This window comes from Arachis stenosperma, chromosome 6, assembly GCF_014773155.1.
Source record: "Arachis stenosperma cultivar V10309 chromosome 6, arast.V10309.gnm1.PFL2, whole genome shotgun sequence".
NCBI classification, from domain to species: Eukaryota; Viridiplantae; Streptophyta; class Magnoliopsida; order Fabales; family Fabaceae; genus Arachis; species Arachis stenosperma.
In genome coordinates, this window is record NC_080382.1 from 102460234 (window position 1) to 102532322 (window position 72089).

The 72089-nt window shown below is 37.7% G+C and overlaps 2 non-coding genes across 2 annotated transcripts; both read left to right on the top strand.

The window, feature by feature from the left end:
- Positions 1-35488: 35488 nt before the first annotated feature.
- LOC130937655 (small nucleolar RNA R71) lies at positions 35489-35596 on the top strand. The gene has a single exon (XR_009068864.1). It is a non-coding gene; the product is annotated as a small nucleolar RNA R71 (small nucleolar RNA).
- A 20835-nt stretch (positions 35597-56431) lies between these two features.
- LOC130938178 (small nucleolar RNA R71) lies at positions 56432-56538 on the top strand. Its single transcript, XR_009069353.1, has one exon. It is a non-coding gene; the product is annotated as a small nucleolar RNA R71 (small nucleolar RNA).
- The last annotated feature ends 15551 nt before the right edge of the window (positions 56539-72089 follow it).

Here is a 72089-nt window from a genome sequence, read left to right on the forward strand (position 1 = left end):
CCTTTTTCTGTGTAATTCCTCTGCTGTATGTTCTGAATCTTCAATTCTCTGTATTATTGACTTGAAAAGACACAAATTAAAAATTTTTTTGAATTTTTTTTAATGATGAGGAATAATCAAAATGCAACTAAGACCAAATAAACAATGCATGCAAGACACCAAACTTAGAAGTTTGTATACTACTGACACTAACAAATTGAGAATGCATATGAGACACAACAAAATACTCAAGACAAGAGAATTTAAAGATCAGAGCAAGGAAATCATCAAGAACAACTTCAAGATCAATGAAGACACATGAATGAATTCGAAAAATGCAAGAGGAAAAGAAACATGCAATTGACACCAAACTTAAAATGAGACACTAGACTCAACAAGAAACAAAAATATTTTTGGTTTTTATGATTTTGTAATTTTTTTTGGATTTTTCGAAAATTGAGTGGAAAAGAAAATAAAGATATCAAAATTCTTAATGAGAATTCCAGGAATCATGCAATGTTAGTCTAAAGCTTTAGTCTAAAGAAATTAGACATGGCTAGCCAAGCTTCAGCAGGACATTACATTCAAGAGCTAAATTGATGAGAATCAACCAGCTTTGGTGATGATAAGAACATCACCTTGAAACACTAGAATTCATTCTTAAGAACTCTGAAGAAAAATACCTAATCTAAGCAACAAGATGACCCGTCAGTTGTCCAAACTTGAACAATCCCCGGCAACGGCGCCAAAAACTTGGTGCACGAAATTGTGATCATCAATGGCGCCATCAACATGGTACGCTCAATTGCAATCTCAACTCTTTATCACAACTTCGCACAACTAACCAGCAAGTGCACTGGGTCTTCCAAGTAATAAACCTTATGCGAGTAAGGGTCGATCCCACGGAGATTGTTGGTATGAAGCAAGCTTTGGTCATCTTGTAAATCTCAGTCAAGCGTATTCAAATGGTTATGGAGGATTAATGATTAAAAGATAAATAAAGCATAAAATAAAGATAGAGATACTTATGTAATTCATTGGTGAGAATTTCAGATAAGCGTATGGAGATGCTTTGTCCCTTCCGTCTCTCTGCTTTCCTACTGTCTTCATCCAATCCTTCTTACTCCTTTCCATGGAAAGCTGTATGTTGGGCATCACCGTTGTCAGTGGCTACAGTCCCGTCCTCACAGTGAAAATGTTCAACGCGCTCTGTCACAACACGGCTAATCATCTGTCGGTTCTCAATCAGGTTGGAATAGAATCCATTGATTCCTTGGGTCTGTCACTAACACCCAGCCTTCAGGAGTTTGAAGCTCGTCACAGTCATTCAATCATTGAATCCTACTCAGAATACCACAGACAAGGTTTAGACCTTCCGGATTCTCTTGAATGCCGCCATCAATTCTAGCTTATACCACGAAGATTCCGATTAAGGGATCCAAGAGATAAACATTCAAGCCTTGTTTGCTTGTAGAACAGAAGTGGTTGTCAGGCACTCGTTCATAAGTGAGAATGGTGATGAGCGTCACATAATCATCACATTCATCATGTTCTTGGGTGCAAATGAATATCTTAGAACAAGAATAAGCTGAATTGAATAGAAGAACAATAGTAATTGCATTAATACTCGAGGTACAGCAGAGCTCCACACCTTAATCTATGGTGTGTAGAAACTCCACCGTTGAAAATACATAAGTACAAGGTCTAGGCATGGCCGTGAGGCCAGCCCCCAATGATCTTAGAACTAGACGTCCAAAGATGATCAGAAGATCTAAAATGATCCAAAGATCCAAAGAAGAAAAATACAATAGTGAAAGGTCCTATTTGTAGATACTAGTAGCTTAGGGTTTACAAAGATGAGTAAATGACATAAAAATCCACTTCCGGGCCCACTTGGTGTGTGCTTGGGCTGAGCATTGAAGTATTTTCGTGTAGAGACTTTTCTTGGAGTTAAACGCCAGCTCTTGTGCCAGTTTGGGCGTTTAACTCCCATTCTTGTGCCAGTTCCGGCGTTTAACGCCGGGCAGTTTTAAGCTGATTTGGAACGCCAGTTTGGGCCATAAAATCTCGAGCAAAGTATGAACTATTATACATTGTTGGAAAGCCCAGGATGTCTACTTTCCAACGCAATTGAGAGCTTGCCAATTAGGCTTCTGTAGCTCCAGAAAATCCACTTTGAATGCAGGGAGGTCAGAATCCAACAGCATCTGCAGTCCTTTTCAGCCTCTGAATCAGATTTTTGCTCAGGTCCCTCAATTTCAGCCAGAAAGTACCTGAAATCACAGAAAAACACACAAACTCATAGTAAAGTACAGAAAAGTGAATTTTAACTAAAAATTAATAAAAATATAGTAAAAACTAACTAAAACATACTAAAAACAATGCCAAAAAGCGTATAAATTATCCGCTCATCATGCCCCCAGCGAATTCTGCAGATTATGCAGATCGCGCACGTCACGCGATCGCGTCATCCATGCGGACGCGTCATTCGCATTTTTCCTTGCCACGCGTTCGCGTCGTCCACGCCTCCGCGTCACTTGTGCTTTTCCATTCCACGCGGTCGCATCACGGCGATTTCTCCTCTTTCGCGTGAACGCGTGAGTCATGCGGCCGCGTCACTTCTCGCTGGTTGTCTCCTCAATTTCTTGTGTTCCTTCCATTTTTTGCTAGCTTCCTTTCCACTCTCCAACTCATCCATGCCCTATAAAGCCTGAAACACTTAACACACAGATTACGGCATCGAATAGGATAAAGGAGAACTAAAATGCATAATTAAAAAGTCTCTAGGAAGCAGTTTTCAACCATGTAATAATTTCAGGAAGGAAATATAAATGCATGCTAAATTAATGAATAAGTGGGTAAGGATCATGATAAAACCACACAATTAAACACAATATAAACCATAAAATAGTGGTTTATCAACCTCCCCATACTTAAACATTAGCATGTCCTCATGCTTAATTGAAGGAGATAAGATAAATAAGTATGAACATGTAGAAACTCATGCAATGCAATGCAACCTATATATATGAATGCAACTATATGATTCTTGCCCACTTGATCAAAAGTAAATAAGCTCTTCAAAACAATTACAAATCAAATTCCACTAATTCTATCATTATACAGTAAGACAGATAAAAGTGCAAGAAGATAGCTCATGAAAGCAGGGAATATGGAAATTCAAGCATTGAACCCTCACTGATGATGTATGTACGCTCTAATCTCTCTAGTGTATAGGGTAATCACTCTATCCTTCTCTAATCATGCTCTCTAACTTTTTTTTTCTCCTAACCAATCAACAACAGTTAATATGCCAATGCAAACATCATGAGGTCTTTTCAAGGTTGTAATGGGGCCAAGGTAAGGGTAGGGATACATATATGGTTAAGTGAACTTATAAATTGAATCTTTAATTAACCCAAGCTTTAACCTAACCTATATATTTTATATAACCTTAGAATTCATACCTAGCTACCCTTCCCTTTTACATTTCATACTCATGTATCAATTTTATCATATGTGCATTGATCTTTGAATTTTTAATTCAGCATTGGAGTAATTTTGTCCCCTTATTTATTTATTGATAAATTTTTTTATTTTTTTATTTTTATTTTTATTTTTTTTATTTTATAGACATAAAAATAAATATAGCTTATCAATGCACATAGATTTTTAATTCTTATAGTTTCACATGAGTAGGTATCCAAATTCCCATTGTATTATCATGACACATTCCCTTAATAACTTTTGTTCCCACAAATTCCCATACTTAACTAGCATACACAATTCTATCTTAAGCTAACCAAAGATTCAATTTGGGATATACAATTGTTTTTTTCTGCTTAAGGCTAGTAATATGGTAAAATATAGAACAAATGGGATTTAAAGGCTCAAAGTGGTTAACAAAGGTAATTAAAAAGGGTAGGCTTAATTTGGATAAGTGAGTTTAAACAAATAATGGCCTCAATCACATGCAAGCATATAAACATAATAAATATTGGACATATAGGATGAAACAAAATATAGATTACAATCATAGAGAAGTAAACACACAAGAATAAAATAATTATGGTTAAATAATGTAACCATGCATAAAGGCTCAAATCTTCACAGGTTGTGTGTTCTTTAGCTCAAAAATCATGTTCCAAATACAGCTTCAAGCAAATTTATCATAAAAGTTTTGATTAAAATTAGTGAAATTTTGTTCCAAATATATCTTTTTAGAAGAAACTTATTGTCTTTTTAATCAAGTAGAACATGCATGCAACTAACCTATTACTATGCAATTTATCCTATTCTATAAAAGAAAGAAAATCTAACTAAAATATCCTAATTTATTGGTGCTAGGAAAGAGAAATTACCTCCGAAAGTCAGGTACCGACCGACCTCCCCACACTTATGGCTTTGCACCGTCCTCGATGCCACCTGTCAGGAACAATGGTGGGCTGGTGGCAGTGTCTCCACAGTCGGGGCCGTCATGGCTCCCTGTGCTGGTGAAGGAAGTGGAGTCCAGGGTGTCTGAGTCTCTGCAATCTCCTCTAAGCAGCTTCCTGAGGTGTTTGAATCGACGTTGGTTGTGGCACTCTCGAAGCTTTGCTTTCTTTTCATGTTGGTCCAACCGCTTTAGTATTTGATGCAGCAGTTGACTTGTAGATGGTGGAGGAGCTGCAGCATCCTCTGTGGACTGGCTGGTAGTGGCAAGCTGTGGCCTGAGATATCTCCCGTTAGGGACATACTGATCATCCCGTGGAATAATGGCTTTGGTGTCCCCAGCTCTGTAGGATACTCCGGCTGCTGAGATAAGATCAGAGACCAATGCGGGGAAAGGTAGGTTGCTCGCGATCTGCACATGATCCATAGCATTCCGGATATGTCTTGGTAAATTGAGAGGCTGGTCTGTGAGGATGCACCATAGTAGAACGGCCATGTCTGCGGTGAAGGAGGACTCAAGAGTACTCGGGAAAACGTAATGGGACATAATCTGTGCCCATACGTGAGCTTCTAAGGTAAGTGCGGAAGCCAAGATTCCCTTAGGACGGGAACGATGGTATCTGAAGATCCATTTGCTGCCAGGTCGAGTGATAACTCTGAGAACAGCGTCCCAGTCAAAGGTGTATGCCTGGTGCTTGATTGCGGCTTTTTAAAAGGTGTCCAATCCTTCTGGAGCAGGTGGGAGATCTAAGGCTTGCTGAATGGCCTCTTCTGTAATGGGGACTTGCTTCTGGCGTAAATAGACGGACTGCAGAATCGGCAGGTGGAAGTTGGAGTAGAACTCAACAACCCAAGAAAGATTAACCTATCGTGGCTGTCTCTATAAGAATCCCCAATGTCTTTGTGCAATTTGTGGCTCAACAAATTCAGCGATACGAGGCGGAAGGATAAGAAGGTGTTCATTGTTGTAATTTCGAGCTGCCAGAATAGGAAACATCTGCTCACAGTAGCAATTTGGGAATCGTGCAGTGTCCTTGGCTGGGAAGGCTCTCTCCTTTTCATCAACCTTGATGATCCTTTTAATTCTTTTTGTTGAGGGCTTGACTGCAGTTGAAGAAGGTCCTGCCACTAATGCTTTCTTCGTTCCTTTCCTTGCTGTGGGTTTAGGGGTAGCTTTCTCTTTGCCTTTCTTGATAGCCATTCTGAAAAAGGGAAGAGAAAGTAAGTTAAATCCAAAGAAATAAAGCAAGGAAGGGGATAGAGTGAGTGAAAATCAGTGCACGGTAAAGATGAATGAAATAAACACATGGTCATGACAACATGTGAAAAGATCATGAAAGAAAATAGAACAAGTGCACGAAAGGGTGAGTAGATGCAAGATGATTATTGGCATGCCGGCAAGGGCATGAGTAGCATAGATCAAGCATCACTTCGTAACAAACTAACATGTTTGTATTGGCAATTAAATTTAATTAATAAAATAGTAAAGAGAATTTGTGAAAAACATGCATTGAGTAGTAGAATAGGATAATATAGAAAAGTGCATGATGCCATACGGGTTTTTTCACAAACACATAGCATGCATGATGAGCGGATAATTTATACGCTTTTTGGCATTGTTTTTAGGTAGTTTTTAGTAAGTTCAAGCTACTTTTAGGGATGTTTTCATTAGTTTTTATGTTAAATTCACATTTCTGGACTTTACTTTGAGTTTGTGTATTTTTCTGTGATTTCAGGTAATTTCTGGCTGAAATTGAGGAACTTGAGCAAAACTCTGAAAAAGGCTGACAAAAGGACTGCTGATGCTGTTGGAATCTGACCTCCCTGCACTCAAAATAGATTTTCTAGAGCTACAGAACTCTAAATGGCGCGCTCTCAACGGCGTTGGAAAGTAGACATCCAGAGCTTTCCAGCAATATATAATAGTCCATATTTTATTCGGAAATTGACGACTTAACTTGGCGTTGAACGCAAAGTACATGCTGCTGTCTGGAGTTAAACGCCAGAAACACGTCATGATCCGGAGTTGAACGCCCAAAACACGTTATAACTTGGAGTTCAACTCCAATAAACACCTCAGCTCGTGGATAGATCAAGCTCAGCCCAAGCATACACCAAGTGGGCCCCGGAAGTGGATTTATGCATCAATTACTTACTCATGTAAACCCTAGTAGCTAGTCTAGTATATATAGGACTTTTAACTATTGTATTAGACATCTTTTGATCACTTTAGATCTAAGGAACATCTGGAGGCGCATAGTCCTTAGACCATGGGGGCTGGCCATTCGGCCATGCCTGAACCTTTCACTTATGTATTTTCAACGGTGGAGTTTCTGCACACCATAGATTAAGGGTGTGGAGCTCTGCTGTACCTCAAGTTTCAATACAGTTACTATTACTTTCTATTCAATTCTCTTTTATTCTTATTCCAAGATATACGTTGCACAACACCTTGATGAATGTGATGATCCGTGACACTCATCATCATTCTCACCTATGAACGCGCGTGACTGACAACCACTTCCGTTCTACCTTAGGCCAGGCGCATATCCCTTAGATTCCCCAACAGAATCTTCGTGGTATAAGCTAGATAGATGGCGGCATTCATGGGGATCCGGAAAGTCTAACCTTGTCTGTGGTATTCCGAGTAGGATCCTGGGAATCCAGAAAGTCTAACCTTGTCTGTGGTATTCCGAGTAGGATTCCGGTATTGAATGACTGTGACGAGCTTCAAACTCCTGAAGGCTGGGCGTGATGACAAACGCAAAAGAATCAAGGGATTCTATTCCAACCTGATTGAGAACTGACAGATGATTAGTCGTGCTGTGACAGAGCATTTGGACCATTTTCACTGAGAGGATGGGATGTAGCTATCAACAAGGGTGATGCCTCCAGACGATTAGCCGTGCAGTGACAGCGCATAGGACCATTTTCCCGAGAGGATTAAAAGTATCCATTGATGATGGTGATGCCCTACATACAGCTTGCCATGGAAAGGAGTAAGAAGGATTGGAGGAATGTAATAAGAAAGTAGAAATACAAGAGGAGCACAGCATCTCCATACGCCTATTTGAAATTCCCACTATTGATTTACATAAGTATTTCTATCCCTTTTTATTTTCTGTTTATTATTAATTTTCGAACTCATCATAAACCATTTAATCTGCCTAACTGAGATTTACAAGGTGACCATAGCTTGCTTTATACCAACAATCTCTGTGGGATCGACCCTTACTCACGTAAGGTATTACTTGGATGACCTAGTACACTTGCTGGTTAAGTTGAACGGAGTTGTGTCCACACATAGTTGAAAAAGCAATGAATTTTACAAAATACATTAACAAAGGAATCACAATTTCGTCCACCAAGTTTTTGGCGCCGTTGCCGGGGATTGTTCGAGTATGGACAACTGACGGTTCATCTTGTTGCTCAGATTAGGTAATTTTCTTTTCAAAAATCTTTTTCAAAATTTTTCTTTTATTTTTCGTTTTTCCAGACTTTATTTTCGAAAAAATTAATAAAAATCCAAAAAAAAATATCATAAAATCATAAAAACCAAAAATACTTTGTGTTTCTTGTTTGAGTCTTGAGTTAACTTTTAAGTTTGGTGTCAATTGCATGCTTTAAAAATTTTTCTTGCATTTTTCGAGAATTCCATGCATTGATAGTGTTCTTCATGATCTTCAAGTTTTTCTTGATAAGTCCTCTTGTTTGATCTTGATGTTTTCTTGTTTTGTGTTGTTTGTTGTTTTTCATGTGCATTTTTCGTTTGTTAGAGTCCATGCATTAAAGATTTCTAAGTTTGGTGTCTTGCATGTTTTCTTTGCATCAAAAAATTTTTAAAAATTATGTTCTTGATGTTCATCATGATCTTCAAAGTGTTCTTGGTGTTCATCTTGACATTCATAGTGTTCTTGCATGCATCATGTGTTTTGATCCAAAATTTTTATGTTTTGGGTCATATTTGTGTTTTTCTCTCTCATCTTTAAAAATTCAAAAATAAAAATATCTTTTCCTTATTTTTCTCATAATTTTCGAAAATTTGAGTTGACTTAGTCAAAAATTTTTAAAATTAGTTATTTCTTACAAGTCAAGTCAAATTTTCAATTTTAAAAATCTTATCTTTTCAAAATCTTTTTAAAAAATCATATCTTTTTAATTTTTTTCTATTTTTCGAAAATTTCAAAAATATTTTTTAAAATATTTTCAAAATCTTTTTCTTATCTTTATATCATATTTTCGAAAATTTACTAACAATTAATGTGATTAATTCAAAAATTTGAAGTTTGTTACTTTCTTGTTAAAAAAGTTCAATCTTTAAGTTCTAGAATATTATCTTGTAATTTCTTGTTAGTGAAGTAATTGATTTTAAATTTTAAAATTAAATCTTTTTCAACTATATCTTTTTATCATATCTTCTTAACTTATCTTGTTATCATATCTTTTTCAAAATTTTATCTTTTTCAAAAATTTAATTTCAAAATATCTTATCTAACTTCTTATCTTCTTATCTTTTCAAATTTGATTTTAACTAACTCTTTGACTTTTTGTTTGTTTCTTATCTTTTTCAAAACCACCTAACTACTTTTCCCTCTTCAATTTTCGAAAATATCTCACCCTTTTTCGAATTCTTTTTAATTAATTAATTAGTTTTAATTTAAATTTAATCTTATTTCTTATCTCTAATTTTCGAAAATTTCTAACCCTTTTTAAAAATTATTTTCGAATTTTCTGTCTCTTCTCTTTTCTTATTCTATTTAATTATTTATTTACTAACACCTCTCTTCACCCAAATATCCGAACCCACTCTTCTTCATTATTCTCCCCTTTCTTCTTCTACTAACACAAAGGAATCTCTATACTGTGACATAGAGGATTCCTCTTCTTTTCTTGTTTTTTTCTCTTTCATATGAGTAGGAACAGGGAAAAAGGCACTCTTGTTGAAATTGATCCTGAACCTGAAAGGACTCTGAAAAGGAAACTAAGAGAAACTAAATTACAACAATCCAGAAACAACCTTTCAGAAATTTTCGAACAAGAGAAGGAGATGGCAGCCGAAAATAATAATAATGCAAGGAGAATGCTTGGTGACTTCACAAAGCCAACATCCAAATTTGATGGAAGAAGCATCTCCATTCCTGCCATTGGAGCCAATAATTTTGAGCTTAAGCCTCAACTAGTTGCTTTAATGCAACAAAACTGCAAGTTTTATGGACTTCTATCTGAAGATCCTTATCAGTTTTTAACTGAGTTCTTGCAGATCTGTGAGACTGTAAAGACGAATGGAGTTGATCCTGAAGTCTACAGACTCATGCTTTTCCCTTTTGCTGTAAGAGACAGAGCTAGAATATGGTTGGATTCACAACCTAAGGATAGCCTGGACTCCTGGGATAAGCTGGTCACAGCCTTCTTGGATAAATTCTTTCTTCCTCAAAAGCTGAGCAAGCTGAGAGTGGACGTTCAAACCTTCAAACAAAAAGATGGTGAATCCCTCTATGAAGCTTGGGAAAGATACAAGCAGCTGACCAAAAGATGTCCATCTGACATGTTTTCAGAATGTACCATATTAGATATATTCTATTATGGTCTATCTAAATTTTTGAAAATGTCATTGGACCATTCTGCAGGTGGATCTATTCACCTAAAGAAAACGCCTGAAGAGGCTCAAGAACTCATTGACATGGTTGTAAACAACCAATTCATGTACACTTCTGAGAGGAATTCCGTGAATAATGGGATACCTCAGAAGAAAGGAGTTCTTGAAATTGATGCTCTCATTGCCATATTGGCTCAGAACAAAGTGTTGACTCAACAGGTCAAAATGATCTCTCAAAATCTGAATGGATGGCAACATGCATCCAACAATACTAAAGAGGCAGCTTCTGAAGAAGCTTATGATCCTGAGAACCCTGCCATGGCAGAGGTTAATTACATGGGTGAATCTTATGGAAACACCTATAACTCATCATGGAGAAATCATCCAAATTTCTCATGGAAGGATCAACAAAAGCCTCAACAAGGCTTTAACAATGGTGGACGCAACAGGCTGAGCAATAGCAAGCCTTTTCCATCATCTTCTCAGCAACAGACAGAGAATTCTGAACAAAATACTTCTAATTTAGCCAATCTAGTCTCCGATCTGCCAAAGGCCACTTTCAGTTTCATGAGTGAAACAAGATCCTCCATTAGAAATCTGGAGGCACAAGTGGGCCAGCTGAGTAAGAAAGTCATTGAAACTCCTCCCAATATTCTCCCAAGCAATACAGAAGAGAATCCAAAAGGAGGGTGCAAGGCCATTGATATAATCAAAATGGCCGAATGCACAAGGGAGGAGGAGGATGAAAATCCTAGTGAGGAAGACCTCCTGGGACGTCCCTCAAGCAAGAAGGAGTTTCCTATTAAGGATCCAAAGGAATCTGAGGCTCATATAGAGACCATAGAGATTCCATTAAATCTCCTTCTGCCATTCATGAGCTCTGAAGACTATTCTTCCTCTGAAGAGGATGAAGATGTGACTGGAGAGCAAGTTGCTCGATATTTAGGAGCTATCATGAAGCTGAATGCCAAGTTGTTTGGTAATGAGACTTGGGAAAGTGAACCTCCCTTGCTCATTAGTGAACTGGATACCTGGATTCAGCAAATTTTACCTCAAAAGAAACAAGATCCTGGCAAGTTTTTGATACCTTGTACCATAGGCACCATGACCTTTGCAAAAGCTCTATGTGATCTAGGGTCAGGGATAAATCTTATGCCACTCTCTGTAATGGAGAAGCTGGGGATCATTGAGGTACAACCTGCCTTGTTCTCATTACAATTGGCAGACAAATCATTGAGACAAGCTTATGGAATAGTAGAGGACGTGTTAGTAAAGGTTGAAGGCCTTTACATCCCTGCTGATTTCATAATCTTAGACACTAGGAAGGAAGAGGATGAATGCATCATCCTTGGAAGACCTTTCCTAGCCACAGCAGGAGCTGTGATAGATGTCAACAGAGGTGAATTAGTCCTTCAATTGAATGGGGACTACCTTGTGTTTAAGGCACATGGCCATCCTTCTGTGACAAAAGAGAGCAAGCATGAAAAGCTTCTCTCAGTTCAGAGTCAAGAAGAGCCCCCACAGTCAAACTCTAAGTTTGGTGTTGGGAGGCCACAACCAAACTCTAAGTTTGGTGTTAAGACCCCATATCCAAACTCTAAGTTTGGTGTTGGGACTATACAACATTGACCTGATCACCTTATGGCTCCATGAGAGCCACTGTCAAGCTATTGACATTAAAGAAGCGCTTATTGGGAGGCAACCCAATTTTATTTATCTAATTTTTATTTTATTTTATTGTTATTTTGTGTTCTATTAGGTACATGATCATGTGGAGTCACGAAAAAAATATAAAAATTAAAAACAGAATCAAAAACAGCAGAAGAAAAATCACACCCTGGAGGAAGGACAGACTGGCGTTCAACGCCAGTAAAGAGCATCTGGCTGGCGTTCAACGCCAGAACAGAGCATGAAGCTGGCGCTGAACGCCAGAAACAAGCAACATCCTGGCATTTGAATGCCAGGAATGTGCCTTGAGGAAAGCTGGCGCTGAACGCCAGTAACAAGCATGGAACTGGCGTTCAACGCCAGAAACATGCTACACAGGGGCGTTGAACGCCCAGAGTGTGCATCATCTCGGTGTTTAAACGCCAGAATGGTGTGCAAAGGCATTTTACATGCCTAATTGGTGCAGGGATGTAAATCCTTGACACCTCGGGATCTGTGGACCCCACAGGATCATCTCAGGATCTGTGAACCTCACAGAATCCCCACCTACCTCGCCCTCTCTCTCTCCATTCATGATCATCCCTTCTGTTTTCCATTCACCACTCACATCCATCCACTCTTCCCCATACAGCCCACCTACCTTCAAAATTCAAAACCTCAATCCCACCCATATAGCCGAATACACTCATCCCTCCTTCTCCTCCATCTCTTCTTCTTATTCTTCATCTTTTCTTTATTCTCTTGCTCGAGGGCGAGCAATTTTCTAAGTTTGGTGTGGTAAAAGCATATCTTTTTGTTTTTCCATAACCATTGATGGCACCTAAGGCCAGAGAATCCTCAAAAAAAAAAAAGGAAAAAAAAGAGAGAGAAAAGGGAAGACAAAAGCTTCCACCTCTGAGTCATGGGAGATGGAAAGACTCATCTAAAGGGTTTATAGCTCAGTGGTAGAACATTTGACTGCAAATCAAGAGATCCCTAAGATACCTCAGGGGATACATGTTCCTCCACATAATCATTGGAAGCAACTAGGGATAGGAACACCAAAATTACTAGGGATCATCCAACAGAAGCAAGGAAGAGACATAAAGGAGCTCAAAGAGCACCATTGGTTCTTCAAGAAGGCGCCACCCTCACTAAGGTGGACTCTTTCCTTGTTCTTATTTCTCTGTTTTTCGATTTTTATGCTTCATGTTTATCTATGTTTTGTGTTTCTACTTCATGATCATTAGTGTTTAGTAACTATGTCTTAAAGCTATGAATAAAATCCATTAATCCTTCACCTCTCTTAAATAAAATATGCTTTAATTCAAAAGAACAAGAAGTACATGAATTTCGAATTTATCCTTGAATTTGGTTTAATTATATTGATGTGGTGACAATACTTTTTGTTTTCTGAATGAATGCTTGAACAGTGTATATGTCTTTTGATATTGTTGTTTATGAATGTTAAAATTGTTGGCTCTTGAAAGAATGATGAACAAAGAGAAATGTTATTGATGATCTGAAAAATCATAAAATTGATTCTTGAAGCAAGAAAAAGCAGTGAAAAGGCAAAGGCTTGCGGAAAAAAAAAACTGGCGAAAAAAAAATATTTAGAAAGAAAAAGAAAAAGCAAGCAGAAAAAGTCAATAGCCCTTAAAACCAAAAGGCAAGGGTAAAAAGGATCCAAGGCTTTGAGCATCAATGGATAGGAGGGCCGAAGGAAGTAAAATCCAGGCCTAAGCGGCTAATTCAAAGCTGTCCCTAACCATGTGCTTGTGTCATGAAGGTCCAAGTGAAAAGCTTGAGACTGAGTGGTTAAAGTCGTGATCCAAAGCAAAAAGAGTGTGCTTAAGAGCTTTGGACACCACTAACTGGGGACTCTAGCAAAGCTGGGTCACAATCTGAAAAGGTTCACCCAGTTATGTGTCTGTGGCATTTATGTATCTGGTGGTAATACTGGAAAACAAAGTGCTTAGGGCCACAACCAAGACTCATAAGTAGCTGTGTTCAAGAATCAACATGCTTAACTAGGAAAATCAATAACACTATCCGAAATTCTAAGTTTCTAGAGAAGCCAATCATTCTAAACTTCAAAGGAAAAAGTGAGATGCCAAAACTGTTCAGAAGCAAAAAGCTACAAGTCCCGCTCATCTAATTATAATTAATATTCATTGATATTCTGGAATTTATAGTATATTCTCTTCTTTTTATCCTATTTGATTTTTAGTTGCTTGGGGACAAGCAACAATTTAAGTTTGGTGTTGTGATGAGCGGATAATTTATACGCTTTTTGGCATTGTTTTTAGGTAGTTTTTAGTAAGTTCAAGCTACTTTTAGGGATGTTTTCATTAGTTTTTATGTTAAATTCACATTTCTGGACTTTACTATGAGTTTGTGTATTTTTCTGTGATTTCAGGTAATTTCTGGCTAAAATTGAGGAACTTGAGCAAAACTCTGAAAAAGGCAGACAAAAAGACTGCTGATGTTGTTGGAATCTGACCTCCCTGCACTCAAAATGGATTTTCTGGAGCTACAGAACTCCAAATGGCGTGCTCTCAAAGGCGTTGGAAAGTAGACATCCAGAGCTTTCCAGCAATATATAATAGTTCATATTTTATTCGGAAATTGACGACGTAACTTGGCGTTGAACGCCAAGTACATACTGCTGTCTGGAGTTAAACGCCAGAAACACGTCATGATCCGGAGTTGAACGCCCAAAACATGTTATAACTTGGAGTTCAACTCCAATAAACACCTAAGCTCGTGGATAGATCAAGCTCAGCCCAAGCATACACCAAGTGGGCCCCGGAAGTGGATTTATGCATCAATTACTTACTCATGTAAACCCTAGTAGCTAGTCTAGTATATATAGGACTTTTAACTATTGTATTAGACATCTTTTGATTACTTTAGATCTAAGGAACATCTGGAGGCGCATAGTCCTTAGACCATGGGGGCTGGCCATTCGGCCATCCCTGAACCTTTCACTTATGTATTTTTAACGGTGGAGTTTCTGCACACCATAGATTAAGGGTGTGGAGCTCTGCTGTACCTCAAGTTTCAATACAGTTACTATTACTTTCTATTCAATTCTCTTTTATTCTTATTCCAAGATATACGTTGCACAATACCTTGATGAATGTGATGATCCGTGACACTCATCATCATTCTCACCTATGAACGCGCGTGACTGACAACCACTTCCGTTCTACCTTAGGCCGGGCGCATATCCCTTAGATTCCCCAACAAAATCTTCGTGGTATAAGCTAGATAGATGGCGGCATTCATGGGGATCCGGAAAGTCTAACCTTGTCTGTGGTATTCCGAGTAGGATCCTGGGAATCCAGAAAGTCTAACCTTGTCTGTGGTATTCCGAGTAGGATTCCGGTATTGAATGACTGTGACGAGCTTCAAACTCCTGAAGGCTGGGCGTGATGACAAATGCAAAAGAATCAAGGGATTCTATTCCAACCTGATTGAGAACTGACAGATGATTAGCCGTGCTGTGACAGAGCATTTGGACCATTTTCACTGAGAGGATGGGATGTAGCTATCAACAAGGGTGATGCCTTCAGACGATTAGCCGTGCAGTGACAGCGCATAGGACCATTTTCCCGAGAGGATTAAAAGTAGCCATTGATGATGGTGATGCCCTACATACAGCTTGCCATGGAAAGGAGTAAGAAGGATTGGAGGAATGTAATAAGAAAGTAGAAATACAAGAAGAGCACAGCATCTCCATATGCCTATCTGAAATTCCCACTATTGATTGACATAAGTATTTCTATCCCTTTTTATTTTCTGTTTATTATTAATTTTTGAACTCATCATAAACCATTTAATCTACCTAACTGAGATTTACAAGGTGACCATAGCTTGCTTTATACCAAAAATCTCTGTGGGATCGACCCTTACTCACATAAGGTATTACTTGGATGACCCAGTACACTTGCTGGTTAAGTTGAACGGAGTTGTGTCCACACATAGTTGAAAAAGCAATGAATTTTACAAAATACACTAACAAAGGAATCACAATTTCGTCCACCAATGCATATGAAATAAGGTATAGAAAGTATTAAAGTAAACATGCAAGCAACCCTTTTAAGAAAAATAAATAATATATAATTGCCAAACAATTTGCAACAACCACAAGTATATAATGAGGAATGATGACTCAAATAAATTTCTAGCACCATGTAAAAAGGAAAGAAGAAGAAAGAAAATATGGATAATGAAAAGAAAAAGAAAAGAAAAGAAAATAACATATAAAATAAGAAGAATGATAGAAAAGGAAGGAGGGAAGAAGAAAATAAAACCTTGTTAATGGAGGTGAGAGAGAGAGTGAGTGAAAGGTGAAATAGAAGGAAGAAGAGAGAAGGAAGAAATAAGGAGGGAAAAGAAAAATTAGGATTTAGAGGAGAGAAAGATAAGATATTTTGGCAGTTTTGGTTGAGTTGTGCGGTGCAAGCGATGCGGCCGCGTGGGGCACGCGTTCGGGTGAGTGCGCTCTAATTCAGTTGGCGCGGTCGCGTCGGTCACGCGGTTGCGTGACCCATGTGATGCTTTTGGTGCGAGTACAGCCTCGCGCCCGCACAACTCTCTGTTCAAATTGATATATTTGCCAAATTTGGGGGGACGCGATCGCGTAGGGCATGCGATCGCGTGAGTGGGCTTTAGAAGGGATGGCGCGGACGCGTCAGCGACGCGGTCGCGTGATAGGGATGGTGCGTCCAGCACCAATCCAGCACCACTCTTGCACAATATTTCGTTGTGCACCCCTTTTTACGTCGAAAATCAGGGCACGCGACCGCGTGGGGCACACGGTCGCGTGGGAGGCCATGAATCTCATGTGACGCGGACGCGTCAACAACGCGGTCGCGTGGGACAATTTGTGCCACTGGCACGCCTCCAGCCATGCTCCAGCGAAACTCTCTGTTCTTTTTTTTTATTTTCTCACCTCTCTTGTCGACGCGGACACGTCACTGATGCGGTCGCGTCGCGTGACCTCCATTTTTTTTTAATAAAAGCATGCAAATGCAGATGCATAAAGGTACTGATAAAGAGATGTTATTGACTAGGAAAAACTAAAGATAGAAAGAAAAGAACGATCATACCATGGTGGGTTGTCTCCCACCTAGCACTTTGCTTTAACGTCCGTAAGTTGGACGCTCCACTAGCTCAAACTTCTGCTATGTGGGGATCTTCCAAAAGGAAGATCTCAAGCTCTTTGTTTTTCTGCATCTTCTCTCCATGGTATAGCTTCAGACGTTGTCCATTAACTTTGATAAGTTCAGAGCTTGAAGGGTGGCTTAGGTGATAAACTCCGTATGGTTCGGCCTTTTCTACTCTGTATAGACCTTCCCATCTTGATCTCAACTTGCCTGGCATGAGCCTCAGTCGAGATTTGTAAAGGAGGACCAAATTCCCAGGTTGGAACTCTTTTCTCTTGATGTGTTGATCATGTACAGCCTTCATCTTCTCCTTGTATATTCTTGAGTTCTCATAAGCTTCTAGGCAAAGGCTCTCCAGTTCTTGCAGTTGCAACTTCCTTTCAGCTCCGGCTTTCTCAAATCCCATGTTGCACTCATTGACTGCCCAAAAGGCTCTGTGCTCTACTTCAACTGGGAGATGACAAGCTTTTCCATAAACTAAGCGGAAAGGACTCATCCCAATGGGTGTTTTATATGCTGTCCTGTATGCCCATAGTGCATCTTGTAGCCTGGTGCTCCAGTTTTTTCTATAAGGTTTGACTATCTTCTGCAAGATACGCTTTATCTCTCTATTTGACACCTCGGCTTGCCCATTGGTCTGAGGATGGTATGCTGTTGAAACCTTATGAATAATCCCATGCTTCTTCATTAATTCTGTTAGTCTCCTGTTACAAAAATGGGTGCCTTGATCGCTCACGATTGCTCGTGGTGATCCAAAGCGGCAAATAATATGGTTTCTCACAAAGAAAACAACAGTGTTAGCATCATCAATACGGGTAGGAATTGCTTCCACCCATTTGGAAACGTAATCCACAGCTAACAATATATAAAAATAACCATTAGAATTTGGAAACGGACCCATGAAGTCAATGCCCCAAGCATTAAAAATTCCACAAAAAAGCATAATTTGTTGAGGCATCTCATCCCTCCTGGATATATTACCAAATTTTTGGTATGGGAGACAAGATTTACAAAACTCCGCAGCGTCTCTAAAAAGAGTAAGCCACCATAATCCACAGTCTAAGATCTTTCTAGCTGTTCTTTGAGGGCCAAAATGTCCTCCACTCTCAGATGAGTGACAGGCCTCTAAAATGGACTGGAATTCTGATTGAGGCACACAACGTCTAATTACCTGATCAGCGCCATATCTCCATAAATATGGGTCATCCCATATATAATATTTAGACTCGCTTTTCAGCTTGTCTCTTTGATGCTTAGAAAAGTGTGGAGGAAATGTGCGACTAACGAGATAATTAGCGACAGGTGCCTACCAAGGGACTACTTCAGATACTGCTTGCAGGTTATCAAATAGAAAATTATCATCTATAGGAGTAGAATCATCCTTAATGTGCTCAAGACGACTCAAGTGGTCTGCCACTAGATTCTGGTTACCACTCCTATCCTTTATTTCTAAATCAAATTCTTGTAATAGCAGTATCCAACGTATGAGCCTTGGTTTGGACTCCTTTTTAGCTAATAAATACTTTAAAGTTGCATGGTTCGAATACACTACTACTCTAGTACCAAGTAAATAAGCTCGGAATTTATCCAAAGCAAAAACAATAGCAAGAAGCTCTTTTTCAGTAGTAGTATAATTGGACTGGGCAGCGTCTAAAGTCTTAGACGCATAAGCAATAACAAAAGGATCCTTACCTTCACACTGAGCCAGCGCTGCTCCTACTGCATGGTTGGAAGCATCGCACATGATTTCAAACGGTTGGCTCCAGTCTGGTCCTCTCACAATTGGGGCTTGAGTCAGGTTGGTCTTCAGCTTATCAAACGCTTGTTTGCAATCCTCACTGAACTCGAACTCAATATCCTTCTGTAGTAATCTGGATAAGGGAAGTGCTACCTTGCTAAAGTCCTTAATAAACCTCCTGTAAAAACCTGCATGGCCAAGGAACGAACGAACTTCCCTCACAGAGGAGGGGTAAGGTAAACTAGAAATAACATTCACCTTTGCTGGATCTAAAGAAATGCTAGTATTAGATACAACATGTCCTAGTACAATTCCTTGTTTAACCATAAAATGACATTTTTCAAAATTTAAGACAAGGTTTGTATTTACACATCTATCTAATACTCTAGATAATCCATCTAAGCAAAGGCCAAAAGAATCACAATAAACGCTAAAATCGTCCATAAAAACCTCCATACAGTCCTCAATAAGATCAGAGAAAAGACTCATCATGCACCTCTGGAAAGTAGCTGGTGCATTGCACAAGGCAAAGGGCATTCTCTTGTAAGCATAAGTCCCAAAAGGACATGTAAAAGTAGTCTTTTCCTGATCCTCAGGAGCTATATGAATCTGGAAGTAACCTGTGTAACCATCTAGAAAGCAATAATGTGATTTACCTGACCGGCGATCCAGCATTTGGTCAATGAATGGAAGTGGGTAGTGATCCTTACGGGTGGCTTGGTTGAGACGCCTGTAATCAATGCAGACTCTCCAAGCGTTCTGTACTCTGGTTGCTATGAGCTCTCCATGCTCATTCTTCACTGTAGTGACTCCAGACTTCTTGGGCACCACTTGTACTGGGCTAACCCATTCACTGTCTGAAATGGGATAAATGATACCTACTTCCAATAGTTTGGTCACTTCCTTTTTGATAACTTCCAAAATAGTGGGATTCAGTCTTCTTTGGGGTTGGCGGACAGGTCTTGCTCCTTCCTCTAAAAATATTCTATTCTCACATACTTGAGGGTTGATGCCTACTATGTCTGCCAAACTCCACCCAATTACTTTCTTGTGCTTCCTCAGCACACTAAGTAACTACTCTTCCTGTTCAGGAGTGAGGTCCTGTGCAATAATAACTGGAAACTTCTGCCCATCTTCAAGATAAGCATATTTGAGATGTGGAGGGAGAGGTTTCAACTCTATCTTCTGGTCATGGGCAGGCTCTGGATTGTCTGGAGCTTGTGAAAATGCCGAAGTGCCCTTATTGTCAGTTAATAGAGTCCCCACACTTGGACCTTGTTTTGTGTATTGTTCTTCCTGGTGAATTTCAGCTACATTTTCATCTATGATATCACACTGGAAGATAGAATGATCTTCTGGAGGGTTGTTTGTGACTCTATTCAAATTGAAGATTACCATTCGGCCATCTATTTCAAAAGAATATGTTCCTGAAAAAGCATCTAATTTGAATTTTGATGTCTTCAGGAATGGTCTGCTAAGTAGGATTGATGATGGCTTATTTGATTCATTATTGGGCATCTCCAAGATATAGAAATCGGTTGGAAAAGTGAGCCCTTTAATGTTCACCAAAACATCTTCAGCAACTCCAGCTACTGTAATAATGCTTTTATCTGCCAACACAAAACGAGTTGCTGACCTTTTTAAGGGAGGGATCCTTAAAACATCATATACAGATAAAGGCATTATACTAACACATGCTCCCAAATCACACATGCAATCATAAATTACTGCACCACCAATAGTACAACTAACTATACAGGGACCTGGGTCACTACACTTTTCAGGTAATCCTCCCATTAAAGCAGATATGGAACTACCTAAAGGGATAGTTTCTAATTCATTAATTTTGTCTTTATGTATACATAAATCTTTTAGAAACTTTGCATATTTAGGTACCTGTTGAATAACATCAAAAAGGGGAACAGTTACCTCAACCTTTTTGAAGATTTCTACCATTTTGGGATCAGGTTCCAACTGCTTCCTGGGCTTCCTTGCAAGTTGTGGAAATGGAATGGGAGTGGTGTTTTCTGCAATGTCTGCGCCTTTTGGTGCTTCCTCCTGTGGTTGAGCTTCTTCTTCTTCAGCTGTGTCCTGTATGTCCTCTTCTTCTTCAACATCTTCTATTTCTACTACCTCTTCAGCTGAGGCGTGTTTTGGTGGGCTTGGCTCCTCCTGATTCCTCTCCTGCAGTGTGGTTCCAAACCTTAGGGTGATGGCATTAATGCCACCCTTTGGGTTGGGTAATGGTTGAGAGGGGAGTCCACCAGAGCTTGAGGACTGGTTGTTGGAGTTGTTCATTGATCCAATCTGTGAGACAAGGGTTTGTAAAGTAGAAGTCAAAAAATTCATAGTAGAAGTAAGGTTGTTTTTCATGGCTTGTTGCCTTCGATCAATGGCTTGTAGTAATTCATCATTAGGAGATGAAGAGGGGTAAGTGATCTGAGAGGTTTGCTGAGGATTTTGAGGCTGTCTGAGATGAGGTGCTCTGTAGGCCTGATTCTGATTCTGCTGCCTAAAGTTGTTATTGTTATTCCACCTCTGATTTCCATTAATAGCTCTGCCTCCTCTGTTAGAATTGTCCCTCCAACCCTGGTTAGAATTGTCTCTCCAGCCTTGGTTAGAGTTATCCTGCCATCCTTGGTTATAGTTGCCACCTTGATTGTACCCTTGATTGGGGCGGTCATGAAAGTTATGAGTGGCTGCTACAGTGTTGTCTTCTGGTTGGAGCTACGGACACTCATCCGTATAGTGACTGTAATCTGCACAGATTCCGCACACTTTTTGTGGAACTAACTGCTGGCTATGCTGTGGTGGAGAAGGCTGAACTTGCTGAGGTTGTTGTTGATTCAATTGCATCTGCTTCAGCAAGTTAGTCATTTCACATAAGCTCTGAGCTATAGCAGCATTCTCTTTACTAGTGGATACCTCCGCAACATCTTTTGACCGACTTTGTCTCTGCCTATGATTCCTAGTAGAGTCAGCTAAGTCTCTGATCGATTGCCATGCTTCGTCCGTAGTCTTGTACTTTTTCAGAGAACCATTGCAAGCACCTTCCAATGTGGTCCTATCTTGAGATTTCAAACCCTGTGTAAAGTAACCAACCAAAACTATCTTGTCAATCATATGATGGGGACATGCGTCTCGAATAGTATTGAAGCGTTCCAAGTATTCATAGAGGGTCTCAGATTCATCTTGAATGATCATAGACATGTCTTTCCTCAGTTTATCGGCAACTTCAGCTGGAAAGAATTTATCCAGAAACTCTCTCCTAAGTGCATCCCAGTTGGAAACAATTGCTCCGGGTTGAGTGTAGTACCATTCTCTTGCCTTTCCCTCCAGAGAAAACGGGAAGGCTTTCAATAGAATAGAGATTTCATCAGTGCCATCACGCTTAACAATAGAACAAGCGGTCTGGAAATCCCTAAGATGCTTGATAAGCTCTTGAGCAGGTAAGCCATGAAATTTGGGCATCAAGTTGAGTAGTGAAGACTTTATTTCAAAATCTACAGCTACTGCTGGGTGGTGTGCCTGGAATGGTTGGAGCGTAAAATCAGGGCCTCCTTCCTACTAGATAGTGACTCTTCTGGGCGCTGCCATATCACCTACACGTAAATAAACTGGATTAGTAGAGAGGAGGCTTGTTTCTTCCTTAGATGACGGTTCAGGTTCGTCCTCAAAGAGGAGTCGCCTACGCCGAGCTTGCCTTATATGTGAAAGAGTTCTTTCAATCTCAGGGTCAAATGCTGGCAAGCTTGGATCAGGAAGTGAACGCGTCATTTAACGAAAGAAACATACAGTTCATAGTGACAAAAATAAAATAAAATGCAAATAAATAAATTCTAATTAATGACTTTAGCACTCTATTGCAACTCCCCGGCAACAACGCCAAAAATTGATGAGAGCAGAAATTGGTGAATTAAAAATTATTAAAACATATATACGTTGCAAGTATAGTTCTTAACTCACCAGAAATTAAGGTGTCACAGAAATTTAAATTTAAAATACTGGGAGTATGAATCCCAGGTTGTCTCCCAACGAGTTGCAGAAAAGTGTGCTATTTTATTAATCAAATGTTTCAAAAAGGTTTGAGTTGAGTAAACAGGGAATTAAATTGGAGAATTTGAATAATATAAATAAAAGCCTTGACTGGGAGTTGATTAGTTGGAAGCACCATTAATGTTGGGGAACTCTCTAGATTAATTGATAATTAAAGGTTATCCTGTTTAGTTATCTCTTACTAGGTAAGAGAAAGTCAAACAAATTAGAATGCTATGTCCATTCACAAGTTGCAATCCACTTAATAAAAAGGGATTGGTATTAGTGAATAGAGGACAAGCCAACAATAAACCCAATTATAATCTTTCCTTTAAGCTTTCCAACTCAAGGGTTCCTTTCAATCAACTCCCCATCAAGATAGGGAATTACTCGCTCATTGTGGATGTAAAATTCATAACATATGAAAAGGAATTAAAGAAAGACATTGTAAATAAAAATCAAAATAATCAATTAAAAATAAAAGTAATCATTGTATTAAATAATCCTAATAATATTCCAATGGTAAAATCAACAAAGCAAAGGATATGGAAGAGTAAAGCCAAGTAAAGAAAACGAACTAGAGTGACGAAGTCTTGATGAGGTAATAACTCTTCTCAGTATCCCAATGCAAAATGTGGTAGAAAGATAAAATCCTAAGAACTATGATTGTCTAGAGAGAAAACCTAGAGGAGGAGTAAAAACTAGATCTAAAAACTAAAACTGTGTAGAATGAATTGTTATCCCCCGGTTTCTGCATGTTCTCTGGCTCTAGTCTGCTATTCTGGGCCGAAAACTGGGTCAAAATAGGGCCTGGAATTGCCCCCAGCGAATTCTGCAGATTATGCAGATCGCGCACGTCACGCGATCGCGTCATCCATGCGGACGCGTCATTCGCATTTTTCCTTGCCACGCGTTCGCGTCGTCCACACCTCCGCGTCACTTCTGCTTTTCCATTCCGCGCGGTGGCGTGAGCCACGCGGCCGCGTCACTGCGATTTCTCCTCTTTCGCGCGAACGCGTGAGCCATGCGGCCGCGTCACTTCTCGCTGGTTGTCTCCTCAATTTCTTGTGTTCCTTCCATTTTTTTGCTAGCTTCCTTTCCACTCTCCAACTCATCCATACCCTATAAAGCCTGAAACACTTAACACACAGATTACGGCATCGAATGGGATAAAGGAGAACTAAAATGCATAATTAAAAAGTCTCTAGAAAGCAGTTTTCAACCATGTAATAATTTCAGGAAGGAAATATAAATGCATGCTAAATTAATGAATAAGTGGGTAAGGATCATGATAAAACCACACAATTAAACACAATATAAACTATAAAATAGTGGTTTATCAATGGTCTTTTTCGCAAGTCACGCAGACGCGTCGGTCACGCGTACGCGTCACTGAGCAAATCTTCAAATCACACGTACACGTCAGTCATGCGCACACGTCGCCATGGATACCTCCAAATCACGCGCACGTGTCAGGCACGCGTGCGCGTCGCTCCTCGTAGCCATCTCCTTTGATTCTTGTACTGCAGAAACTCCATCAAATCTAGCCGAATGCTACCTAAAATAAACAGTATTGCACAAAACTCAAAATAGCATCCATAGTGGCTAAATTATAATTAATTCTTGATTAAACTCAACAAATTAGATGCAAATTTACTAGGAAAAGATAGAAAAGATGCTCACGCATAACAACACCAAACTTGAACTGTTGCTTGTCCTCAAGCAACCAAAACTAACATAGGCTTAGGATGTGAATTTGCATGAGAATGAGAGTTTGATTAAGCTCATGTCTCTTTTTATAGTGGGGTTTATAACTGTAATCCTGGATAAGTTTGGCATCACACTCTCCTTTGAATCAAGAGGATGTCATTGTCATTCGGAATTAGAATCTGGATAATATTATGAATTCTCTGATCTTTACATTTCAGTTTAATCCTTGAACACAGCAAAATTGACTTTAATTTATTTTTTTTCTTTGGTGCTTTGCACCTTGAGCCTAGCCATGATTTTAAATGTTTTGTCTCAAGGATTACTTGACACAGAAACACCACAAGCACTTAACTGGGGGACTCTCTTTGAGTCTTGATTTTTCTTTTAGTTACTCACAGACAGTGGTGCTGAAAGCCTTTGGCATACTCTGTTAAACGCACTTGGTCTCGACTCTATGTGATCTGTCTCAAAGATTACTTGACACAATCACACCACAAGCATATGACTAGGAAAAGAACTCTTTGAACTTTTAATCATGTCTGACCTCCCTAGTCATTGATGCTCAGAGCCTTGGACCTTGCTTTTATTATTATTTATTTATTTATTTATTTTTTCTTCTTTTTTTTGTTTCTTTGGCTTCAAGGATTAAATTTTTGTTTATTTCAGAGAAGTCATAATAATTCTCTAAATTCCTGTTCTTTATACATCAACATCCCTTGATTTAAATTCAAATATGCACTGTTCATATCATGCATTCAGAATTACAATTAATACCACCACATTTAAGTAAATAAGACTACTCTTAAAATTAACTCAATTTCTCATGCAATACATCACTTCTGTATTTTTTTATTTGACTTCAAGCTCAGTGAGTAATACATGAGACATCTTTTTCAGAATTAAAGCAATTAAGAGAAAACTAAACTAGTCCTAGGATTCTACTAATAAAGGATCATGCAATAAACAAAGAAAACCGGAACATAACATAGAAAAAGAGGGGAGGAAGAGAAAATGAAAGGAACTCAACCACCTTAGTTATCCTAGCGGTCGCTTTATTCTTCAGGTTGTGCTCGTCAGTGAAGATGATTCGCCTCCCATTTGGTAACATAGAAATAAACAGAAAACCCTTAAGCGAAGCGTCAACACCAAACTTAAGGGTTTGCTTGTCCTCAAGCAAAGAAGAACTGAAAATAGAAACAAAAAGTGAGAGGAAAGAAAAATATAAAGATAAAAGAATAAGAGAGAATTGGGATTGGGAGAGAGAGAAAGAAAAGTGAAAATTGTACGGCGAACAAGTGTAGCTGTGCGGCGAAGGCGACGCGTACGCGTGGGTCGCGAATTTTCTTTAGGACACGTTATTGTCAGGCACGCATCCGCGTGCCATGGGTTTTGTGCGATTCACATGAAGCCAACCGCGCACACGCACAACTCTCTATTCGCGTGTCTTGGGAACCAATATTCTCAGACGACGCGTGCGCGTCATGCACGCGCACGCGTGGAGGACCATTTTTGCAAATGACGCGCTCGCGTCAGAGATGCGTATGCGTGAGTAAATTTGTGCCTCTAGCACGCTTCCAGCCCCAAGCCAGTACAACTCTCTGCCCAAACACTCCTTTACGTCGATTTTGCAGGTCACGCGTACTGAAAGAACTGAAGATTGATGGTTTAGAAGTTATAGTAAACTCTCGTTGTAAGTATAGTTACTAAACCAAGCAATCAACCTTTCTTACAAACGTTTTGGTTGTCACAAGTAACATACCCCTAAATAAATTGATAACCGAAGTATTTAAATCTCGGGTCGTCTTCTCAAGGAATTGCAGGGAGGTATGACTTATTATTGGCTATGAAAAAGGTAAAATTTTGGGGGTTTTGAGAATGAGGAACAAGTATGATAAATGATAAGCGAAATAAATAAATAACTATAAAATAAACTCTTGGCAAGATATGAAAATTCGGAAGTCCTATCCCAGTTACTCCTATAAGAATGGAAGTTAATCCCACTTAGTTAACCTTTGCGTAAGCAAGGGAAAGTCAAGTGAACTAATTGGTTAGATTTCCCAAGTCCTAGCCAAATCCTAAGGAAAGACTAGAGTTAGTGAAATTCCAGTTAATTAGCCGACATAACAATCAATCATGAATAGTTGATAACTCAAGAGCTTCCAGTTAATCAATTAAAGCCAATAATATAAAAAGCTAAATAAGAATCTTAGATCTGAAATACCTCAAATAACATACATTCAAAGCAATAAAATCTAACATGGAAAATATTCATAAGCCAATTGGGCAACATAAATCACATACAAATAAAAAGCATTAAAGTATCTCAAAGTAGAAGAGAAGTCAAAATAAAGGAATATTGAACCTGATGTGAAGATGAGATAAATCCCTAATTTCTAAAAATCCTAATCCTAAATTAAATTCTAATCCTAATCCTAAGAGAGAGGAGAGAGCCTCTCTCACTAAAAACTACATCTAAAACTATGAAAAGTGAATTATGAAAGCATTTTGAGTCTCTGCATGTTCCCTGACTTTAATCTGTGTTTCTGGGCCGAAAACTGGGTTGAAATCCAGCCCAGAATCTCTGCCAGCGACTTTTGTAATTCTGCAGATCGCGCACGTCACGCGGACGCGTCATTCACGCGGACGCGTCATTCGGCGTTTTTCTTTTCCATGCGGGCGCGTCGTCCATGCCTCTGCGTCGCTTCTGCTTTTCCAATCCGCGCGTCCGCGTCACTCATGCGGCCGCGTCACTGCGAATTCCTTTCTTCCGCGCGGTCGCGTCGCTGACGCGTACGCGTCACTTCTCGCTGGTCATCTCCTCAATTTCTTGTGTTCCTTCCATTTTTGCAAGCTTCCTTTCTAATTTTTCACTCATTCATGCCTTATAAAGCCTGAAACACTTAACACACAGATCAAGGCATCAAATGGTAATAAGAGAGGATTAAGATTAGCTAAATTAAGACCAAAGAAGCATGTTTCCAATCATGTCATAATTTTAGGAAGGAAATATAAATGCATGCTAATTATATGAATAAGTGGGTAAAGACCATGATAAAACCACACAATTAAACACATTGCAAACCATAAAATAGTGGTTTATCAACCTCCCCACACTTAAACATTAGCATGTCCTCATGCTAAAATCAAGGAGACCAAATAAATGAGTAGGAAAAGGCAAGACTTATGCAATGCAACCTATGAATGTGAATGCAACTACATGCAAAGATGATTCTACCTACTTGGTGAAAAAGTAAATAAATCTTTCAAGAACAAATATGAACTAGATTTCACTAATTCAAATCACAAAATACAATATGAATAACTTGCAAGAAGAAGATAGCTCATGAAAGCAGGGAACATAGAATTGAGCGCTAAACCCTTACTGGTAGTGTATATCACTTTAACTCTCAAGTGTCTAGGGTCAATTCTCTCAATTCTCTACTAATCTTGCTTTCTATAGCTTGCCCTTCATCTAACAATCAACAAAAAATTTAATGCACCAATACACAAATCAAGAGGTCTTTTAAGGGTTGTAATGGGGTTAGGGTCAAGGTAGGATTGTATTTGGCCAAGTGGACTAAAATCTGAATCCTTAATTAACATAAACTTTCCACCTAACTTAAGACAATCTATTTAATTAAAATGCAAAATCTAACTTCCCATTAACTGTGTTTTCCATATATTTATGCATTCCAAGTTTTGAGTACAGCTCATATGCATTGATTTCACTATTTATTTTGGGGCATTTTGTCCCCTTTTATTAATTGCTCTTTTCTTTTTCTTTTTCACTTTTTTTTTCAATGCATATGATTAAAGTATTGAATGCAATAACATGTGCTCAACCATTATTTTGCACATTTTCACTAAAATATACAACACCCAATTATTCAAACCAAATATTTTCAAATCCAACTTTCCCACACTTAAATCATGAGCACTTTTACTAGTTTAAGCTAACCAAGGATTCAAATTAAGGACATTATTATTTTCCGCTTAGAGTTAGTAATGAGCTAAAGTAAAGAACAAATGGGTATATTAGGCTCAAATTGGTTTGCAAAGGATAATGAAAGGGTAAGGCCATATGGGTATGTAAGCTTAGTGAAACAAAGGCCACAATCATATCAGTACATGCATACATCAAACAATGGAAATATAGAATTAAGCAAGACAAAGATCACAATTTTAGAGAGAAAAACACACACCAAAAATAAAATATTGGTTGATAAAATGCAACCAATCAAATAGGCTCAAAATCTCACTGGTTTTGTGTGTTCGAGTTCTAAACTATGTTCCAAAATAATATTTCTTCAAACAAGTTATTCAAAAAGTTTTATTCAAATTAGTGAAATACTATAAAAATTTCTTGAAAAAGAAAATATTACTTTAACCAAGTGGTAAAATATGCACAAAAAATAAATATGCAATCAAACATGCAAATGCAACAATGAAAAACAAAAATTGGTGTTGAGAAGGGATTAACTAACCCGTGGAGATCGGTATCGACATCCCACACTTAAAGGTTGCACCGTCCTCGGTGCATGCAAAGATGTGCAGGTGGCGGAGGATGTGGTTCCTCAGCTGTTGCTCGTTGTAGAGGCGTTCTCTTTACCTGTTCTGGTGGCCAGTCTGAAAAAGGGAGAAGAGAAAAGGACATGAAGTCAAAGGGATAGAGTAAAGAGGAGGGCGGTACGAGTGATAATCATGCCAAGTAAGGAAAATAGTGAATGGAAGACATGGTCGCGATTCCATGTGATCAGTTCATCAATGGAAATATAGCAAGGCATGGGGAGTATTGGATGCAAGATGTTTATTAGCATGCCGGCAAGGGCATGAGTAGCATAGATTAAGCATCAAAAGCATTAATGTATTGTTAGTCGTGAGAAACTAACAATAACGTTTGTATTAACAATTATATTTAATTAATAAAATAGTAAAGGGAATTTGTGAAAAGTGGTGCACGAAATTGTGATCATCAATGGCGCCATCAACATGGTACGCTCAATTGCAATCTTAACTCTTTATCACAACTTCGCACAACCAACCAGCAAGTGCACTGGGTCGTCCAAGTAATAAACCTTACGCGAGTAAGGGTCGATCCCACGGAGATTGTTGGTATGAAGCAAGCTATGGTCATCTTGTAAATCTCAGTCAGGCGGATTCAAATGGTTATGGAGGATTGATAATTAAAAGATAAATAAAACATAAAGATAGAGATACTTATGTAATTCATTGGTGAGAATTTCAGATAAGCGAATGGAGATGCTTTGTCCCTTCCGTCTCTCTGCTTTCCTACTGTCTTCATCCAATCCTTCTTACTCCTTTCCATGACAAGCTGTATGTTGGGCATCACCGTTGTCAATGGCTACAGTCCCATCCTCTCAGTGAAAATGTTCAACGCGCTCTGTCACAGCATGGTTAATCATCTGTCGGTTCTCAATCAGGTTGGAATAGAATCCAGTGATTCTTTTGCGTCTGTCACTAACGTCCAGCCTTTAAGAGTTTGAAGCTCGTCACAGTCATTCAATCCTTGAATCCTACTCAGAATACCACAGGCAAGGTTTAGACCTTCCGGATTCTCTTGAATGCCGCCATCAATTCTAGCTTATACCACGAAGATTCTGATTAAGGAATCCAATAGATAAACATTCAAGCCTTGTTTGCTTGTAGAACGGAAGTGGTTGTCAGGAACGCATTCATAAGTGAGAATGATGATGAGCGTCACATAATCATCACATTCATCATGTTCTTGGGTGCGAATGAATATCTTAGAACAAGAACAAGCTGAATTGAATAGAAGAACAATAGTAATTGCATTAATACTCGAGGTACAGCAGAGCTCCACACCTTAATCTATGGTGTGTAGAAACTCCACCGTTGAAAATACATAAGAACAAGGTCTAGGCATGGTCGAATGGCCAGCCTCCCATAATCTAAGAACTAGATGTCCAAAGATGATCAAAAGATGAAAAATACAATAGCAAAAGGTCCTATTTGTAGATAACTAGTAGCTTAGGGTTTACAAAGATGAGTAAATGACATAAAAATCCACTTCCAGACCCACTTGGTGTGTGCTTCAGCTGAGCATTGAAGCTTTCATGTGTAGAGACTTTTCTTGGAGTTAAACGCCAGCTTTTGTGCCAGTTTGGGCGTTTAACTCCCATTCTTGTGCCAGTTCCGGCGTTTTACGCTAGAATTCTTGAGCTGAGTTGGAACGCCTGTTTGGGCCATCAAATCTCGGGAAAAGTATGGACTATTATACATTGCTAAAAAGCCCAGGATGTCTACTTTCCAACGCAATTGAGAGCGCATCAATTGGGCTTCGGTAGCTCCAGAAAATCCACTTCGAGTGCAGGGAGGTCAGAATCCAACAGCATCTGCAGTCCTTTTCAGCCACTGAATCAGATTTTTGCTCAAGTCCCTCAATTTCAGGCAGAAAATATCTGAAATCACAGAAAAACACACAAACTCATAGTAAAGTCCAGAAAAATGAATTTTAACTAAAAACTAATAAAAATATAATAAAAACTAACTAAAACATACTAAAAACATACTAAAAACAATGCCAAAAAGCATATAAATTATCCGCTCATCACAACACCAAACTTAAATTGTTGTTTGTCTCCAAGCAACTGAAAATCAAATAAGATAAAAAGAAGAGAATATACAATGAATTCCAAAAACATCTTTGAAGATCAGTATTAATTAGATGAGCGGGGCTTTTAGCTTTTTGCCTCTGAACAGTTTTGGCATCTCACTCTATCCTTTGAAATTCAGAATGATTGGCTTCTATTGGAACTCAGAATCCAGATAGTGTTATTGATTCTCCTAGTTAAGTATGATGATTCTTGAACACAGCTACTTTATGAGTCTTGGCCGTGGCCCAAAGCACTCTGTCTTCCAGTATTACCACCGGATACATACATGCCACAGACACATAACTGGGTGAACCTTTTCAGATTGTGACTCAGCTTTGCTAGAGTCCCCAATTAGAGGTATCCAGGGTTCTTAAGCACACTCTTTTTGCCTTGGATCACGACTTTTATTATAATTAAAATTTTTTTTTCGCACATAATCTCTCCTTTTTTTTGTATTCACTGCTTTTTCTTGCTTCAAGAATCATTTTTATGATTTTTCAGATTCTCAGTAACATGTCTCCTTTTTCATCATTCTTTCAAGAGCCAACAATTTTAACATTCATGAATCAACAAATTCAAAAGACATATGCACTATTCAAGTATACATTCAGAAATAAAAAAGTATTACCACCACATCAAAATAATTAATCTGTTATAAAATTCGAAATTCATGCAACTCTTCTCTTTTTCAATTAAGAACATTTTTCATTCAAGAAATGTGATGGATTCATAAGACATTCATAACTTTAAGGAATAGACACTAAGACACTAATGATCATAAGACACAAACATAAAGCATAATTTTCGAAAAACAGAAAAATAAAGAACAAGGAGATTAAAGAATGGATCCACCTTAGTGATGGCGGCTTGTTCTTCCTCTTGAAGATCTTACGGAGTGCTTGAGCTCCTCAATGTCTCTCCCTTGCCTTTATTGCTCCTCTCTCATGATTCTTTGATCTTCTCTAATTTCATGGAGGAGGATGGAATGTTCTTGGTGCTCTACCCTTAGTTGTCCCATGTTGGAACTCAATTCTCCTAGGGAGGTGTTGATTTGCTCCCAATAGTTTTGTGGAGGAAAGTGCATCCCTTGAGGCATCTCAGGGATTTCATGATGAGTGGGATCTCTTGTTTGCTCCATCCTTTTCTTAGTGATGGGCTTGTCCTCATCAATGAGGATGTCTCCCTCTATGTTAATTCCAACTGAAATACAAAGGTGACAAATGAGATGAGGAAAGGTTAACGTTGCCAAGGTAGAGGACTTGTTCGCCACCTTATAAAGTTCTTGGGCTATAACCTCATGAACTTCTACTTTCTCTCCAATCATGATGCTATGAATCATGATAGCCCGGTCTATTGTAACTTCAGACCGGTTGCTAGTGGGAATGATTGAGCGTTGGATAAACTCCAACCATCCCCTAGCCACGGGCTTGAGGTCATGCCTTCTCAGTTGAACCGGCTTCCCTCTTGAATCTCTCTTCCATTGAGCGCCCTCTTCACAAATGTCTATGAGGACTTGGTCCAACCTTTGATCAAAGTTGACCCTTCTAGTGTAAGGGTGTTCATCTCCTTGCATCATGGGCAAGTTGAATGCCAACCTTACATTTTCCAGACTAAAATCTAAGCATTTCCCCCGAACCATTGTAAGCCAATTCTTTGGGTCCGGGTTCACACTTTGATCATGGTTCTTGGTGATCCATGCATTGGCATAGAACTCTTGAACCATTAAGATTCTGACTTGTTGAATGGGGTTGGTAAGAACTTCCCAACCTCTTCTTTGAATCTCATGTCGGATCTCCGGATATTCACTATTTTTGAGTTTGAAAGGGACCTCGGGGATCACCTTCTTCATGGCCACAACTTCATAGAAATGGTCTTGATACACCCTTGAGATGAATCTCTCCATCTTCCATGACTTGGAGGTGGAAGCTTTTGCCTTCCCTTTCCTCTTTCTAGAGGTTTCTCCGACCTTAGGTGCCATAAATGGTTATGGAAAAACAAAAAGCAATGCTTTTACCACACCAAACTTAGAAGGTTTGCTCGTCCTCGAGCAAAAGAAGAAAGAAGAGAGTAGAGGAAGAAGAAAATAAAGGAGATGGAGGTGGCTTTGTTTTTCGGCCAAGGGGGAGAAGTAGTATGTAGGTTGTGTGAAAATGAAGGAGTGAAGATGGGTTTATATAGGAGTGGAGAGGGGGGTAGGGTTCGGCCATTATGGGTGGGTTTGGGAGGGAAAGTGGTTTGAATTTGAATGGTGAGGTAGGTGGGGTTTTATGAAGGATGGATGTGAGTGGTGAAGAGAATGGTGGGATTTGATAGGTGAGGGGTTTTTAGGGAAGAGGTGTTGAGGTGATTGGTGAATGGGTGAAGAAGAGAGAGAGTGGTGGGGTAGGTGGGGATCCTGTGGGGTCCACAGATCCTGAGGTGTCAAGGATAATTCATCCCTGCACCAAGTGTCGAGCAAAAATGCTCCTTCTGCCAATCCTGGCGTTAAACGCCGGGCTGGTGCCCATTTCTGGCGTTTAACGCCAGCTTCTTGCCCCTTTCTGGCGTTAAACGCCAGTCTGGTGCCCCATTCTGGCGTTAAACGCCCAGAATGGTGCCAGACTGGGCATTAAACGCCCATTTGCTACCCTTACTGGCGTTTAAACGCCAGCAGATTTTCCTCCACGGTGTGCTATTTTTTCTTTCTATTTTTTATTCTGTTTTTGCTTTTTCAATTGATTTTGTGACTTCCCATGATCATCAACCTATAGAAAACATAAAATAACAAAGGAAAATAGATAAATATAACATTGGGTTGCCTCCCAACAAGCGCTTCTTTAATGTCAATAGCTTGACAGTAGGCTCTCATGAAGCCTCACAGATACTCAGAGCAATGTTGGAACCTCCCAACACCAAAATTAGAGTTTGAATGTGGGGGTTCAACATCAAACTTAGAAGTTGGTTGTGGCCTCCCAACACCAAACTTAGAGTTTGACTGTGGGGGCTCTATTTGACTCTGTTTTGAAAGAAGCTCTTCATGCTTCCTCTCCATGGTTATAGAGGGATATCCTTGAGCCTTAAACACAAAGGATTCTTCATTCACTTGAATGATCAATTCTCCTCTGTCAACATCAATCACAGCCTTTGCTGTGGCTAGGAAGGGTCTGCCAAGGATGATGGATTCATCCATGCACTTCCCAGTCTCTAGGACTATGAAATCATTAGGGATGTAATGGTCTTCAACCTTTACCAGAACATCCTCTACAAGTCCATAAGCTTATTTTCTTGAATTGTCTGCCATCTCTAGTGAGATTCTTGCAGCTTGCACCTCAAAGATCCCTAGCTTCTCCATTACAGAGAGAGGCATGAGGTTTATGCTTGACCCTAGGTCACACAGAGCCTTCTCAAAGGTCATGGTACCTATGGTACAAGGTATTGAGAACTTCCCAGGGTCTTGTCTCTTTTGAGGTAATTTCTGCCTAGACAAGTCATCCAGTTCTTTGGTGAGCAAAGGGGGTTCATCCTCCCAAGTCTCATTACCAAATAACTTGTCATTTAGCTTCATGATTGCTCCAAGGTACTTAGCAACTTGCTCTTCAGTGACATCTTCATCCTCTTCAGAGGAAGAATACTCATCAGAGCTCATGAATGGCAGAAGTAATTCCAATGGAATCTCTATGGTCTCTGTGTGAGCCTCAGATTCCCATGGTTCCTCATTATGGAACTCATTGGAGGCCAGTGGACGTCCATTGAGGTCTTCCTCAGTGGCGCTCACTGCCTCTTTCTCCTCTCCAAATTCGGCCATGTTGATGGCCTTATACTCTCCTTTTGGATTCTCTTCTGTATTGCTTGGAAGAGTACTGGGAGGGAGTTCAGTAACTTTCTTACTCAGCTGACCCACTTGTGCCTCCAAGTTTCTAATGGAGGACCTAGTTTCAGTCATGAAACTTTGAGTGGTTTTGATTAGATCAGAGACTATGGTTGCTAAGTCAGAGTGGCTCTGCTTAGAATTCTCTGTCTGTTGCTGAGAAGATGATGGTAAAGGCTTGCCATTGCCAAACCTGTTTCTTCCACCATTATTGTTGTTGAAACCTTGTTGAGGTCTCTATTGATCCTTCCATGAGAGATTTGGATGATTTCTCCATGAAGGATTATAGGTGTTTCCATAGGGTTCTCCCATGTAATTCACCTCTTCCATTGAAGGGTTCTCAGGATCATAAGCTTCTTCTTCAGATGAATCGTCCTTAGTACTGCCTGGTGCAGCTTGCATTCCAGACAGACTTTGAGAAATCATATTGACTTGCTGAGTCAATATTTTGTTCTGAGCCAATATGGCATTCAGAGTATCAATCTCAAGAACTCCTTTCTTCTGATTCGTCCCATTGTTCACAGGATTCCTTTCAGAAGTGTACATGAATTGGTTATTTGCAACCATTTCAATGAGTTCTTGAGCTTCTGCAGGTGTCTTCTTCAGATGAAGAGATCCTCCAGCAGAGCTGTCCAATGACATCTTGGACAATTCAGACAGACCATCATAGAAGATACCTATGATGCTCCATTCAGAAAGCATGTCAGAAGGATACTTTCTGATCAATTATTTGTATCTTTCCCAAGCTTCATAGAGGGATTCACCTTCCTTCTGTCTGAAGATTTGGACTTCCATTCTAAGCTTACTCAATTTTTAAGGTGGAAAGAACTTTGCCAAGAAGGCATTGACTAGCTTTTCCCAAGAGTTCAGGCTTTCTTTAGGTTGTGAGTCCAACCATATCCTAGCTCTGTCTCTTACAGCAAAAGGGAATAGCATAAGTCTGTAGACTTCAGGGTTAACCCCATTAGTCTTGACAGTGTCACAGATTTGCAAGATCTCAGCTAAAAAACTGATGAGGATCTTCCAATGGAAGTCCATGGAATTTGCAATTCTGTTGCATTATAGAAACTAATTGAGGCTTAAGCTCAAAGTTGTTTGCTCCAATGGCAGGATAGAGATGCTTCTCCCATAGAAGTCGGGAGTAGGTGCAGTAAAGTCACCCAGCACCTTCCTTGCATTGTTGGCATTGTTGTTGTTTTTGGCTGCCATGTCTTTTTCTTTGAAGATTTCTGTTAGGTCCTCTACAGAGAGTTGTGCTTTAGCTTCTCTTAGCTTTCGCTTCAAGGTCCTTTCAGGTTTAGGGTCAGCCTCAACAAGAATGCTTTTGTCTTTGCTCCTACTCATATGAAAGAGAAGAGAACAAGAAAATATGGAATTCTCTATGTCACAGTATAAAGATTCCTTGAGGTGTCAGAGGAAAAGAAAAATAGAAGGAAGAGGTAGAAGAATTCGAACTTATCAAGAAAGATAGAGTTCGAATTGTGCATTGAGGAGGAGTGTTAGTCCATAAATAGAAGGATGTGAGAAGAGGGGAAGAAATTTTTGAAAATTAAAGTGAATTAGTTAAAAGAAATTTTGAAAAAAAGTAATTGATTTTCGAAAACTAAGATTGGGAAAGAAATAAAGTGAAATTGAAAAAGATTTTGAAATTAGAAATCAAAAAGATATGATTGAAAAATTAATTTTAAAAAAAATGTGATAAAAAGATATGATTGAAAAGTTATGGTTTTAAAGAGATATGATTGAAAAGATATGATTGAAAAATAATTTAAAAAGATTTATTTTGAAAATTAATGACTTGGCTAACAAGAAATTTAAAAGATATGATTCAGACATTAAACCTTTCTCAACAGAAAAAGCAACATAATTGAGATGTTGAATCAAATCATTAATTGTTAGCAAGTAATTTTGAAAATGGAAAAAAATTGATTTTGAAAATATATGATTGAAAAGATATGATTTGAAAAAGATTTGATTTTGAAAAATTATGAAAACTTGAAAAAGATTGAATTAAAAATAGAATATTCCCTCTTGTACCATCCTGGCGTTAAACGCCCAGAATGGTATCCATTCTGGCGTTTAACGCCCAAAATGCTACCCTTTTGGGCGTTAAATGCCCAGCCAGGTACCCTGGCTGGCGTTTAAATGCCAGTTTTCCTTCCTCACTGGGCGTTTTGAACGCCCAGCTTTTTCTGTGTAATTCCTCTGCTGCATGTTCTGAATCTTCAATTCTCTGTATTATTGACTTGAAAAGACACAAATTAAAATTTTTTTTGGATTTTTAATAATGAGGAATAATCAAAATGAAACTAAGATCAAATAAACAATGCATGCAAGACACCAAACTTAGAAGTTTGTATACTATTGACACTAATAAATTGAGAATGCATATGAGAAACAACAAAACACTCAAGACAAGAGAATTTAAAGATTAGAGCAAGGAAATCATCAAGAACAACTTGAAGATCAATGAAGACACATGATTGAATTCGAAAAAATGCAAAAAAAAAATAGAAACATGCAATTGACACCAAATTTAAAATGAGACACTAGACTCAAACAAGAAACATAAAATTATTTTTTTTGGTTTTAAGATTTTATAATTTTTTTTATTTTTCAAAAATTGAGTGGAAAAGAAAATAAAGAGATTCAAAATTTTTAATAAGAATTCTAGGAATCATGCAATGTTAGTCTAAAGAAATTAGACATGGCTAGCCAAGCTTCAGCAGGACATTACATTCAAGAGCTAAATTGATGAGAATCAATCAGCTTTGGTGATGATAAGAACATCACCTTGAAACACTAGAATTCATTCTTAAAAATTCTGAAGAAAAATACCTAATCTAAGCAACAAGATGAACCGTCAGTTGTCCAAACTCAAACAATCCCCGGCAACGGCGCCAAAAACTTGGTGCACGAAATTGTGATCATCAATGGCGCCATCAACATGGTACGCTCAATTGCAATCTTAACTCTTTATCACAACTTCGCACAACTAACCAGCAAGTGCACTGGGTTGTCCAAGTAATAAACCTTACGCGAGTAAGGCTCGATCCCACGGAGATTGTTGGTATGAAGCAAGCTATAGTCATCTTGTAAATCTCAGTCAGGCGGATTCAAATGGTTATGGAGGATTGATAATTAAAAAATAAATAAAACATAAAGATAGAGATACTTATGTAATTCATTGGTGAGAATTTCAGATAAGCGAATGGAGATGCTTTGTCCCTTCCGTCTCTCTGCTTTTATACTGTCTTCATCCAATCCTTCTTACTCCTTTCCATGGCAAGCTGTATGTTGGGCATCACCGTTGTCAATGGCTACAGTCCCGTCCTCTCAGTGAAAATGTTCAACGCACTCCGTCATAGCACGGCTAATCATCTGTCGGTTCTCAATCAGGTTGGAATAGAATCCAGTGATTCTTTTGCGTCTGTCACTAACGCCCAGCCTTCAGGAGTTTGAAGCTCGTCACAGTCATTCAATCCTTGAATCCTACTCAGAATACCACAGACAAGTTTTAGACCTTCCGGATTCTCTTCAATGCCGCCATCAATTCTAGCTTATACCACGAAGATTCTGATTAAGGAATCCAAGAGATAAACATGCAAGCCTTGTTTGCTTGTAGAACGGAAGTGGTTGTCAGGCACGCGTTCATAAGTGAGAATGATGATGAGCGTCACATAATCATCACATTCATCATGTTCTTGGGTGCGAATGAATATCTTAGAACAAGAACAAGCTGAATTGAATAGAAGAACAATAGTAATTGCATTAATACTCGAGGTACAGTAGAGTTCCACACCTTAATCTATGGTGTGTAGAAACTCCACCGTTGAAAATACATAAGAACAAGGTCTAGGCATGGCCGAATGGCCAGCCTCCCATAATCTAAGAACTAGACGTCCAAAGATGATCAAAAGATGAAAAATACAATAGCAAAAGGTCCTATTTGTAGATAACTAGTAGCTTAGGGTTTACAAAGATGAGTAAATGACATAAAAATCCACTTCCGGGCCCACTTGGTGTGTGCTTGGGCTGAGCATTGAAGCTTTCATGTGTAGAGACTTTTCTTGGAGTTAAATGCCAGCTTTTGTGCCAATTTGGGCGTTTAACTCCCATTCTTGTGCCAGTTCCGGCGTTTTACGCCAGAATTCTTGAGCTGACTTGGAATGCCTGTTTGGGCCATCAAATCTCGAGTAAAGTATGGACTATTATACATTGCTGGAAAGCCCAGGAGGTCTACTTTTCAACGCAATTGAGAGTGCGCCAATTGGGCTTCTGTAGCTCCAGAAAATGCACTTCGAGTGCAGGGAGGTCAGAATCCAACAGCATCTGCAGTCCTTTTCAGCCTCTGAATCAGATTTTTGCTCAGGTCCCTCAATTTCAGCCAGAAAATACCTGAAATCACAAAAAAACACACAAACTCATAGTAAAGTCTAAAAAAGTAAATTTTAACTAAAAACTAATAAAAATATAATAAAAACTAACTAAAACATACTAAAAATATACTAAAAACAATGCCAAAAAGCGTATAAATTATCCGCTCATCAAAAAGCAAGCATTAGATAGTAGAATAGAATAATGTAGAAAAGTGCATGATGCCATACGGGCTTTTTCACAAACACATAGCATGCATAGTAAATAAGGTATGAAAAATATTAATTAGAACATGCAGGCACCCTTATAATAATATATAATTGTTTAAACAAATCCCAAATAATCCATAAGCAAAATATGGAAAATAATGACCGAAATAAATTTCCAACACCAATTAAAAGAAAAAAAAGAAAGAAAAAGAAAGGAAGGAAGAAAGAAATAAGAAGGAAAAAAAAGATTTAGATTTGGGGAAGAAAAGAGAAGATATCTTGGCTGATCTGGATAAGTTGTGCGGCGCAGGCGATGCGAACGCGTGAGTGACGCGTTCGCGCGGTTGGCGCTATTGTCAAGTGACGCGGCCGCGTGGGGCATGCGGTCACGTGCGTGAATTCGTGCTACTAGCGCAAGGGCAGCCGCGCGCTCGCGCAACTTTTTTTTTGAAACTCATTTTGCCAAGATTTTGGGTGACGCGGCCGCATGGGTGATGCGATCGCGTGATAGGCCATATTATGGGGATTGATGCGGACGTGTAGGGCACGCGTTCGCGTGGCAGGGCTTGTGCTGCTAGCACGAGTCCAACCCAATTCTAGCGCAACTTTCGGCCATACACACTTTTTACGTCGACTTTGAGGCACGCGTTCGTGTGGGTGACGCGGACGCGTGGGAGGCATTTTTCCCACATGACGCGGACGCGTCAGCGACGTGGTCGCGTGGATCAATTTGTGCCAAAGGCACGCCTCTAGCCACGCTTTCGCTTGACTCTCTGTTCGATTTGCTATCTTCCCAACGCACTTGTAATGTGGACGCGTCAGCGACGCTTACGCGTCGCGTGCGTGATTTTTTTTATATGCAGTATGCAGAATGAAAAATGCAATGAATGTTATGCAAAAATTCCAGGTTCAATCAAAATTCAAAAATAGACAAAAATTCAAACTGAAGAAGAAACGATCATACTATGGTGGGTTGTCTCCCACCTAGCACTTTTAGTTAAAGTCCTTAAGTTGGACATTTGATGAGCTTCCTGTCATGGTGGCTTATGCTTGTACTGATCCAGGAATCTCCACCAATGTTTGGAATTCCAACAGCCTCCGAGATCCCAAACTAGGCGCAGAAAGCCTTCAAGCAAGCTAAAGCAAGTGACAAGGCCCCAAGAGTATCGATTTCTAGATTGAATTCCTGGGTCCCAAACCTTACTTTTGCACCCGTCTTCTTGTTGAGCAATATTGTTCCATCCGGGTGGCAAGTGATGATTGGATTTTTTACGGTTTAGAATTTCACTAATGAAATCTCGTTGTAAAGTATAGTTTCTAAACCAAACAATAATCCTTTCATACAAAAAGTTGTTTGTCACTAGTACAAACCCCTAAAATTTATAAACCGAAGTATTGGACCTCGGGTCGTTCTCCCTAGGAATTACAATGAAGTGTCTTGTTATTGGTTATGAATTATTTTGGGGTTTTGATAAGAGGCATGAAAGATAAATGGCAAGAAAAATAAACTAACAACTAACAAAGCTCTTGGCAAGATATGAGAACTAGAAATCCTATCCTAGTTACCTTTCTCAATTGTGATGAGAATTGTTCATTGCTCCCACTTAGTTAACCTCTAACCATGGGGGAAAGTTAAGTGGATGAATCAATTTGATTCCTCAAGTCCTAATCAACTCCTAAAGGAATGACTAGCTTTAGAGGCATTCAAATTAATTAGCAATCTCTAATTATCAATCAACAAAGGAATTAGATAACTCAAGAGTCACTGATCACTCTACCAAAGCCAAGAGGAACAAAACCTACACTAGAACCCAACCAAGCATTTCATCAAACACTTGGAAGGCACAAAAGGAAAGCATAGTTAATCAACAACAAGAATGAAATCTAACAACAATTATTACAAAGAACTAACAACAACAATCAAAGAAATCACAATTATCATGAATTACCTCAAATTGCATTATTAAAAGAAAATAAAAGAACAAGAGCATCTCAATTACAAAACCTAGAAACAAAATAGGAGAAATCACAACAAGAGAATAGGGAGAGAAAGAAGAACCAAAGTGTAGCAATCATCAATTGAAGGTAGAAGTAGAAAGAGACTTGAATTAAACCTAGAACTATGAGATCCTAATCTAATCCTAATTCTAATTCTAGAGAGAAGTGAGAGCTTCTCTCTCTAAACTAACTCTAAACTAATCCTAATCATGCTATATGCTAGAATGAATGATGATGCCTTCCCCTCAATCCTTGATCCTTTTATTCCTTTCTATCAGCAATTGGCGCCAAAATGGGTTCAGAAACCCCCTCAAATCGCCAGGCACGTGTTGCTTTAATGTAGTCATGTGCGGTCATCGACGCATGCGCGCACGGTACGCGTGTGCGTCCCTGACCGATTCTGCAATGTGCGCGCGAGCATCTTGTGCGCGTGCGCGTGCTTGGTCGAGATCAATTCTTTGGCTTTTATGCTTCTCTCCACTTGCATGCTTTCTTCCTTGCTACCTTGTTCCATGTCTAGCCTATTTCAACCTGAGATTACTAGCAAACACATCAAGGCATCTTATGGAATCAAGGATGAATTAAAATTATCAAATTAAAGGCTTAAAAAGCATGTTTTTACACTTAAGCACAATTACGGGAGAGATAACAAAACCATGCTAATTCATAGGTTAAATGTGAGAAAAGGTCATCAAAATACTTTAAATTCAATACAAGATAAACCCTAAAAATGGGGTTTATCAACCTCCCCACACTTAAACCTTAGCATGTCCTCATGCTAAAATAAGAAGGAACTAAGGGGTATGACATTTATTGAATGCAACTAAACTATATGAGTCCTATCTAAATGCAACTACCTAAAGTGAATGCAAGTGCTTAGTTCAAACAAATCAATTCCCAAGAGACATGCATAAGCACAATAGCTAGGGCAATAGGAGTTAAGTCCCAACCACAATTGTATCGAATTATCAAAAAGAGTTCAAGCTTGCAAGAATATAGATAATATGGGTGAACACATGTACTTGAACTTTTGAACCCTCACCGGATGTGTATCCGCTCTATTCACTCAAGTGTTTTAAGGGTTAATTCACTCAATTCTCCTCTAATCATGCTTTCCAAAATTTGATTTTTCTTCTAACAATCAACATTTATTCAATGCATGCATACATTCATCATGAGGTCTTTCATTTAGGTTGTAATGGGGTTAGGGTCAAGGTAGGATCATTTATGGTTAAGTGGACTAGAGTTTAGATCTTCGATTAGTATAGACTTTCCCACCTAACTATATAATGACCTATACAAATTCAAACTATTCTAACTACCCATTCTTCACTTTTTCTTACATATTCATGCACTCTATTCCTTAGTTCATAACACTTATGCATTAATTCCTTTTTATTGAACTTCACCTTGGGGCATTTTGTCCCCCTTTTTTTTTCTTTTTTTTTTCATTTTATTTTTCTCTTATTCTTTTTTTTTTATTTTTTTTCTTTTTATCCTTTGTACAAGGACATCAATTGCATAAGGTCTTATACATTTAATTAATACATGAATGTGTTCCCAATTCCTAAATATGAAAGTGTACTACCCTTTTTTATCCCATCCAATGTTCCCAAGCCTCACCAACTTTGAATAATAAACACTCTCACTAGCCTAGGCTAATCAAAGATCCAAACAAGGACTTTTTATTGGTTTTCCGCCTTGGGCTTATAATGTGCTAAAATGAGGATAAGTTGGTTAAGCATAGGCTCAAAATTGACTAACAATGGAGAGTAAAAGGTAGGCTATTTGGGTAAGTGGGCTAATGAAATAATGGCCTCAATCATACAAATGCATGAATACAAGAAATAAATGGACATATAGAATCAAGCAAATCAAGGATCACAATCATAGAAAGAGAACAATTTCACACAAGAATGGAAAATAAGTGGTTATAAAATGTAACCACATCAATAGGCTCAAGTCTCACAAGCTTGTGTTCTTAATTCAATACATGCTTCACAAAGTATGAATTCAAGCAAGTTTCACCAAAATTTTTCTTCAATCAATTGGGTTAGTGCCCTATAATTAAATTTCTTGAAAAATCTCAATATTTGACTAAGCATTATTGTGATTAAAAAATTCAAAAATTTCCTTAGTTTCCCTTTCCTTTTCTGCTTAAAATCAATTTCTTATGCAAAAAGGGTGACTAAGTTTTTGCAATTCAAAGTATGATTTCTAATCACAACCACAAACTAAAAAGAAAGATATGCAAAAATGTATAAAGAAAAATCTAACTAAAAGTATGAAATCTATCATCTAAAACATCTAAAGATATCCAAAAGCATCAAAATGTCTAAAATCCAAAATAAGCAGTAAAGGTATCCAAAATAAACTCAAAATAGCAAGAGTATCCGAAATAAACTCAAAATGCGTCGAATATATACAAAAGATATACAAAGCAAGGTAACTAAGAAAGTGGTCAAAATGTTCACCAGTCCTGTAATGATGCTACCGGTGACCTCCCCACACTTAAGACCAAGCATCGTCCTCGATGCTAAACCGGAGGATCAGTGGAAGGTACAATGGGAGCTGCTGAATCTGGCTGAAGCTGTGGAACCAGCTCCTCATGGGTCTGTGGTGTCTCTGTAGTGTCAGGAGTAGCTGGAGGTGCATCCTGCTGAGTCGGCGCCTCCGCATCCTCCTCCTGATGATTCTGCTCATCGGAGGCCGGAGAGTCGGGAAGCAGAGGTAACTCAGCGCCAAGGGTGATGAGTGCCTGATCCATCCGATCCAGTCGGCGTCTGACATGGAGCCTCTCGCGCTCCAGAAACTGAAACAGACGCTGGACCAGTAGGTAAGTAGGCTCAGGTGCTGAAGGAGGAGCTGTCGATGGAGCTGCTGCTGCAGAGGAGAATGGGGTTACTGTAGAGGCTGAAGGTCCAACTGTCCCCACTACTGCTCTAGCCCTGGAACGGCGTCTAGTTGGTGGCTTCTCGTGTACCTAACCACCCCAAGGAATAGTAACTTCCTTCTCATCGTCATCAGGGGGTGGTGGTATTACATCATCATCCAACCATGGAACCTCAGCTAGGGCGGCCATACTAGTGACCAAAGTAGGAAATGGAAGTAGGCCACGAATATGCGCTCGCCACATACACTGCCGGATCAATCGAGGAAAACAAACTTCCTTCCCCTCCATAACACACCCAATCAGCAGTAGCATCTCCATAGGGATCTCAGAGAAGTGAGTGGTGGGTAAGACATAGTGGGCAAATATCATCTGCCAAATCTTGGCCTCTCTAGTCAGCTGAGCGAAGAGCATCCCCTTAGGCTTAGTGTTGTTCGCATCCATGACCCATGTAGCATCTGGTAAACCGATCACACGCCTAAGCGCCTCATAATCAAAGGTCATGCTGTGAATAGCCAACTCAGCCTGCTGATGGGCGCAGGTGCCATCAGGAAGATGTCGACACTGCAATGCCTCCTCTATAGCAGTCTCAGTAATCATGACCTCTCTACCCCTCAACTGAACTGAATCCAAAGTGGGACGGAAAAGTTACAATAAAATTCCTTCACCCAAGAGATGTTGATATCCTCCAAATCTCTGTCAACAAAATCCATACCCAACTCTAGGATCCGACTAGTAATTGACCGTCTCACATCATTGGGAAGGACAAGCTTCTTCTCGGTATTCAGTTTCGTCGTCCGATACTTGGAAAAAGGCGAAGCTCACAGTAAAGATTGGGGAACTTAGTTGGATCGGTAGAAGGTAGCAACTGATTTCCCTTTTCTTCGTCATTCAAAGGATTCTTAGCATAATTCTTGTAAATGGAGGGAATAGATGGTGTAGAATGTTTTCTTTTCTTGGAGGAAGTGGCGATAGCCTTTCCTTTATCCGACATCCTGAAAAAAATGGAATAGAATATAAGCAATAAAGCACTTAGCACAAAGCAAAGAAAGCATGTTCAGGATGTAAAATAGATGGCAAGCAAACATGATGTGAAGTAAACTTGAAACATGGGCAGCAAGTAAGAACAGAAAACATAGCCATAAACCAAGAATTCAATGTTTCAAACAAGATGCACAATTCATAAGGAATAGGCATGTTCATCATCATGACTCGAAAGAATGGTTAAAAGGGTTAAAATGCAAGTGAAAGTGAAGTTAGTAAGTAAAGAAGGCAGCGAGTTAGAAAAATGGAGGTAGAAATTAGTAGTATGATGAGAAATGAATCTTTCAAGTAAACAAATCATGTTCACAAGCATGAAGGTATGGTCCTAACAGAAGTAGCTTTCACAAGAATTGGTGCTGTAAACAATAGAAAGAGAATGTGCAACAATGAACAAGTAGAAATTGAATTTGGAAGAAAGAAGAAGTTACACATAGAAGTACACCAACACTTGTTTTCATTAGGCCAATGCCGAACCCAGGAGTCAAATAGAAATGGAAATTAGCCCAATATGAACTTGGTGCGCATTAAGCAAAGGTTTAGAAAATGTATATGCCAAGTTCAATTTGTCAATAAAAAATTAGAGGAAAAAATAATTCTTGAAAATTGGGCAGCATTCCGGCTTAAAATTGGACGTTCCCGGATGGCAACATAGCACAACTAGCATGATTACAATATCAACTAATCACAGCAGCAATAAGACAGCATCCAGGCAACACAGATTGCATACAGAGCAACTCAAAATTGGCACTTATCAGACAAGTGAACAAACTGAATATGAACACAAACGGAACACTTATCAGGCCTAGAATCCTTTATCCAGTCCTAGCTACCCAACCACAATTATTTCTAACTAATCCTAACATGCAACATTTTAATTCAAACTACTATCATTAAGCAGCAGCTAACAGTAATGAAAATTAATGAACATAGAGTTGAAGTATGGGACTTGGGGGCAGAGTGAAATAAATGGAAATAGAACTGGGAAGTAGTGGTGGCAGAGAAATGAGCTGGGCGCAGGACGCCGCCGCAGAGGGTGGCGGTTACAGCGGCGGAGCAGTGGTGGTGCTTGGTGGGAGAGAGCAGAGGGCAGAGTGAGTGAATGAGAGAGAGAGATGACGGATAGGAGTTGGTTGGTGGTGAGAGAGGGAGGTTGGCCGTGCGGTGGTGGCGACGGCGCTGCTGTTAGCGGCGGTTGAGGGTGAGAAGAAGAAGATGATGATGAGGGAGAGGAAAGAGTGCGCGACTGCGCAATGCCCTTCGTGCACTAGGGTTATCCTATTTTTGAATCGACGCGAGCGCGCACCTTGCGCGTCCGTGTACATTGCCGAAAATAAGGACCTACGCGTGAGCGTACAGCGCGCTCAAGCGTGGATTGGCAAACTACACAAGGGCGCGTGCGCGTACAGTGCGCGCACGCGTACATGGGGTTGGGCTTGATGCTTAGAGTGGACTTGATGCACGCCCAACTCTCTGGGCAAAGGCCTAGAGTGGCAGCATCATATAAGGGACGCGCACGCGGCAAGCGCGCGTCCGCGTACATTGAGAATTTGTCGTAAGGCGCGCTAGCGCGATGCGTGCGCTCGCGTCTATTCCTCCCTTAGGCATGTGGGCGCGCACGCGGCGAGTGCGCATCCGCGGAGATTGAGTTGGGCTAGGGGCTTAAGGTTGGCCCAGATCCAGCATAACTCTCTAGGCTTGGCTCAAAATTTTGCATCAGTAGATCGACGCAGACGCGGCAGGTGCGCGTCCGGGTGCACTTCCCTGTTCTCATGATCGGCGCGCACGCACGTAGTGCGCGTCAGCGTGGGTGATGTTGGGCTCAGGGCACAGTGTTTGCCCAAGAGAGGCCCAACTCTCGGGAGTGTGGGTGATGATGCATCCGCTCAGGGACGCGTGCGTGTACATTGTGCGCGCGCGTCCACCCCCTTTTTTTTTAGAAAGATTATGCTCAGGTGCTCCCCATACTGCTCACAACTCTTTATTCATCTACTACTAAACACAAAAATGCAATTCACAAAAAATGCAATTTGATATTATTCATCTACTACTAAACACAACATACATGTGAATATACTAACAATTAAGTTGTACAAACAAATTTATATGAAACATCTAACTACAATGGTAACTCAAATCACTTATTAAGCAAATTTAAAAGAGAATGGAAAGAGTTTACCATGGTGGGGTGTCTCCCACCTAGCACTTTTAGTTATTGTCCTTAAGTTGGACATTTTGAGGAGCTTATTGTCATGGTGGCTTATGTTTGTACTCATCCTTGAATCTCCAAGGATCCTTGCTTCTCAAGTGGTTGACAGAATTTCCAACCATTTTCATCAAGCTTGGGCAAAGTTCTACCCAAGATATGAGTCCCCATAGTTGGTCTTCACATAGCAAACCGGGATCCCATATCTTATCTTCACACCCATCCGTTAGTTGATTTTCATGATTTTTCCGTACGGGTGGTTGACATAAGGGTGATTGACAAATAGAATTCTCTTTATTCCACCAATGCTTCCTTCTAGACCCATATACGGTGATTTTCGTTCCATCCTCATTCCTATACCTTAGAGTCTTGGCCTTTATGATTTATATACCGAATTTCCAACCACTACACAACTCTCTCCTATTCCTAACTCCACAAAGAGCTCGAAGTTGACCATCATTTTCAATTAAACCATATTCAAGCGAGAAGTTAAAGCTTAGAGATAGAGATTTTACCCACTTAAATGTTGTATTCGATGGTGACTTGGGTAGGGAGGTTTCCCCACAATTAGACAATGCAAAATCCACTTCCTTGTGCTCTTCAATTTCAACCTCTTCCCTTTTACTTGGCCTGGTGTTGTCTTCAAGAACTTCATCTTGCCGAATGGGAGGTGATTCAATTTTTGAGAGGAATTCATTGATGAGTAAATCCATCTCTTGATCAACCTCTTCATATTCTTCAATTTCAATATACATCATGCCAACTTTTTCCTCTTGGTAGCTCTCTTTCTTAATGCTCACCGAGGTTATGGAAGGTTGTGCACGTTCTTTTATAATTTCAACTTCATGTCCAATGGGAGAGGATTCCATTGTAGAGAAAAATTCATCCATGATTGAATCCATCTCTTGATAAGCCTCTTCCAAGTCTCCAACGATGATATGCCTCGGAGGTTGCGCACCCTCCTCAACATCAATATCAAGCTTTTTGGAAAAGTGCTCCATGATGCTACATTCCCATGGACTTTCAACATCTCCTAATTCTTCAACCACTTCGTCCTTTTCTTCAATGATCATAGGCTCCTCCAATTGTTCTAACACAAAATTTGACTCCTCCTTCTCCACCGAATCTTCCAATTTCTCCTTCATGCTTTGCTCTTCTTTAGGTTTTTCGCATGTGGCTACGGAAGTACATTGAGTGTTCAAACATTGGTAGGCTAAAGTATGCACTACCTTAGTCAAGTTGGTCACAAACTTAAGTGTATCCCGCTTCATGGCTTCTTGTCCTTGAAGTAGCAAAGTGATAGAATCGTCTATTGGGGCTTGGGGTGAATAGGAAGGTTCATCATTTTGGAGAGAGGGTTCATGGTAAGAGGGTGGTTCTTGGGAGTAATCTTGATAGAGTTGTGGTGGTTCTAAAGGTTCTTGCTCATGATGGCCATAAGAATATGGTATGGATGATTGGTCATATGATGGATATGGATCATAGGAAGGTGCTTGGTATGGAAAGGCTTGTGAGAATGGTTGAGGGCTATGTTGAGGTTGAGATTCATAGGCATATGATGGTGATTGTTGAAAATCACAAGGAGATTCACCATAGCCATTTGATTGATATGTATCATAGAATGGCTCTTCTTCATAGTGCATTGGTGGAGGTTGTTGCCAAGAAGATTGATCATATGCATATGGCTCCTCCCACCTTTGATTGTCCCATCCTTGATACACATCCTCGTTGAAGTTCTCATCTCCTACAACATAGTTGTAATCACACTCATAGCCAAAGTGAGAATTCATGGTGGAAAGAGAAAATAAAATTCTACAACTAGCAAAGAAAGCAAAAAGCAAGATATTCACACTATTCACATATGTACAATAACCAATAACATAACACCATTGCAACTCCCCGGCAACGGCGCCATTTTGATGATTGGATTTTTGACGGTTTAGAATTTCACTAATGAAATCTCGTTGTAAAGTATAGTTTCTAAACCAAACAATAATCCTTTCATACAAAAAGTTGTTTGTCACTAGTACAAACCCCTAAAATTTATAAACCGAAGTATTGGACCTCGGGTCGTTCTCCCTAGGAATTACAATGAAGTGTCTTGTTATTGGTTATGAATTATTTTGGGGTTTTGATAAGAGGCATGAAAGATAAATGGCAAGAAAAATAAACTAACAACTAACAAAGCTCTTGGCAAGATATGAGAACTAGAAATCCTATCTTAGTTACCTTTCTCAATTGTGATGAGAATTGTTCATTGCTCCCACTTAGTTAACCTCTAACCATGGGGGAAAGTTAAGTGGATGAATCAATTTGATTCCTCAAGTCCTAATCAACTCCTAGAGGAATGACTAGCTTTAGAAGCATTCAAATCAATTAGCAATCTCTAATTATCAATCAACAAAGGAATTAGATAACTCAAGAGTCACTAATCACTCTACCAAAGCCAAGAGGAACAAAACCTACACTAGAACCCAACCAAGCATTTCATCAAACACTTGGAAGGCACAAAAGGAAAGCATAGTAAATCAACAACAAGAATGAAATCTAACAACAATTATTACAAAGAACTAACAACAACAATCAAGGAAATCACAATTATCATGAATTACCTCAAATTGCATTATTAAAAGAAAATAAAAGAACAAGAGCATCTCAATTACAAAACCTAGAAACAAAATAGGAGAAATCACAACAAGAGAATAGGGAGAGAAAGAAGAACCAAAGTGTAGCAATCATCAATTGAAGGTAGAAGTAGAAAGAGACTTGAATTAAACCTAGAACTATGAGATCCTAATCTAACCCTAATTCTAATTCTAGAGAGAAGTGAGAGCTTCTCTCTCTAAACTAACTCTAAACTAATCATAATCATGCTATATGCTAGAATGAATGATGATGCCTTCCCCTCAATCCTTGATCCTTTTATTCTTTTCTATCAGCAATTGGCGCCAAATGGGTTCAGAAACCCCCTCAAATCGCCAGGCACGTGTTGCTTTAATGCAGTCATGTGCGGTCATCGACGCGTGCGCGCACGGTATGCGTGCGCGTCCCTAGCCGATTCTGCAATGTGCGCGTGAGCACCTTGTGCGCGTGCGCGTGCTTGGTCGAGATCAATCCTTTGGCTTTTATGCTTCTCTCCACTTGCATGCTTTCTTCCTTGCTACCTTGATCCATGTCTAGCCTATTTCAACCTGAGATTACTAGCAAAGACATCAAGGCATCTTATGGAATCAAGGATGAATTAAAATTATCAAATTAAAGGCTTAAAAAGCATGTTTTTACACTTAAGCACAATTACGGGAGAGATAACAAAACCATGCTAATTCATAGGTTAAATGTGAGAAAAGGTCATCAAAATACTCTAAATTCAATACAAGATAAACCCTAAAAATGGGGTTTATCTGCAAGCAGTCTGAATTCTCACTGAAGCAGCCAAACAACTTCCTAGACCCATTCAGCTGAGCTCTATACCAACCTTTGCGTTTAAACTTTGAGCTTCCAACCATAATGAACTTTGTAGGACAATTCTTACCAGTGATCATCTTCCTCTTGCTCTTAATGCCACAAAGAGCTCTAAGTTGACCATCCGTCTCCAGTAGCCCATATTCAAGTGGAATTAGAAAGCTAAGGGATATGAATTTTACCTACTTGAATGTTGTGAAGGATGATGGCAACTTAGGGGGAGGTGTTTGGAATGAACGTGGAAGCTCCACTCTCTTGTGCTCTTCTCTGAATTCCTCCACTTCCTTGCAAACCTTTTCCATTCCAGCCATGTCCTGGTCAATGTCTTCCATATCTTCCTCATCACTTGAGTCATAATTAGGAGGTTGAGAAAAGTTGACCTCTGCATCATCTTCGTATTCACTTGGGAAAAATTCTTCCATCTCCAAGAATTCACTTGCGGATGCAAGTTCGTTACTAAGAGAACTTGACTTGTGATCATCATCATCAAGGAAACATGTTCTTGGGTAATTCCGTCTAGTTCCCCATAAGATATCTGCATTGGGGGCTGCGCAACATCCTCTTTAGCATCCATTATAACATCCTTATAACATCCTTGACGGAATTCTCCACAACTCTGGATTCAGGTGGCGGTTCGGCATCTCCTAAATCTTCAACCAACTCTTCTTTTTCTACAATGATAGCTTCCTCTATTTGTTCCAGTACGAAGTTATGCTCTATACTGTCCACTGGAGCTTCTAGTGTCTTTTTCATGCTGCGTTCTTCATTGGATTCTCCACATGAAGCCATGGGAGTCTGTTGAGTGCCTGAACGTCTGGAAGATAATTGATTTATTGCTTGCTCCAGTTGATGAAGGGTTACAATAAATTGTTTTACTGATTTTTCGATGCGAACCTATGATTCTTGGCTTGATGGATATGGACATGGTGTATAGGTGTGTGGTGGTTCTTGGGAATAGTTGGATTGGCGTTGGGGTGGATAAGGATCATATGGTGGTGGATGGTGAAAAAAAGCTTGTGAGTGTGGTGGTTCAAAGTTATGTTGAGAGGATGGTCTCTGAGCTCAGGGTGGGGCTTGTTGGTAGTTACAAGGCGGTTCACCAAATCTATCAGTTGGGCATGTATTGTAAAATGGTCTTTGTCCATGATATCTAGGAGGATGTTGTTGCCTAAAGGGGTGATCAGATCCTTGTGGCTCCATCCATCTTTGATTGCTTAGGCCTTGATGCATAGTTCTGTTATAGCTTCCATTCCTTGCAACAAAATTAGAACCAAACTCAGCGTGAGGGGTGAGAATTCATAATAGCTATCAGAAATAAGAGGAAAGAGAGAAAACAAATAAACAAGTAAAAGAAAAATATTATTTTTTGAAAAATATTTACAATAACCAATAATAAGGCACACGTTTGCAATTTCCCGGCAACGGCGCCATTTTGAAAGAACTGAAGATTGATGGTTTAGAAGTTATAGTAAACTCTCGTTGTAAGTATAGTTACTAAACCAAGCAATCAACCTTTCTTACAAATGTTTTGGTTGTCACAAGTAACAAACCCCTAAATAAATTGATAACCGAAGTATTTAAACCTCGGGTCGTCTTCTCAAGGAATTGCAGGGAGGTATGACTTATTATTGGTTATGAAAAAGGTAAAAGTTTGGGGGTTTTGAGAATGAGGAACAAGTATGATAAATGATAAGCGAAATAAATAAATAACTATAAAATAAACTCTTGGCAAGATATGAAAATTCGGAAGTCCTATCCCAGTTACTCCTATAAGAATGGAAGTTAATCCCACTTAGTTAACCTTTGCATAAGCAAGGGAAAGTCAAGTGAACTAATTGGTTAGATTTCCTAAGTCCTAGCCAAATCCTAAGGAAAGACTAGAGTTAGTGAAATTCCAGTTAATTAGCCGACATAACAATCAATCATGAATAGTTGATAACTCAAGAGCTTCCAGTTAATCAATTAAAGCCAATAATATAAAAAGCTAAATAAGAATCTTAGATCTGAAATACCTCAAATAACATACATTCAAAGCAATAAAATCTAACATGGAAAATATTCATAAGCCAATTGGGCAACATAAATCACATACAAATAAAAGCATTAAAGTATCTCAAAGTAGAAGAGAAGTCAAAATAAAGGAATATTGAACCTGATGTGAAGATGAGATAAATCCCTAATTTCTAAAAATCCTAATCCTAAATTAAATTCTAATCCTAATCCTAAGAGAAAGGAGAGAGCCTCTCTCACTAAAAACTACATCTAAAACTATGAAAAGTGAATTATGAAAGCATTTTGAGTCTCTGCATGTTCCCTGACTTTAATCTGTGTTTCTGGACCAAAAACTGGGTTGAAATCCGGCCCAGAATCTCTGCCAGCGACTTTTGTAATTCTGCAGATCACGCACGTCATGCAAACGCGTCATTCACGCAGACGCGTCATTCACGCGGACGCGTCATTCGGCGTTTTTCTTTTCCATGCGGGCGCGTTGTCCATGCCTCCGCATCACTTCTGCTTTTCCAATCCGCGCGTCCGCGTCACTCATGCGGCCGCATCACTGCGAATTCCTTTCTTCCACGCGGTCGCGTCGCTGACACGTACGCGTCACTTCTCGCTGGTCATCTCCTCAATTTCTTGTGTTCCTTCCATTTTTGCAAGCTTCCTTTCCAATTTTTCACTCATTCATGCCCTATAAAGCCTGAAACACTTAACACACAGATCAAGGCATCGAATGGTAATAAGGGAGGATTAAGATTAGCTAAATTAAGACCAAAGAAGCATGTTTCCAATCATGTAATAATTTTAGGAAGGAAATATAAATGCATGCTAATTATATGAATAAGTGGGTAAAGACCATGATAAAACCACACAATTAAACACATTGTAAACCATAAAATAGTGGTTTATCACGTACGCGTCAATGACGCACACGCGTGGATGGCGATAAGTGCAAATGACGCGCACGCGTGGGGTACGCATACGCGGTCATTTTTGTGCGCCAAGCATGGGTCCAGCGCCACTTCTGCGCAACTCTCTGTCAAATTTTTTTTTTCACGCACACATGATTGATGCGTTTGCGTCAGTGACGCTTGCGCGTCGTGTGCTCTCTTTTTCTTTTCTTTTTTTTTTACTTGAGGTGTTCAGTTCCTGAAATAACATAGCTGCATGATCAGAAAATTAGTAAGAACTCAATAAAAATAAAATAAATAATAAAAATACTACTACAAAAAATAAAAATAGCTCAGGATACGAAATTATCGGGTTGCCTCCCGACAAGGGCTTCTTTATCGTCACTAGCTTGACAGTCAGCTCATCTAAGGAGGAGGATCATAGGGGCTCAGCTCTTCACCCCTTACTTTGAACTTGTTTTCTGTGTCTCCATAACATAGCTCAATATGCTCTAGAGAAAGGATTCTGATTACTAAACCCATGCTGGATTGCTGGTCAACACCACCTTCATTCCTGGGGAGAAACCTTCAGTGGGGATCTTTTTGTTTCTCCATCCTCTAGGTACTTTCTTCTTTTTGGGAACCTCCTCCTTGGTAGATGATGCATTCCCAACACCAAACTTAGGTTTGATTTCAGGAGGAATTTTATTGATTGTTACCAAGGGAGGTTTGAGCTGCAGATTCTGTTGTGTATCATCAGGGGTTTTTTGAAGGTTTGGATCAATAAGCTCAGCCTACATGCATCTCTCTTTTTTACCTGTTGAATGTATATCTTTGAAGACATGAAAGACCAGTTGCTCATTATGCACTCTAAGCACTAATTCACCCACTTATACATCAATCAGAGCTCTTCCCGTAGCTAGGAATGGTCTTTCTAGAATTATAGAGGCGTTCTCATCCTCCCACGTGCCAAGAATCACAAAGTCTGCTGGGAGGAAGAACTTACCCACTTTGACCAAGATATTCTCCACTAATCCGTATGCAGGCTTCATAGATTTGTCTGCCATCTGTAATGCTATCTTTGTGGGTTGTGCCTCTTGGATTTGCAGCTTCTTCACCACAGATAAGGGCATTAGATTTATACTTGCCCCCAAATCACATAGGGCTTTCTCAAAGGTTGTGCTCCCAATGGTGCATGGAATTTGAAAGCTCCCTGGATCTGGCATCTTTCTTGGCAAGTTATTCTGAATTACAGCACTACATTCCTTAGTCAGGACTACTGTCTCATCTCCCTTTAAATGCTTTTTCTTTGACAACAGCTCCTTCATGAACTTGACATAGATAGGCATTTGCTCCAAAACCTCAGCAAAAGAAATATTGATTTGTAATTTTTGGAAGACTTCCAAGATTTTTGAAAACTGCTTGTCCTTGGTCTCTTTTTGAAGTCTTTGAGGATACGGCATCTTAGGCTTGTACTCAGGAGCCTTTGGCAATGTAGGATAAGTGTCAAGAGAGTCTGAGAATGGGTTGGCTGCACGCTTTGGAGGGGCGTGCTCCAATTCTCCCTTCTTCTCCTCTGGAGCTTCCTTTTCAACTAGCTTTTCATTGGCCTTGGTCTCAGAGCCAGCTATTTTGCCACTTCTCAATTGAATAACCTTGCAATCTTCTCCTGGGTTCACCACTGTATCACCTTGAAATGTACTTGCAGACCTCTCAAGTAATTGCTTGCTCAGTTGGCCCACTAGCACCTCTAAGTTTCTAATGGAGGCTCTGGTTTCCTACATAACTTGTGCTTTCGTACTTGCCACTTGTCCACTTATCAAGGTGATAGCTTTGCATTCCTTTCTTGGATTTGGAATTGTGTTACCCGGAAGGCTATTAGTGGTCCTCTGATCAATCTCATTGACTTTTGTGGCTAATTGAATCATTTAAATCTCCAGGTTCTTGATGGATGCTCTGGTTTCCTGTCTAAAACCCGTCAATATTACTTTCAAATCATTGTTCTATTGGAAACTGCCCTGAGAACTATTCTTGAAGTTCTGAGGTCTCTGAGGTTGGTCCCTCCATCCAAAATTTGGGTGATTTCTCCATCCCTGGTTGTATGTCTTAGAATATGGATCATTGTTGGGATTTCTAGGACCGCTCCCCATGTAATTCACCTGTTCAAAAGAAGGTTGAGCATAATCATAATTATCATTTTGCACAAAATTACCTGCCATGTCATAGGATATTTCTTGTGGTGAATTTTATGTGTTGATAGCTAAGACTTGCATGCCACCCATCTGTTGAGTAAGTAGATTTATTTGCTGAGACATCAGCTTGTTCTGAGCAAGAAGAGCATTAACAACTTCTACTTCCAATACGCCTCTCTTCTGAGGGGTGTCAGAATTCACCAGATTCCTGTTAGATGAGTATAAATATTGGTTGCTAGCAACCGATTCAATAAGCTCAATAGTCTCCTCCGATGTCTTCTTCTTGTGCAATGAACCTCCTGCAGAATTGTCTAAACACATCTTGGACATTTCACCCAAACCTTCATAAAAGGTGTCTAGTTGTGTCCATTTGGAGAACATGTCTGGAGGGCATTGTCTAGTCAGTAGCTTGTATCTCTCCCAAGCTTCATACAGAGTTTCACCATCCTTCTGTCTGAAGGTCTAAACCTCCACCCTAAGCTTAGTCAGATTCTTTGGTGAGAAAAATTTAGTGAGAAACTCAGTAACCACCTTGTTCCAAGTATCCTAACTCCCCTTGGATTGGAAATCTAGCCATAGTTTTGTTCCATCCCTCAGAGCAAATGGGAAGAGCATGAGTTTGTACACCTCTGAATTTACTCCATTCGTCTTCAAAGTATCACAGATTTGCAGAAAATTGGAAATAAATTAATTTGGGTCTTCGTGGAGAAGACCATGATACTGGCAGTTTTGTTATACCAGGATGACCAGTTGTGGCTTTAACTCAAAGTTGTTTGCAGCTATAGGAGGCACCAGAATGCTTTTTCCATACAGATCTGCAGTAGAAGCAGAGAAAGAGCCAAGTACTCTCCTTTGTTGTTCATTCCGATTTGGATTTGCCACATTGGCATTATCAGCATTGTTAGGATCCATAGTGGATTCTGCAGCCTTATAAAGTCTTGCTTGTTGTAAACGTCGCCTAAAAGTCCTTTCAGGTTCAGGATCAAAGTCTAAGAGATGTTCTTTGTCTCTGTTCCTGCGCATACACAAACAGAAGACAAGAAAAGATGGGACTCTCTACATCAGAGTGCAGAGAAGTCCTTGTGAGGTAACCTGTGTAAAGAAATAAAATAAAAATACTAAATAAATAAATAAATAAGTTAAAATAAAAATAACTAGGTAACACCAAACTTAAATTCAGAAATTAAGGAAAAATATTAGTATTATTTATTTATTTATTAGATTTTTTTTAATATTTTTATTTTATTTATTTATTTATATATTTAATTAATAAAAGTAAAATAAAAAAAGGTACGGTATAAGGGGGAAAGTAACGAAAAGGAAAAGAAAAGAAAAAAAAAACGTAAAGGAAAAAAAGAAAAAAATTAACGTAAAAAAATGCAAAATAAAAATTAATAATAAAATAAAAAATATAATAAAAAAATTATCTAATCTAAGCAATCAAACAACGAATAGTTGTTAATCACAGTCAATCCCCGAAAACGGTGCCAAAAACTTGGTGTGGCATTTTACAACCCACAAACTAACCGGCAAGTGCACCGGGTCGTACCAAGTAATACCTTACGTGAGTAAGGGTCGATCCCACGAGGATTGATGGATCAAGCAACAATGATTGATTGATTGGCTTAGTTAGGCAAGTAAAAAAAGGTTATGAGATATTCAAAAGGTTTAAATTCGAAAATATCAAAAGGCAGGTATGCAAGTAAATAAATTGAAAATAAAATATTAGAGAAACAGTTAAGGTTTTAGAGTTATCTATTTTTACGGATTGATTTTTCTTACTAACTATTTTAATCATGCAAGATTTAATTCATGGCAAACTATATGTGACTAGACCCTAATTCCTTAGACCTTCCTAGTCTCCTCTAAAATTCATTAACTGCCAATTCCTTGTTCAATTAATTCCAATTAGAAGGTGATGATCAAATTCCAGTTTATATGCCACAAGAATCCTAATTATCTAAAAATAAGGGGATTATATGTCACATATCCCGTTAAATACAAACAATTAGAAATTCAGGATAGTATGTTTTCAAGCTGTTGTTCAAGTAAAGAGCTTTTCCAAGTTTTACAAGAACTCAATTCGAATATGGGTCATACTTCCATTCCACCCAAATTCATAAAATAAAGAACGAAAATAATTATTGAAATATAAATCAAAACATGGATTAAATTAGAAAGATCAAATGAATCAATCCTTACAAATAGACAGAGCTCCTAACCTTAACAATGGAGGATTAGTTGCTCATGGTTCAGAGAGAAAATAAGGATTGTCAAAATGTACCGAGTTACAATATGATGGCATCAGATCCCTTTTTATAACTAATCCTAATAAATTTAAAATCTAATTATCTAAAATTAAAAATAATATCTTTTCCTAAAAATAAGATTTTGAATTTAAATTCGAATTAATTAACAAGTCTTCAGCTGATGGGTGGAGACCACTTGATTTGTCCATTCTGCAGCTTCTAATATGTGTTTTCTGGGCTGGAAACTGGGTCAAAACAGCCCAGAAATCGCCCCAGCATTTTTCTGCCTTTTCTGCACGTGGCGCATGTCACGCGTACGCGTCAGTCACGCCTACGCGTCGATGGTCTTTTTCGCAAGTCATGCGGATGCGTCGGTCACGCGTACACGTCACTGAGCAAATCTTGAAAGCACGCGTATGTGTCAGTCACACACACGCGTCGCCATGGATACCTTCAAATCACGCGCACGCGTCAAGCACGCGTGCGCGTCGCTCCTCGCAGCCATCTCCTTTGATTCTTGTGCTGCATAAACTCCATCAAATCTAGCCGAATGCTACCTAAAATAAACAGTATTGCACAAAACTCAAAATAGCATGCATAGTGGCTAAAATATAATTAATTCTTGATTAAACTCAACAAATTAGATGCAAATTTACTAGGAAAAGATAGAAAAGATGCTCACGCATCAACATGCTATTATTTAAGTGTGGGGGAGTTGATGAATCCATATTTGACGATATATTTTGGTTTGATTTGAGTGAATTTCATCACAAAAACCCACATTTATTCATGTAAATAGCATGTTTTCTGTTTTCTCTCTAAATTGTGCCTAATTATGAAAACATGCTATTTTGAGCTTAAATTAGTGATTTTAATACCACTTTTATGCCATTGATGCCATGACATATTTGTTGAGTGATTTTAGGTCCTAGAGGCAAGTTTAGCAAGGCAAAAGTAGATGGAAGCATGTACAAAGGGAGAAAACATGAAGAAAACAAAGGAGAAGCACACATTGGAGTGTGTATGCGCACAACCTACTGTGCGTACGCACAGGAACCACAAATCCATGTGTGTGTACAAACAACCTCCCGTGCGTACGCACAAGAGGAAAATCAGCATGTGTGCATGCGCACACACCTGTGCATATGCACAGGTCCCAACGCGTGACTCATTTAATGCAAATCGCTGGGGGCGATTTCAGGGCCTCCAGAGCCCAATTTTTGGACTTTCTGAAGCTGATTCTTCCTATATCTAAGAGGGCCTCACTCCATGTGAAAGGGGGGAGCAATTAGGGTTAGTTTAGCATTATATAGGTTGTTTTCTAGAGAGAGAAGCTCTCCTTTCTCTCTAGAAATTAGGATTTTTAGTTTATTTTCTTTGTAATTCTCCTTTTTAATTCTTGTTTTAATCTAGTTTCTTCTACCTTTCCTTGTTTTCTTGTCTTAATTTCATTAGTTTATCTTGTCATTTTCTCCATTCTTGCCATTTTTATGTATTTGCACTCTTGTTACTTTAATTTATATTTAATGCAATTTTATGTTTCATGTCTCTCTATTGTTTAATTGAGTTGTTATCTTACTTTCCTTGCTCTTGGTAGATGTAGCATTTATTATTTCTTGTCATTTACCATACTTTCTTCTCATACCCACCAAGTGTTTGATAAAATGTTTGGTTGGGTTTTTACATAATTTTTCTCACTCTTGGTTGAGGAATTGAGTGGTTTGGGTGAACTTGAGTGGTGGATGTCCATTGCATATTGTGTGAGGGTTGTTAATTAACTTGGTTTCCACTAACGCTAGTCTTTCACTAAGTTAATTAGTGAGTTGGCTAGAACTTGTGGATTGAGATTAATTATGCCCTTTTGACTTATTCTCGATGTAGGGTTGACTAATTGGGATTAATCCACACACAATCACTATGTTTGTGGTCCACAACTAGGATAGCAAGTCCTAATTACCCAATTCTCACCCATAGCTCTTTTTAGTATTTAATTTCCATTTAAATTGCTTTCACTTGCATGTTCATTTTAATTACTTGTATATCAAGTTACTTTCTTGCATATTTATATTTCTTGCTATTTACATTTCCTTACCATCATCCAATCTCCCTTGTTCCCTCATAGTCAATAATGACACTTAATTGCAACTCCTAGGGAAGATGACCCGGGACTTAAAACTCTCGATTAATTATTGTGTTTTGAATTGTGGCATCTTTTGAGATTTAAATTTGATGGAGAATTACTTGTTGATCTATACTATACTTACAACGAATGAATTTTTCTATTTAGAGAAAACCTAGATCACCAAATAATTCTCTCATCAAATAGACAGGAATGAGTCACAAGAGATCAATAGATTGGTCTTGTCTCATATTCTTCTCTGATAAAGCAAAGCTACTTTGAAAGCCTTAACTAACACGTAAATATAAGATAAATATTATTACTAAATCTGATAAGAGTTGTCTTCATTTTTTTTATTAGCATTTCCTTATTTTTAATTCTAATTCTACCATAACCGCCACAAATTACTTAGGCCAAAGTAGATTCCATGAACATGCATGGAGAAATAGAACTTACTATTTTACTGAAACTGTATAGATATAAAAAATAGAAAAATAGAGAAATAATGGCCTGTGTGTGTAGTAGTGTATATCTGATATGACGCTGGTAGGTGCTAGGTAGAAGTAGGATGCACTACTAAGAGAACCTTTGAAGTGCTTTCTTCCTAAATAATTTTTTGTATGTTGTTATGATGAAACGTACCCAAGAAAATAGAATTAATAGGGCAAAGCAAAAAATGACTTACACGCTTTGCAACATTGATGGATGAACTACTCCTTATGCGTAATTTTTATTTTAGATATTTTATAAAATAATGCACTATTTTTTTCTCTGGAACCATTAGCAATGTAGCACAATGTATCCTTCATAAATTTAGAAATTCAAAAAGTGCAAAGAATAGTTCAAAAATTGAAACAAGTTTTGACAATTAAAACTACAAAAAATATTGAAAGATCATTCTAAAATTAATCTAATTACCAAATACACAGCTTTAGCTTCAAATATAATAGTAGTGTCAAAGTAGAGAGACAGCGTAAAAACCTGTTGAAGTAATAAACCTCGCAATTTGAGACGAGATCTGCGAGGTTGTAATTGATGCAGAAAGTCATACTCGCAAGCATATGCTACACACATTCAACACTTTTTTCAGGAGTTTATATATAATATATGAACACTAAAAATTTTCTTTTTTGAACATTTTCACATTTGTACTTCTTATTTCACTTTGTCATTTTGTTAGGTCAAGGATGGAATCGAACCTTCATGGGCAAAGATTTTTCTCAAATTTTATAAAAGGCGTTAGGATGGTAGACCATTGGATAAGGAGTCTGCAAAAGCAATGGTAAAATTTATGAATTTGTATCTTCTTGCTTTTGTGATTGAAAAGTATAAAGAAACTAAATCATGCATGTAGTTCTAAAATAGGAACATACATATATCCTCCTTTTTAGTTTCACTCAATTGTAACATTTAGTTCTTTCTATATAAGAACTAAGTGAAGAGAAGTTGATCAATGGCGAGCTATCTAATGAAGAGTCTAATAATGGTGTTGCTTGAAAAGGAGATGTTTATTCTCAAATATTGAGAAGTGATAGAAGTGGTTATATACGTGCTTTAGGACTTGGTCCAACACCTTCTTTATTGTGGATAATAAATTATCTTATGGTAAATTTGCTTCAGATGCTTTAACTAACGAGGTTGCTAAAAAATTATAACAAGAAATAAAGGTGCTAAGGAGAAACATGAAGAAGAAATGAAGTTGATGAAAAAAAATCAAAATAAAATGTTGGCTAAATTATCTTTTATGAGACAAATTTTGTGTAAGTTTGTTTCAACAGGTTTATCTATGACCCAAGATTTCAATGAAAATTCGTTTATGCAGGTAATTTTTGAAATTTGAATTTTTTTTCTTGTGAACTATTTTTTTTATTTGACATTATTGCATTTATTAGGTTCTGATGCTAATAGTGGTCATGAATTAGCACCATCCAGCACTTGAAATCAAGTTTGAATCCCGATGCTAATAGTTATTTTCTTGAAATATTATATCTTCATTTATTATTGTTTGAATCCAGCACTAATTAACTAATACCGTACATAATATTATACCAACTGCTCATTAAGATTACTTTTCTTTTATTTTTGCTTTCCTTTAATGTATGTTAATAAATCATTATACAAGACTTTTCTATCCATCAAATTCTTTTACTTCGTGTATATGTATAAATTTTGAACATGCCTATGCAGGGGAGTGGTGTTTGAATTGAATTTAAAGTGGCATGTATTGAGAGTATAAATTGCGGTATAGGGGCAGTTGTCATTTATTTTTAGGTGGCTTTATTAGAATTGAGAATATGGTTTTGAAAAATATGCTGATAGTGAATATGAGCATGGAAAATTATAAATTATGACTTGCAACAATGAGCATGAGAGGAATGGTGGGCGGCTTTTATGGTGCTGGATGTTATAGACTTTAGATTTTATAAAAGTGAGTGGAATTGTGAGTTTTGGCTTAAGCATTAAGACAAGGCTATAGGTTTTCTGTTTCACTTGAGTTTTTATCAAGTTGTGAGAGTTGGCTTGAACTCTATTTTATACAAGGTTGTGTAGATTTATTTAAGTTTACGCTAATATCCTCATCCCTGTTTCTTACTCAAGCTTTTCTCACCATGCATTGGAACATTAACTGAACTTAAATTTCAATGTGTTATGCAGGTGGTGTTATAGGAATCGGTATCACTGCAACTGTTGTGCGACTCATAGTTGGTGGCCATGTTACAGCATTGGGCTAGAAGAATTGAGCATATTTTGACTTCTTTGTTCATTTTCTGCAAAACATATTCAAAGTCAATCACAAACAAACATTTATTATGTATTGACAAATATCGCTTTTAACATTCTAGTTTGTCAAAAAGAGCATTTTAATAGAAAGCTTATTTCAAATATTCCTGGTCAAAATTCAAGTGCAAATTATTATTATTATTATTATTATTATTATTATTATTATTATTATTATTATTATTATTATTATTATTAGAAAAAATATAGGTTGTTAGTTCTAATAAAGTGAGTATAATTAAAAAAGGTCTTAAGATTTTAGCGATAATAGTAATGGCAGCTAAAAGTGAATAATATTCTAATTTTATAATTTTTTTAGTTGCCATATAAATTGTCGGTAAAATAGATTTTAGCGGTAATAGTAATGGCAACTAAAAGTGAACAATATTGCAATATTAAAATTACTTTTAGTGGCCATATAAATTGCTAAGAAAATGGCTGCTAAAAGTTATATACTTTTTGCGGCCATTAAAATGGTCTTTACCGGCAAATATTATAATTGCCGCTAAAATCTTTTAGCGACAAAGCATAAGACGACTAATGTCTAATTACTGGTAAATGTATTAGCGGCTATTTTTATTGCCGCTAAAAGCAAAATAAATGGCCGCTAAAAGTAATTTTTCTTGTATCCCTTAGGAAGAATGGAAACAACCTCAACCTTATTGCTTATTGAGAAACTTCAGTGCTCTTGATTGTGTCACATATTTGCAAGAAACTAGATATGTGCACATTTGGATCTTCTTGCGGATTGTCACTAAATTAGTCTTGCTATGGTAATTGAATAAGGAAACGCTATAGTTCAAAATTGTTAGCCTCAACAGGAGGTCTTACAATGCTACTTCCACAGCTATCAATAGTGGGTGTGGTGAAATCTCCAAGAGTTCTTCTTGCATTATTTTGTCCCTTGGCCATCTTCTTCTCCTCTTCTCTCCTGGCTCTTGCCTCCTTTTTTAATCGGAATAGAGTCAATTCAATTTCAGGATCATACTGAAGAGATTCGTCCAAATTATCACTCCCTTCAATGTCAGAATCGTATTAAAAGGGTTCTTTTGAATTATTATTCCCTTGCATGCACGAAGAGAAAAATAGATCAAAAACACCAGTGGAAAGACAAAACAAAATATTTGATTGAAAGAGTAAAATCAAAAACAAAACACTAAACTTAATTCAAAGTACTGTGCTAAATAAAACAAAACAAAACTAAATAAACCCTAATGACAAAAAGAGAAATAGATCACAAACGGAAACCTAATTATTGAAAGGAAACTTAAACAGAACAAAAACCCTAATAACAAGAATGTAATTAAACTAGAATGTAAACAAAATAACAGGATCTAATTTAGCAGTTTAGCTCAAATGTATGATATCAATCTTAATTAATCTTCGACAACGATGCCAAAAACTTGATAAGCGAAAACTAATGCTCACGAATGCTAGCAAGTACACCAGATCGTTCAAGTAATACCACGAGGAGTGGATATCGTTCTCGTGTGGATTAAAGGATTGAACATGCAAATATCGAATTAAATTGCTAATTAGATCAATAGAACCTGGAATAGAGAATTATTGTGACTTGCTTGAAACTTAATAGACTTGAATTTAGGGTTTCTTGAGTGCTAAAGAGTTCAAGGCAGTGAGTAAATTGTGAGAAATCAATGGGAGTGAATGTCTAGGATTTTGGAGATGTTCACATTCTAGGGAAAGTCAATCCTTGTTAACCAAATTCTAAAGTTGGCAAATCTCTATTTACGACAAATCTAAGGTAATCGATTTCAGATGTCTCGGTTCCTCAATTTCTCTTTAGTTAACCAACCGCTAATGTCTTGGTCAATTGATTAATCAAAGAGGTTAAGTTCAAAATCCAATTCAATTCCTCAATGAGAAAACATAATTTTCGAGAATTATCCTAATTCGAATTATATGTCACATATTCTAAACTAGGGTAATAAAAAATCATGTATTGTACCGCACACTTACAAAATTCCCTATGTCTAGTTGATTTAAAAAGTTATCTGAAAGAGTTTTCAAGCACGATTTGAAAAACTATTCTGTCGAATCAGTTAACAAACCTAAAACAGAATTAGCACACCTATCGATGCTACTAATCCTTTATTGATGAAGAATGAAATATTTAATCATAAACAGATTAATGCAAAGCTTTAAAATGAAAGAAAACTTAGATTAATAAACTATCAAAAACTGAACAGAGCTTCTAACCCTTTTACAAAGGTTTAGTTACTTATGCTGGGTGCAAAAACAAACATGAAAGTGTTATTGAGGTTGTTAGGTCCTCCCCATTTTGTGAATCCAATTCACTTATTTATATCTAGGGTTCTAATTCAAAATTCAAACCTAATCTTATCTTAATCAGAATTATTAAGATAATTTCTAATCAATTTAAATCTTAAAAATTCAAAACAGAATTAAATTCAAAACTCATTAATTATAAAATCTTCTCTATTCTTCAATTTGAAATCATATCTTTGAAACTTGTGCCTTGGAGGATGCATTGGGCTAGCCTTTTTTATCGGCGCGTGGCACGCCCAGATTGCACGTGACACGCCTCCTTTTGAATTGAATAAGGGCGTGGCACGCCTTGCTCATGCATTACACGCTTAAACTTTGGTTGCTCTAGGGACTTGGCTTGAATCCTTGAATGTGGCATGCTTCTCCTTGAATGTGGCACGCCCAGTTTATTATGATTATGGGGCGTGGTACGCTCTATTGCTTGAAGGGGACTTGTGCATATGCATGAAGCATGTGCGTACGCACAACATGAGTTTGTTCCTTAAAGCATGGCACACCCTGCATAGCGTGGCATGCTTCTTTGTGCTTGGCAAGACTTCAATTGTGGGTGATCATAGGGCATGGCACACCCTGCATGGCGTGACAAGCCCCCTTTAAATTATGGTGCACAAGGCATGTGCGTATACATGTAATGAGAATTAGGGGCTTGTGCGTACGCACAAATTTGTGCATACACATGTCCTGAGAATCACTCTTTAATCAGTGCGTATGCTCCTTTGTATGCGAATGCACACCTCCTGCTTTTTCAAGTATTCTGTTTTGTTGCTCCTTTGATCATCCTTCCTTTTGATGCTTGATTTGCCTTGATTTTAACTAAATTTTCTTGAAAACACATAGCAAAATCGGCCAATATTTTACGGGTTTAATTATTGTTGACCGGGTTTTGTGCAGGGGCAGTCTGTACAGCAAACCAAAATGGTTAGACCAAAGGTTCATTAGATTTTTTGTCAGACCGGTGGTCTAGTTTGATTCTAATAACCTTCCCGTGGGATAAGATTTTTATATAAACTCAACTCTATCTTTCCCGCAGGTTGACAATATTCTAACCCTAACCCTACCCGATCTTAATGCATAGGTACCTGACCCTACCCGTCGGTTACCAAAAAGATGCAACATGATTATATAACTTGATGATAATTTAAAATAGGACTGACTTTTATGTAAAAAAATATTAAATTATCAATTAATGATCTTCTCTTAGTGGCTAAAGATATTTTTTTCATTTAGTGAGAGGTCTTTGGTTTAACATTCACTTGAAACATATTTTATAAAAGTATATAATATATACATATATAGTGTGCGGGTTGGTCGGGTAAGGTTGAGGCTAAATCCACACACTATTCGACCCGCACGAGAACCCTACCCGCACCTTACCCTAGTCGCTGTGGATCGGGTTGGCAATCCTACCCGACCACGTTGGGTCGGATTGGGTACCTGTGGGTAGGGTGCATGTTGTCACCCCTAGATGCTATATTTTTGTCTGCTCCTTTTACGTTATCTTTTAAGTTAACAGGCGACAAAAAATTTGTTAATAACCATAACCATACATATTAAATTAACAGTAATGCTAGAAAGACAAATAGACAATACTTAAAGATATTTTTTATCAAAGATAGGTAAAATTTCATTAGATAAAATCAACGGTCTAGATGGACTACAACTTAAGGATAAAAAATTAAAAAGGTCTAACCTAAACTCATTACATTTGAAGAAAGAAAAAAGAAAATTGTAAGAAACTAAGTGAAGCTTCCTCCTTTGTGCATGTCTCTTTGTGGTTTTTCCAATATCAACAAAGAAAATTTTTGATTGCCTTCAAATACCACTTTGTTACGAACTCACCAAACTTGCGAGGAGAAGTTTGCTTCCAAATCTATGTTCTCCTTTGCATTGGGTTTTCTTTGAATTTCTTTAATCATCTTTATCCATTGCTTCCAAGGTTCGTCATCTAACTGCGCAAAGGGGAGATTGGCAAGCTGCCAAGCTTTGAAGGCAACGACAGTCCCAAATGGAGTGATTTATCATTTTGTTTCTGAGTTATAGACTGGACATGTGGGATCAACGCTACAGATTCAAGAGTGGAGATTGAATTTCACTAGTAATCTATTATGCAGTAATTTTCGAACAAAATTTCTCACTTTTGGCTAGATTCTAAGATTTTAGACTGATGACCAAATCTCCTTATTATTGTAGTATTCACGGAGAAACTCAGTTAAGGGTAAAAGAGTTGAAATCCATTTGAGTACCCAAAAACCACTGAATAATCGCCTTTTTTCTCCTTCATTTAGCTAATTTCGTCCTCCTCTTGGAAGACATGTGTGATGAGAATGGATTCTATGATTTTTAGGTTGAATATCTTTGTTATTATTTTTTGATTCCATGATCTGTTTGGTAGCATTAATTTTGAGACCTACTCTGGTACAAGGCCTGAATAATGAATAGAATTGGATATGATAGTAACATAGTCTTTAACCCAAGAATCTTCTTTGATTTTGACTGATGTTTTCCTACCAATTTTTCATAGAATCTCTTTTCTCAGAATCTTTCTACCCTCCAATCCTCTCCTCCAACTCAAGATGGATTAGTATCTGCTTTAGCTCTTAGAAAATTTGTATATCTAAAATACTTGCTTTTAAGTACCTTGTAGATCAGTGAAATTGTTCTTGTCAATAACCTCCAACCTTGTTTTGATAACATCGCAAGGTTGAACATCTTTAAGTCCTTAAAGTTGAATCCACCTTGTGTCTTAGGTTTGCAAGATATTTTTCTACCAATCCATTCCATTCTCCTTTCTAAATCTCGTTGCCACCATCAAAACTGCAGTATTGCTTTTTGAATTTCTTCAATTAAAGTCTCTAAAAGATAAAAATAGCTTAATGTGTAAATTGAAACTGCCGTACCAATAACTTTGATTAACGTCTCTCTGTCACTTGAAGATAGAAGTTTCCTTTTCCAGTGTTGCAGTTGTTGAGTAACCTTATCTTTAATATACCTAAAAGTAGCCCGTTTAGATATGTGAATCACCGTAAGCAACCTTAGTTATTTATTTTGATTACCAATATGAAGAACCTGAAGAAGGTTAGCTAGATAGTCTCGGGTGTAAGTAGGAGTATTCCTGCTAAAGAAAATAGAAAATTTATCTAAATTAACTACTTGTTTACTAACTTCTTCGTAAATCTGTCGTTTTTAAAGTAGGTTTTGGCAATCTTCATCTGTAGCTCTACTAAATAGGATGGAATCGTCTGCGAAAAATAAATGACTAATCTTTAGACACTTATGATTCAGTCTCGAACTTGAAATTTTCAGTCTCTGTTTTTCTTTGTGGAGCAAATGGAAGAGTCCTTCTGCACAAAACAAGAAAAAGTAAGGGGATAGAGGGTCGTTTTACCGCAACCCTTTACATAGTTTGAAAACATCCTGAAGTTGTTCATCCACAGTAATAGAATATGACACTATAGTTACTAGCTTCTTGATTCAGTCCACCCACTTATCACAGAATTTCAACTTCTTCGTAACTGTCTATAAAAAATTTCATTTTATTTTGTCATAAGCCTTACTCATATCTAATTTCAAAACAATATCATTTTCATTAAATAAACCTCTTATTTTTTTGAAAATATATAAATTCATGGGCTATTATAATATTATCACTAATTAAACACCCTTTAATAAAGTCACTTTGATTATCACTAATAATTTTACTCATCACCAATTACATTCTATGAACTTAAATCTTTGAAATTATTTTATAAAAAATACTGCTTGACTTATTGGCCTGACTTGCTTCATAATAATGGTATTCAAAACTTTAAGAATTAAACAAAGATGCATGTGTATAATTGAAGGCTTTTAAAAGTTGACCTCCTGAAAAAGGAACTCCGAACTATCAAAATTAAATCTGCCTCGATAATTTTTCAAATATTGAAAAAAAAAATTCCGGACGTGAAATCATTGTCATTCGGGAATGAGATAAGACTAATTGAGAATACAGCTGATTTAATTTTTTTTTTTCTGTAATGAGCCTGGTGAGAGAATGATTGGTTGCTGAATTGATTTTTGAAGTTATCTTTTCAATTTCTTCAATCGATTCTCTTGGTTAGAGGATGTGAATAATGTTTCTATCGATTCCTTTGACTTAAAGATACATAATATAAATCTATAATTTTATAGACATAATATGCATAATTATTTATTTATTATACTTAAATTTATATAATTATTCTAACGATATTTAATGAAGATTAAATAAAATAATTTTGGAATGGTTTAACATCCGCAATGATTAATTGTATGCTATTTGTGTACGGATACACTGAACCAATCCTAATTAACGTGTGCACTGAATGGAGCTCGAAAACAAGGCAAAATTCAGTGAGAACTTTTCGATGGGGAATCAAAACAATTGTTGGGCGTTAGTTCTCAAACGCTTTTCCAGAAAAAAAGGAGAAAAAAAGGAAAGAAAAAAAGAAAAAGAAAAAAAAAAGGGAAAGATGTGTTTGAAGAAAGAATTGGAATATATTCCTAACAGCCCGGGAAAGAATGGGAAAACCTTATAATATCTTCTAATTAATTTATCAAACCTTTATAGAAAGTAAAGCCATTATTCATTCAGTAAACACACTTACAAGAAGGAAGATTAGGATATTCTTCTCAGTTCTCGTCAACAATTAATTCTGTTTTCAAAACAAAAAATAATGGTGTGTTTTTTTTTCATCCTAAACGTGTGTTTAATTATAATTATATACATAAACTAAAAAATAATTTTAAAAAATTAATTTGAAATAAATTAAATTGATGGCATAAATCTTTATTAATTCTTCTTTAATATGATTTATTTTACCCCCTTTCTATTGTGGTAAAAGCAAAAAGAGTAAATATTCAAATCTTATTTTTATTTATTTATATTCTAAGAACATCAAAAAATAATGTCATTCTGACGAGGGATTGCACAGTGTTTATTTTCATCCAAATTAATGTTGTTATGAATTAAAAAAAAAAATATATCTCAAGACGTGAATGGTTAGAGGTTACATTTAATGTCGATTATAAAAATAGTTATATAAATATAATTTTATCTTCTCCTTTTTATGATGAGAAAGTATTGAAAGTCAACACTTTTTAACCAAAAAAATAGCTAACAATTAATCATTAAAAACAAACATTCAAAACAAAAAAGTAAAAGAAAACATATAGTACTCAACTAAAAATATTTAAAGGTTAAATAAAATATAATCATTTTAGGATATAATTTAGTATTTAAAATTTATAATTTAATATTTATAGTTTAAAATTTAAAATTTAAAATACAGTGATAATAGACAGTAATGGTAGTAACTGGTTGCTAATTAATGATGGATAAAATTGTAGTGTTAAAAAAATGTGATTTTTATTTTATTATACATTTTTACTAGCTCAGTATTTGTTTGAATTGTTAGTTGAATTGTGTAAATTTCTTAGCATTGTTGTCGGTTAAGTTGAAACCGGAGGAGCCTTATTATAAAATATATTAAAATCCGTTTTGGTAATACAATATATAGAAAGGTTATGTCATAAAATTATTTTTATCAAAAATTTAAGCTGAAAAAATAAGTAATATAAATAATAATATTTTCAATACGTTTTTTTGTATAAGAGTGTTTTTTTATTTATGCAAATATTTTACATAAATATATTTTTTTAAAAAAATTTAAATTGATAAAAAATACATAAATAATTATATTTTTAATAGATTACATTTCTTAAATTCATAATAATAATATATTAGATAATAGATCATAGATTTTTTTATTTAAATAAAATAAACTAAAATAAAATAATTATTTATTTAATTAAATAATTTTTAAAATTTTACCGTTTTAAACATTTAGATGCAAAGTCTCTGACACAACAAAATTACAAACTACAAAGATTGTGCGGTTACGGGCGGAAATGCAAGAACAATGGAAAGTGTGCCGAAAGCAGTTATATTCTTAAATTGATTACCCTCCTAGCTAATACGGATAATAAGTGTACTCCTATAATACAAATATATTTACTTTTATTTGATTGAATTAAATCGTTAATTTAGATTATATTCATCTAAATTTTAAAATTTTATATTATTTAACTAAAATTAAATAAAATAAAAAATTAAAAATCAAACCAACACAGTATTATATAAAATATTATATTAATGTGTCAAAAAGTTTTGTATATATCTTGATAACTTTAAAATTTTAAATTATTAATTTTTTTAATTAAAAAATTTAAATTATTATTTTTTAAATTGAATATTTAATTAACCATACAAATATAATAATATGAGTACATAATATTATTTAAATCGAAAGTACTAGTATTATTCAATTGAGTGTATGTATTTGCATACTTATATTATTGTAATGATTTAATTTTTTTAAATTATAAAATTAATAATTTAAATTTTTTAAATTATTTAAGATGTATACAAAACTTTGGGAGTAAATAATTAATTTAATTTATTTAAATAAAAAAAAGCTTAGATTAGACATTTTAAAACGAATAAATTTGTATACCATCATGTACAACCGCATCTAAGTCTTTTGTAAACAAATTTCACATTAATA